This window comes from Triturus cristatus, chromosome 11 (genome assembly GCF_964204655.1).
Source record: "Triturus cristatus chromosome 11, aTriCri1.1, whole genome shotgun sequence".
Taxonomy (NCBI): domain Eukaryota; kingdom Metazoa; phylum Chordata; class Amphibia; order Caudata; family Salamandridae; genus Triturus; species Triturus cristatus.
This window is the reverse complement of record NC_140594.1, coordinates 610,159,360-610,231,448: the sequence shown is the minus strand read 5'-3', so window position 1 is coordinate 610,231,448 and position 72,089 is coordinate 610,159,360.

Here is a 72,089-nt window from a genome sequence, read left to right as displayed (position 1 = left end):
GTGAAACCTATGGTTTTTTAAGTGAATTATATATATATATATATATATATTCCAATTGAAACGGCTCTCACATTAAAGACACCGCACCCAACGTTGTGCTTGATTTCATTTGTAGAAGCCGCCTTCCCTTCTCCTCCACAATTATAATTTCCATCGGGTTGCTGCAATGGCCACGGCCAGCTTGCTGCTACATTTGTGCCTCAATGAACAGGTACGTTGTTCCAAGTTGTGCCTCAAAGCACATGGACCTGCTTTTACAGCAGTGGGGTTGTCTTCGTGACCGGAGCGGGCCACAGTTATTCCAATTGAAACTGCTCTCACAGTAAAGACACCGCACCCAACGTTGTATTTCACCTTTCTTTATTCGATAGGCAGCAGCATGCTGAACCGGGCCATTCCAAACAAAGTATTTCGCCTCCTGCCATACTCGTTTCGAACAACTTCCCTTTTTCACTGGCTTGGTGTATTGGGGAAAGGAGCAGCGTGCACGATTCACACAGGTTTAAATAGTTCTCATTCATGCCACAGTGGGCGTGTACTTGCTATGCATGCTGGGTATAGTAGTCCAGGTAAGTGTCCGATTTCATTAGTAGAAGCCGCCTTCCCTTCTCCTCCACAATTATAATTTCCATGAATGAGAACTATTTAAACCTGTGTGAATTGTGCACGCTGCTCCTTTCCCTAGTAAGCCAAGCCAGTGGAAAAGGGATGTTGTTCCGAAACGCGTATGGCAGGAGGCGAAAAGAAAAACTGTTGGGAAAGGTTCAAACACCTTTCTTCCACAATTCAAACCAAGCAAAACTTTATGTGTGTTCGTGGATTAACATCATAAAACATTTTGAATATGATTGTACTTGTATGGAAGTGCCCAATCAGATGCTCAGTTGCTTGGTTTAATGCATGTAGTTTAAATCGCAACCACTAAATAACATGCCACCGTGCAATTATGGTTTTAGTACCCAAACAATTTTTGTCCGGTTAGGTTGCCATTTTTCATTTTGTATAATTCCACAGATCCTACCAAATAAATCTGTATCATGTTCGGTTGTTGTCAAGGTTTGCTCACAATCTCATTGGACTTTTTTAGTCTCCAATGCATACAATTCATATGTAAGCAGTAATGGATCCTATCAAATTATCGGTGTTTGCCGGGTCTAGTGCCCAGCTATTACGTAGGAATGGTATTTGCTAATGCAGATGGTGTAAAATAAGAAGTGAAAAAGAAGAAATATCTTACTAGACACCAATCAATTCAATAATACTCCGAGTTAGGTCCTGTGAACTTGTTTGTACTATCTGGGTCAGGTGCCCCGCTGCTATGAAGTCAAGGTGTTTCCACATGGGGATAGCCTTCTGTGTTCATTTAACTCCATATGTGTGTTTAGGCACCAACATGATGTTATTGTATGAGTTTCTTTGCTTCTGTAAAAAGAAATGGTAAACCACTATTAATGGACACTGGTCATGGCTCACAATATGCAACATATTATACTTGGACATCTGGCACTGTGCTCACACAATCTTACAACAAAACATAGAGTGAAAAAACAATTAAAATATAGTTCCTCCTAGAACTATAAGCCTATAGATTTCAAGGACTACGGGAAACTGCCTACCATCCTAAATGTGTATGTAGTTCTTCATCATTATTCATTTCAAAGGGAATCAGACAGCCGGCTTGCACAATGTATCTGGATTTTATTCTGCGTAACGCAGATGTCCTATCTCCTCCCCTTAGGTGTTTAGGTATGGTGTCAATCCCAAAGTATTTAGCCTTCGTTCAAACCCCCTCATGATGTTCCTGGAAATGTTTAGCTGTGTTATAGATCAAGTCAGAATTGGTGATCGCCCTCCAGTGTTCTAAGGTCCGCTTTTGTAATGGGAAGGTTGTGGAACCTATGTAACACATGTTACAAGGACATGTGATAACATAGACCATGAAGTCATTTTTAGAGGTAATGAGCTTGGTTATACATACTTTCTTTTTAACTCTTTTCAAGGTGAACTCTGAGACACTGGTACTATGCTTGCATGCCTTGCAATGGACACATTTTTTTAAAGCCTTTTCTCTGGTGGAGCCAACTGGAACCCCTTGGTGTTAGGTGGCTATGGACCAGCATATCTCTATTGGGGGAAAGCATTGGAAAGTAATATTTGGTATTTCACCTATTTTGTCCCTTAGGGTTGTGTCCTGTGTAAGGATAGCCCATCTATTCTTTAAAACTTTCCTCAAGGTAGTCGCTTGCATAGAGAATTTGGTGATGAATCTAATGGGTTCATTGTGAGGTACCTGTTTTTTCTGTGGTTTCTGTATTAGTGTCTCCTCTCTGTTTTTTTGATCCGCCCTTTCAATGGCATCGACCAGGGACTTTCTTGGATACTTTATCACCTCTTAATGATTAATCATCTCAACTTTGGTTTTGGTGTAGTTGCTGTCCGTACTGCTGTTTCTTTTGGCTTTAAGTAATTTGCTGTATGGTATACTCCTGCAAAAGCTAGGTGGATGGCAGCTGTCAGCATGTTCAATTGAATTGCCCGCTGTGTCTTTTCTAAATCGTTCAGTGTGTTGAATACCTTCTTTCAGAGTTAGTCTTATGTCTAAGAAATCTATTCGTTCCCTGCTATACTGTTGGGTAACATCAGGACGTATTGGCTCAACAAGTGATAATATGGCAAATGACATTTTGAAAGAACAGGAAGCATCAGTCCTACTCATTTTTTTTTTTAAATCTAAAAATACAGAACTCAGTCAGTCTAATGTTGACAACCCCAGTTTTAGACAGAAAGTAAACACTCTTGGGAGACTGAGGAAAAAGGAAGTGAGCCGATGGTGGGAAGCAATTTCCTTACAAAATTATTTAGAGGTCGACAGAATTCTCACAGGCCTCAGGATTTTTATTACTCCTACCCTGATAAATCCTAAACCTGAACTACTAAAGGATTGGACAGACAACACCAGTTCCTGTTCCAAAACCATGTTGAGAATACTCCTCAAACATGCCTGGGAAGAACACACTGATTAGACGGTACAAATCATAACGATAGAGGAGGAACTGGAGAAAGAATCAGACCAAGAAGTAGTTAAGAGAGGAGGAGCCTAGCACGCATCCAAGATGGTCGCGTGAGCACAGGGCTCCCCGGACCCTCGCTGCTCCTCGGAACTTATCCTGACTTTATCCTGACTTGGTTGACGGATTCTGGAAGATGAACGTTGGCTGAACCCTAAACTCTTTTCAGAAACCAAATCGGACCTGGGAGACCTGATCTATGGTGGTTTGAACTTTTGAGGCCCAACTGATGGCTGTGCCCGGTGCGAAGGTGGACTGTGGAGCCGGGGCATAGTTGAACAACAACGGCATCGGGGCTGTGCCAGCGGCCGTCCCATCACTTTCGGTTTCACTTTTGGATCTCCGAATGGCTGGACCGTGGAGTTGCTTTGTGCGGCTGGGTTTTCACTCGGCCTTCGCTTGGTGCCTTTGCCTCCGCCTGATACCAGTGTGCCCATTGACTTTGATCCTCTCGCACCGCCACATTGCGGTCTCTGGTACGGCTCTTGTCTGCTTCGCCTGTGCCCCTTCGCCGCTCGCTCGGTGGTCCCCTTCGGCGAGCGTGGTTCAACATGGGTGGCAGGGGGGATCCCGAGAGGCGTAAGACCAAGACATCCCTACGTGGGGGACCGGTCCAGACTAACAACATGGACCGCTACACCCAAGGTAAAGGGTCCCCTGGGGCGGCCAGTGTTCTCCCGGATGACGCTGGTGGTGTTCCGTCCGTCCCTCCGGATTTGTCATTGCAGGACATCATGGGCGCCATTAACGGCATCAAGGAGACCATCGCTAAGCAGTACGAGGCCTTGGCCCGTAAAATCGACACGGTGGCCATTGATGTTACGCTAATTCGGGCGGATCTCTCTAAGACCAATGAGAGGGTTCACTCGCTGGATTTGCGGACGTCCACCCTTGGTGCGGATGTGTCGGACCTGCAGACTGCTCTTGGCGACCTCAAGTCGGCCAACGACCTGATGGCCCGGCGGCTGGAGGACTTCGAGGGACGGGCTCGACGCAATAACATCCGCGTCATAGGTGTTCCAGAGACCTCCGACAATCGCCCGGTTGATCTTATGGTTGAGGATCTCATCCTCAACCAGCTTGCCCCCACTGGCCTGAGTAAGTTCTTTGCCGTGGAGCGGGCCCATCGAGTCCCAGGCGGTCGGCCGCGACCGGGGGCTCCCCCGAGGCCTATTGTTGCAAAACCTTTTCACTACAGAGACCGAGATGCGATTCTGCAGGCCTCACGGGTACATGGCCCGGTCCGATATGAGAACTCATCCGTTAACTTTTTCCCGGACTTCAGCCAACTTGTCCAGAAGCAGCGGATGGGCTTCCAGGGGGTGAAGCGTCGTCTCCGGGACCTGGGTCTTAAGTACTCTATGCTTTTTCCTGCTAGGCTCCGAGTGGAATACGAAGACCGGAATACCTTTTTTGACTGTCCTGCGACTGTGAGTGACTGGCTGGATTCTCTACCGGACCGGGGTGACCGGCCTGGGCCTTCTGGTGGTACCGAGGGTGGCGGGCCTCTTTCGGAGTGACTTTTGGTCCTTGACTTTGACATTTTGTTTTGTTCGGCTGGGTTCTACTTCTTTTGTACATTCTGTTTAATTATGATCTGTGTGGGGGGCGGGCAGGGACGGGTCCCTTTCCTCCTCCGGGGTCTTTTCGTAGAATGGGGTTTCTAGGGCGACAGGCACACTGCAAGTTGGGGTGGTCTTTTGGACCGCAGGGGTGCAGGGTGGGGGGAGTTGAATTCGGGGGGGGGGGATGGGTGGGAGGGGTTGTTTGGTTTTGTGTTTTTTGTTTTCAAGGTGAGGTATTGGCTCTGTTTCAGTTTCAGGTGTCGCGCTATTTGTTGGGGGACCCTTGACCTACTGGAGGGGATGGGGGGGGACGGGTTGAGATTGATGTCTTGGAACGTCAATGGATTGGGGGATCGTATCAAATGGGGTGTTGTGCTGCAATATTTGCGTCGTTTGACTCCTGATGTGGTATTCTTACAGGAGACGCATTTGGTTGGTAATGTTTGTCACGCCATGAACAGGGGGGGCTACCGACTCGTGGCCCATTCCGGTTTCACCACCGGCTCTAGAGGGGTGGGCATTCTCCTACGATCTTCACTTCCGCTAGAGATCACCAGGGTTGTCCTAGACGATAGAGGGCGCTATGCGGCCCTGACTGGGAGGTGGGAGGGACAGTCCCTTTCCTTGGTCTCGGTTTATGTTCCCCCGGGTCTCCAGAACTCCACTTTCTCAGACTTGGGTCGTATGCTGCTTGAGCTTCCTGACAGTCTTTTGCTTATGGGTGGGGATTTTAATTCGGTTGTTTCGGGAGATCTGGATCGCCACCCGCCCAGGGCCCTCCCTGCTGCCCAGGCGTGGCTCGGCGGGCTCTTGGATACCCTCGGTCTGGTGGATTGTTGGAGGTTAATGCATCCGACACAGTGTCAGTACACATTTCACTCTGGGGCCCATGGGAGTCTCTCCAGATTGGATTATTTTCTTATGCCCGCGGCCCAGACTGCCCGGATTCGAGAGGTTAAGCACCTGGCCCGGGGTATCTCTGATCATTCCCCACTGTGGTTGCTTTTTGACACCGGGACGCGGTCCGCTGGGCGGATCGCCCCTATTAACCCTTGGTACCTGCGAGACCCCAAGATTCGTGATAGCCTTGCTAAGTCGATTGATCAGTATTTTCTCGAGAATGAGGGGTCGGTGCTGTCCTCAGTGTCCCTGTGGGAAGCCTTCAAAGCAGTGCTCCGCGGGCACGCCCTATCCCAGATAGTGGAGGATAAGAGGGTTAAGAATGAGGCGGTGGTGAAGCTGGAGACTGAAATATCGGGGCTGGAGGCAGCTCTGGAGACGGGTGTCACTCAGGATGGGCTTCACGCCCTCAGCTTGAAGCAGTTTGAATATAAGTCTCTTGTTACTGACGCTGCCAAGACCATGTATAGGGAGCAGCAGGGTAGGTTGTATGATGCCGGGGACAAGACGGGTAAACTGATTGCTTGGTTGGATAAGAAGGAGAGAGTGAATCGTGTGGTCCCGGAGCTTCGGGTTTCGGATGGAGTGTGTGTGACTGAACCTGGTGAGATTGTGGAGTGTTTTGCGGACCACCTCCGGGCGGTGTACTCCCCGATGTCTGATAGAGATGAGGATGACTCTCGTCTCTTGCTGCGGGATATTGCCTTGCCCGGCTTATCCGTCGAGGACCGTGAGCAGATGGAGGCCTCCCTGTCTCTCGATGAGATTGCTACCGCGATTCGTTCCCTTCGCTCGGGCAAGGCTATGGGCCCCAATGGACTGCCGATTGAACTGTATAAACTACGCCCGGATAAAATCGCGCCCTTCCTCCGTCGTATGTTTCTGGAGTCGCTCGAGCGGGGTTCCCTTCCCGACGACCAGCGTCTGGCTACCATAGTTGTGATTCCCAAGGACGGTAAGCCACGAGACCGCTGTGCCTCATATAGGCCTATTTCCCTACTGAATGCCGAACCGAAAATCCTTGCCAAGGTCCTCGCTAATCGCTTGCTGAGTGTTATATGTGAGTTGATACATCCGGATCAATGCGGCTTTATCCCGCATCGTAATACCGCTCTCAACTTGCGGCGTCTCCATGGCGTCCTCGCTAGGGCGGGGTACTTCTCTGAACCGGCCATATTGGTTTCCTTAGACGCCATGATGGCCTTTGATACCATCGAGTGGCCATTCCTTTGGGCCGTCTTGGCGAAGTTTGGCTTTGGGGAGGGATTTATTAGTTGGGTTAAGCTCCTCTATGCTGGACCAATGGCTCAGGTTGTTGTCAATGGGCGGGTTTCTCGGCCCTTCGCTCTCGGGAGGGGTACTAGGCAGGGGTGCCCGTTGTCCCCTCTGCTCTTTGCTCTCGCCTTGGAACCGCTCGCCGCCTGGCTCCGCTGGGAGCCCTCGATCAGAGGGATCCGGTGGGCCCCGGGCTTCGAGGATCAGGTCTCGTTGTACGCGGATGACATTCTTTTGTACCTCACCTCGCCGCGGAAGTCGCTCAATGTGCTTTTTGATGTTCTTACTTCCTTCGGGAGAAATTCGGGTTTGATAATTAACTGGTCCAAATCTTGCGTGTATCCTATCTCCGGTGGCCTTCCTCTCTTGCCGCCTCGGCTTCCGATCCAAACATCTCAATCCGGCTTTAAATACTTGGGGGTGTACGTTTCGTTGGATCCGGCGGTCCGCTACGAGCAGAATCTCCTGTCTCCCCTCCGGCGTTTGAGGGTGGATACGGCTCGGTGGTGTAAGTTGCCCTTGTCTCCACTTGGTCGCGCAGCACTGTTTAAAATGATGTCCCTTCCCAGATTTCTTTACGCACTCCAGAACTCCTTCGATATCATTCCGGCGGCCTACTTTAGGGAAGTGGAGAGTTTGCAGAGGAGACTGGTTTGGGACGGTCGTGCGCGTATCGCTTTGGCAAAGCTGACTCTTCCCTGGTATGACGGGGGCATCGCGCTTCCTGACATTAGAAGGTACTATTGGGCCTCCCAGCTGGCTGCCATTAACCATGCTACGTACGCTCCTGGTTCGAACCCGGCATATGAGATGGATAAATTCCTGCTTCCCGGCGGTAACTATAACAGAGCGCTTTACTCTCGGTCTGCCGGAAGGACCCTCACGGGCCCTACTAGGATTGCGGTACGTGTGTGGAAGGCGGCAAATGTAGCAGTGGGCTGGAGTGAGCGTTTAACGTGTGCTACTCCTTTATTCGCCTCAGAGCGCTTGGGAAGCCTCTGGACAACGAAAGGCTTTGAGCACTGGGATACGATCGGCATTAGCAGAGTGGGGGACCTATGGGTTAAAGGCGCGGTTAAATCCTTCGCGGCGCTTCAGAGCGAGTACGAGCTTAGTGAAAGGGAGTTCTTCCGCTATGCCCAGGTTCGGCACGCCCTGCTCTCGGTCTTTGGGGAGGGGACCACGGTCCCTGTCTCTTCGCCTCTCGAGGACCGTATACTCGACGGACACGTCCCCGACAGTACTATCTCCCTGATTTATAAAAAACTAATAAATAATCGGGCTGATCTCTTGGTGCGTCTTCGGGAGGCGTGGACGGGTGATGGGGTTGAGTTGGACGATGAGGACTGGCAGTCTGCGCTGTCATCCCCTAAGGAGGTTGCCATCCCGGCCCGTCTCCGTCTGGTCCAGCTTAAGATTCTCCATCGTGTCTATGTGACGGGTCCCCGTTTGGTCTCGATGGGGTTTTCTGATGACGGGCTCTGTAAGCGTGGCTGCGGGCTCAGTGCCACCTTTCTCCACATCCTCTGGGAGTGCCGCGAGGTGGCGGAATATTGGCGCCAGGTGCATGATGTTATGAAACGACGAGTCACTGGGGTCGCTCTGCTGCCGGAGGTGCGCCGATGTGTTCTGAATGTGTGGGAGCCCAATGACTATAATGCGGCCCAGGCTCGGTGGGCGGCCCTTGGGAACATGATCGCAAAGAGAGATATTGCGCAGCTTTGGGGTTCCCAACGGCCTCCCACCGTGTCCGTATGGAAGGAGAACATGGACTGGTGCATGTTCAGGGAGAAGTCGGTGTATGTGGCTCGTGGTAAACCGGGGGCGTGGGGTAGAATCTGGGGTCAGTGGAATGTGTATCGAGGGACTATCTGTTCTCCCCCCCTGGTGGATATGTCTGAGGTTGCCTTGTCCCCCTGATCCTTGAGGGTTCCTTGCTTAATTTGTTCATCTGTGTATAGATTTGGTTTTCCCGTGGCCCCCCCTCCCTCTCAGACCCCCCCTTTTTAATTGACCACCCTAGGGTGGTCAGGTATGGAGTTCCTCTACTGTGGTTAGACGCCCTTTCAATGTTTTTCGCCTTGCTTTTTGTTTTTCTTTACTTTTCTTGATATTTATGTAAAAAGGGTATATCCTGACGTCCCTTATGTGCAGTCTGATCTCCTGTAATTTAGCGGAGCCCCTGTGGGCCAGTCAGTGTTTTTTGAACTGCTTGATCATTTCTGAATACTAGCGGCCGGCCCAGGAGGTTGTAGGCCCGTGCTTGTACCCTTTTTCTCTGCACAATATTCTAAAATAAAAAAAAAATAAAAAAAAAAAAGAAGTAGTTAAGAAAATATTGAAAAAGGCTGAAGACAGGGTGAAGTTACACAAAAAAGAAGTGATTCAAAGGAAACAACGCAAATTTCAAAGAGATGAACAAGACTATGCGGCAGGAAGGATCCTAACCTTCGCAAAAATATTCGACAAAGCCAGGCAAGAAATAGTGAGAGATAGAACCTTGGGACCATTGCCTAAAGGAAGGTCAGAATCTAGCACGGACCTCAGCTCAGACATGGGGTCAATTGAAGACCCGAGCAGAAACACAACGACAAAGTTTTCTTTTTCTGACATCATGCGACGTCATTTGTTTTATATATATATATATATATATATATATATATATATATATATATGCCACAAAGAGATCCTTTTGCTTGAAAGAACCAGAGGGACACCATGGGGTACTTCAAACAGGGGATTTATAGCATGGGCATGACGCGTTTCGGACATTGCCTTTCTCAAATGCCTGCTCCTCCCCGATCAACCACAGTTCCATTTAAATTTCTCCAGTCGTTCTGCCATTGGTGGCTCTCCTGATAGGCCAGTTAAAAGTCACACACAGACCTGCAATCCCAGTAGTAAACTGCAAGTCCCAGCATGCTCTCTCACCGCATGCTAGGCAAGTGACTTCAGCCGGCAATGTCTGTAAAACAAAACCATCAGGATAACATTAAGAACGCTGTTCAGGGCTGTGGTATTCAAGGCAGTTTAAAATAAATACTCCTCCCAAATCCCCAAAACGCCTCAAACCACACTGATCCGCTCCTTGGGTGGCCCGGAAAACACGGATACAGTATTCCGGATTCCTTCGTGGAGTCATGAACTGCAGTTAAAAGCGGCACAGATACCGCGGGCGGGTGTGGTGGCTCAGAGCCTATCCATTACCATGAATACAAAGAAAGTGTCGAAGCTGCCCCGGGTGACTCTGTCCTCTTGTTGAGACGGGTCTCCTCCATATATATATCCATAAGCAAAAAATTCCTTCTAGGAACCTCCGCCCGTGGAAGGTGGCGCGCTTACCGGCTGACAGGCTGAGACAGCCGGCTGACCGGCTGAGACAGCCGATCAATAATATAGTCATACCAAAGATGTGTTTTGACCGGTATACGGTCCTTCTTGATCACTATATACACATATATATATATATATATATATATATATATATACACACATAGATTACCTACTGTAGTCCTCTTGTGTCCTGAGAACCTCAAGACACAAGAGGATCTTATTGCCCCACCAGCAATGCGCCAAGAGGCGCGTTTGCAGAGTGGTGCATAAAGGGGCGTGGCCTTGGCCCACCTCTCAGCAATCCAGCTCTGTGGGACTTACTGGAGGTACCTGGTGGGCTAGTTGGGCCCCAGAGACCTTCAGTATTCAAGGGGACTTAATCCCCCAATTTAGAACGCGCCAGGGGGCGCGTTTGCAGAGTAAGGGGGCATGGCCTTTGTTCACCACTCAGCAATCTCACTGTGTGGGGCTTACTGGAGGTAAGAGGTAGGCTAGTTGGCCCCTAAAGAACCCCCAGCAGCGTAGGAGACTTCAATCCCCATCCAGGAGTGCACCAGAGAGTGCGTTTGTAGAGTGGTGGGCAAAGGTGGAATGGCCTTCTCTGAGAACTTAGCAATCCTGCTGTGTGGGACTTACTGGAGGTAATAGGAGGGGTAGTTGGCCCCCAAGGATGTCCTTGGGGCCAACTACCCCGCTTGTTACCTGCAGTTCGTCCCACACAATGGGAGACATCTTCGGAGGCCATGCCCCCCCTTTCTCCACCACTCTGCAAATGCTCCTCCTGGCAGACTACAGGATGGGGGATAAAGTCCAATTTACTCCTGAGGACCTTTCGGGGCCAAGAAGCCCTACTGGTACGTCCTGTAAGCCCTGTGCAGCGGAATTCCTGAGCGTTGGTCGGAGGCCCAGCACCCTTTCTCCACCACTCTGCAAACGCAACTACTAGTTAAAGAAGTGTTCGCAATGTAATAGGTTTTGCATTTACGAGAATTAGAGCATTGGCATTGTAAATCCAAAAGTGTTTTACTAATGCTTTTTGGAGTGGAGTGGATGTACGTTGTGTGTAGTGGAATTATGTGGTATGTTGTGCAGTGAAATTATGTGGATAGAAAGTATGTGGTATGTAGTGTATGAGAATTATATAGAGTGGGATTATGTGTTATGGAGAGTAATTATGTGGTATGGTAGTCTGTGTTGTGGAGTGCTAACCTTAAGTTTAGTATTCCTCGTTTCCATAGAAGCTCAACTATGAACTCAGTGAGGCAAAAAAAGATGGAATCACTGAGGAGCACTTGTGGACCTAGTCAGAGGTATGAGCAGGGCCACTGAAATTATGTGACAGTTTGGCTGCACTGACTTTCGCACAATTATACATTTTCTGAATTAGCCACATAATTCATCATCTGCACCCTAATCTGCAGATTTGAACAAAAAAAGCCTGGTTTCTAGCTCAAACAGCTCAAACTTTACCAAAAAGGCAGCGACAAGTGTTACAGCGTGGTGGAAGGCCTTTGCAAACCTAGAATGGTCACCTGTTACTTATTGCTAAATGATTTGTGTTAAATTGGTAGTAATGGTGTGCAAGCCACTATTGCTTCCCTCTGTGCCTCTCTTTCTGCACTTATGTTGCTTCTTTCTGCACGTTTCATTTTTTTCTGCAATTCTCTTGACCTCATTCTGCAAATCTCTTGTACTTTCTCACCTCTTTGTGCACGTCTGTTGCCTATTTCTGCACCTCATTTGCTTCTTTCTGTATCCCTCTTACGTCTTTTTGCACCCTTTTTGCCTCTTTCTGCACCTCTATTCCTTCTTTCTGCACTTCTTTTGTTTCTTTCTGCACCTGTCTTGCTTCTTTCTGCATCCCTCTTGCATCTCGCTCTACCCCTCCTCCCTCATTCTGCACTTCTGTTGCTTCTTTTTTCACTTATATTGCTTCTTTCTGCACCTCAATAGCATCTTTCTGCACCTCTATTGCCTCTTTCTGCAGTTTTCCTGCCTCCTTCTGCACTTCACTTGCCTCTTTCTGTAACTCTCTTGCCTCTTTCTGCACCTCACTTGCTTCTTTCTGCACCCCTTTTGCCTGTTTCTGCACAACTCTTCCCTCTTTGTGCAACTCGCTTGCCTGTTTTTACACCTCTCTTCCCTCTTTCTGTACCACTTTTGCCTCTTTCTGTGCCTCTGTTCCTTCTTTCTTCACCTATCCTGTCTCTTTCTGCACCCTTCGTGCCTCTTTCAGCACCTCTGTTGCTTCTTTTTGCAGTTCTCTTCTTCTTTCTGCACCCCTCCTGTCTCTTTCTGTACCCCTCTTGCCTCTTTGTACATCTCTCCTACCCCTTTCTGCATCCCTCTTGCCTTATTTTCCACCTCTGTTGGTTCTTTCTGCACCTCTTTTGCTTTGTTCTGTACTTCACTTACCTCTTTCTCTACCCCTCTTGCCTATTTCTGCACCTCTGTTGGTTCTTTCTGCACTGCTCTGGCTTCTTCCTACACTTCTGTTCCAAATTTCTTCATCCCTCATGCCTTTTTCTATACCCCTCTTCCCTCTTTCTGCACCTTTCTTGCCTCAGTCTGCGCACCTGTTCCCTCTTTCTGTACCTCTTTTGTCTGTTTCTGCAACTCTCTTGCCCCTTTCTGCAGTTCTCTTCCCTCCTTCTGTACCTCACTTGCCTCTTTTTCCACCTCTGTTGGTTCTTTTGCACTGCTCTTGTTCTTTCTGCACCACTCTTGTAAATTTCTGCATCTCTGTTCCCTCTTTCTGTACCTCTTTTGCCTGTTTCTTCAACTCTCTTGACCTTTCTGGTGTTCTCTTGCCTCCTTCTGCAACTCTGTTGCCTCTTTCTGCACTTCTCTTGTCTCTTTCTGCACCCCTGTTGTTTCATTCTGCCCTTTCAAGGCTTATTTCTACACCTGTCTTGCTTCTTTCTGCACCCCTGTTGTCTCTTTCGGCACTCGTCTTCATTCTTTCTGTACCTTTCTTGCCTGTTTCTGCATCTCAGTTGCCTCTTTCTTCACTTTTCTTGCTTCTTTCTACACCTCTGTTGCTTCGTTCAGCAATTCTCTTTCTTCTTTCTGGAGTTCTCTTATCTGTTTCTGCACCCCTCTTGCCTCTTACTGCACCCATCTTCCCTCTTTGTACAACTCTCTAGCCTCTTTCTGCACCTCTCTTCCTTCTTTCTGCACCACTCTTGCCTCTTTTTGTACCTCTGTTGCTTCTTTCTGCACTTTTCTTGCCTCTTTCTGCACCCTTCATGCCTCTTTCAGCACCTCTGTTGCCTCTTTCTGCACTCCTCTTCCTTCCTTCTGCACCCCTTGTGACTCCTTCTGCACCTCTGTTGCCTCTTGCAGCACCTCTGTTTGTTCTTTCTGCACTGCTCTTGCTTATTTCTGCACCTCACTTGCCTCTTTCTGCATTTCTGTTGCTTCTTTCTGTACCCCTCTTTGTTCTTTCTGCACCCCTCTTCCCTATTTGTGCAACTCTCATGCCTCTTTCTACACCTCTCTTCCCTCTTTCTGCACCACTCTTCCCTCTTTCTGTACCTTGGTTGCTTCTTTCTGCACTTCTCTTGCCTCTTTCTGCACCCCTGTTGTTTCATTCTGCACATCCATGCTTCTTTCTGCACCTGTCTTGCTTCTTTCTGCACCCCTGTTGTCTCTTTCGGCACTTGTCTTCCCTCTTTCTGTACCTTTCTTGCCTGTTTCTGCATCTCAGTTGCCTCTTTCTGCACTTTTCGTGCTTCTTTCTACACCTCTGTTGCTTCGTTCAGCAATTCTCTTGCCTCTTTCTGGAGTTGTCTTATCTGTTTCTGCACCCATCTTCCCTCTTTGTACAACTCTCTAGCCTCTTTCTACACCTCTCTCCCTTCTTTCTGCACCACTCTTGCCTTTTTTTGTACCTCTGTTGCTTCTTTCTGCACTTTTCTTGCCTCTTTCTGCACCCTTCATGTATCTTTCAGCACCTCTGTTGCTTCTTTCTGCACTCCTCTTCCTTCTTTCTGCATCCCTCGTGACTCCTTCTGCACCTCTGTTGCCTCTTTCAGCACCTCTGTTAGTTCTTTATGCACTGCTCTTGCTTATTTCTGCACCTCACTTGCCCCTTTCTGCATTTCTCTTGCTTCTTTCTAAACCTCTGTTGCTTCTTTCAGCAATTCTCTTGCCTCTTTCTACACTTCTCTTACTTGTTACTGCACCTCTGTTGCTTCTTTTTGTATCCCTCCTGCCTCTTTCTGCACCCCTCTTCCCTATTTATGCAACTCTCATGCCTCTTTCTACACCTCTCTTCCCACTTTCTGCACCACTCTTGCCTCTTTATGTATCTTGGTTGCTACTTTCTGCACTTCTCTTGCCTCTTTCTGTACCCCTCATGCCTCTTTCAGCACATCTGTTGCTTCTTTCTGCACTCCTCTTCCTTTTTTCTGCATCCCTCTTGCCTCCTTCTGCACCTCTGTTGCCTCTTTCAGCACCTCTGTTGGTTCTTACTGCACTGCTCTTGCTTTTTTCTGCACCTCACTTGCCTCTTTCTGTACTTCTCTTGCTTCTTTCTACATATCTGTTGCTTCTTTTAGCAATTCTCTTGCCTATTTCTGCACTTCTCTTCCTTCTTTTTGCACCCCTCCTGCCTCTTTCTGTACCTCTCTTGCCTCTTTGTGCACCTCTCCTACCTCTTTCTTTACCCCTCTTGCCTCTTTTTGCACCTCTGTTGGTTCTTTCTGCACTGCTCTTGCTTCTTTCTGCACTTCACTTGCTTCTTTCTGCACTTATCTTGCTTCTTTTTAAACCTCTGTTGCTTCTTTCAGCATTTCGTTTGCCTCTTTCTGCACTTCTCTTCCTTCTTTCTACACCCTATTGCCTCTTTTTGCACCTCTGTTGGTTCTTTCTGCACTGCTCTTACTTCTTTCTGTACCTCACTTGCCTCTTTCTGCACCCCTGTTCCCTGTTTCTGCACCTTTCCTGCCTGTTTATGCACTTCTCTTGCCTCTTTCTGCACCTCTGAGTTACAGGTAGTTTTAATACCCCTGCCCTATTATGTGCTAGGGCCTTACAGGGGAGGTCATGCCAATCACAGGGGTACCCCAACCCAGAGTGTACCCTAGTGTATATAGGTGTTTTCACTGTATTCTAAGTGTCTTTCAGCATAGCACTGGCTCCGAGCCTGGTTAGTCAGAGTCAGTTACCACCAGTAGCAGTCAGTAAAAAGTTGGGGGCACAGGATGACTTTGCAACAAGGCCTTTTTCTACACCTCTGTTGGTTCTTTCTGCATATCTCTTGCTTCTTCCTGCACTTTTCTTCGTCTTTCTGGACTTCTGTTGCCTCTTTCTGAATTTCTTTTGCTTCTTTCTGTGCCTTTCTTCCTCTTTCACCACATGTCCTACCTCTGTAGGCATAGTTAGAAAGAAATTCACTGAAAAAAACATAGGTTTTAGGGACGTTATAGTTAGAAATTATCATTTAAAAAACCTTAGGAAATTCACTGAAAAAAAACATAGGTTTCAGGGACGTTATAGTTAGAAATGATCATTTAAAAAACCTTAGAAATTCACTGAAAAAAAACATAGGTTTTAGGGACGTTATAGTTAGAAATTATCATCTAAAAACCCTTAGGAAATTTACTGAAAAAAACATAGGTTTCAGGGACGTTATAGTTAGAAAGTATCATTTAAAAAAGCATAGAAATTCACTGAAACAAAACATAGGTTTCATGGATGTTATAGTTAGTTGGACATTTCACTCGTACAAAACTAGAGAAATTCAACTGTTATAGTTAGTTGAGCTAACTATAACTCGCATCCCCGCAATACACTGCTGATGATGTCACATATTACATCATTCATGACATGGTTAGTGACATCACTGATGACATCACAAATGACATCACTGATGAAATCATCCACGTGAAAATCTGATGCATCTCCTCACACCCTAATAAAGATAAGATAAGTTTATGAAGAGCTCGAATGCCGCGGTGACTTGGCGCTGAGAGTGTGAACAGGGACTGCACTGAATGCAACCTACGAGCCCAGTTAGGGGTTAACATCCAGGATTTTAGGAGTTTCCTAAAAAGCTGCCTGTTGGTTTGTATTCTTATAGCAATAGGCATCTGATTCCATAATTTGGCTGTGCAATGTGATAGACTGCTACATCCCCATCTTACTCTGCGAATTTTGGAGATGTGAATGAGACCCACATTTGTGGATCGCAGGTTTCACGCAGGAGTGCACCATGGAAACAATTTCTGAATGTCGTCCAAGCCACCTCCAAATCGTGCTTTATGAACCAAGCATAGGGCCTTGAATTCTACTCGTTGCTGGATAGGGAGCCAGTGTAGTGACCTTATGCCTGTAGAGGTTGAATGGCCTATGGGAATATTTAATAACAGTCGTGCAGCAGCATTTTATAGTGATTGTAGTTTAGTTCTCTGCCTTTGATACACCCACTCTAAAATACAGACTACCATTTTCAAAACCATAGACACACCAATATCAGTTACTACATACCCACTCACTGATTCCTAGGTCTACACACACATCCACTCATTCACCCATACAGTCATTTATACATGCAGTCACTTATCAATACAGCACTATCATTTGCACTCTTACACCTATACAGACACTCACACATCGCCATTCATCTATAGAGTTACTCACACACCTAGTCAATCATGCAAAGAATCATACACACTCCCATTTACTCACCTATACAGTTATAAACCCACCACCTCACTTATTCATACTGATACTAACACATACTCTCATTTACAATCACTGATACAAGCACACACTCCTCCATACAGCCACTCTCACAATCACTCACTCTCACATATAGTCATTTATATACTCCAACACTCACATATACTGTCTTTCACATATGTAGTTATTCAGACTGTTAGAAATGGGATTTTTAGTAGGCTAGGGCGTGGGCCAAAGCCAGGTAAAAATCGGTACTCTAGTCAGGATACGGGAGTTACACGTCCAAAATAACCCCTGTTCACCCCCTCGGTAGCTTGGCACGGGCAGCCAGGCTTATCTTAGAGGCAGTGTGTAAAGCATTTGCACATAATCGACAGTAATACAGTGTATGCACTACAAAAGGACACCACACCAGTTTAGAAAAATATCCAATATTTTTATATAATTAAGACCAAAAACGATAAAAATCCACAATACTATACTTAGAAGTTCACAGTTCAAAAATACGTTGATTGAAAAGAGTTCCTTGTGTGGATAGCTCCATCTGGGCTTCCATGGTGTCGTGGGCACACAAATCCAAAACAGTTCTGACTTGCCGCGGGGTCGCGGGCCAGCTACGGTGTCTGGAAGACCCGCAAACAGTACCTTTCAGAGATGCAGGGCGATGGGGCCCTTGAAGTTATTTGAGTTGCAGGTCGAGCTCCTTTTTGATGGGATCAGGGGTGCTGGTGCCAACAGGCGTCGGGTGCTGCGGTGCGAAGGGCAGCGGTGTGGCATATGGTGCCCCCAGGTCACGGTGCGAGCAGTGGCTCGGTGGTGGTGTCAGATGGCGTCGTCGCTGAGACCCGGGGTCACGGTGCGAGATGGAGGCGGTGCGTGGTGCGGTGCTAGCAGTTCACGGTGCAAGCAACGGCGTCGTCATTGCTGAAGCGCTGTCGTCAGCAGACGGCACGAATTGATGGCACCGGCATCGGTGGGCCAAGTCTGCGGTGTGAAATGAGGGCGGTGTGTCGTGTAACTTACGAGCGGTGCCCCTGAACCACGGTGCAAGCAGCGGTGTCGATCTCGGCAGGAAGTAGCGGCATCAGGAAGGCCACGGCATCGTCGTGTAGCAAGGCGGTGCAGAGTGCGGTGCCTACAGGTCGTGGTGCGAGTAGCGGCTCGGTGATGGCATCAGCGTCGTCGTCGGAGAGACCAGGGTCGCAGTGCGGCGTTGCGGCGGTGCCCTCTGCGGTGCCTTCAGGACACGGGGTCAGCAGGGTCATCGTAGGCATCGTCGAGGTGGTGTTCTTCAGGTTGCAGTACGAAACACACAGTCCCCAGTGCTGCGGGTCGAGGAACCTGGAGTCTTTGATGTTCCTGAGACTCCGTGAAGAGGGGGCAAGCTCTACTTCGAGCCCTTGGAGAGTCTCACCAATGCGGTTGCAGAAAGTCCAGTCCAGGCCTTTCACTGTCCAAGACAGAAGCAGCCACTGCAGGTTGGCCCAGCAAAGCACGCAGCAAAGCAGTTGTTCCTTCTTGCAGCTTCTCCGGCTCTTCTTCTTGGCAGTCTTCTTGATCCAGATGAGTTCTAAACTTCAGGGGTCTGGGCCCCAGTATTTGTACACAAAAATCCTTTGATCTTCCAGGCAGAGGGTGTCTTTGCCCGGCCAGAACCAGTTCGGCCTTCTCTGGTGTGAATTCCTGGCAGGAGGTGGAGACGGCTTTGTTAGAGGCAGACCAGGCCCTTTGAGGTGCAAGGAAATCTCCTTCCTCTTCCCCCATCGCAGCCCAGGTTTATTTAGCCCTTTCCTGACCTACCTAGATTATCAGGAGCCACCCTGCTTCCTAGCCATCTGTCGTCCAAAACCCAGACAGGCAATCCACATTCCAACAGAGGCACACGGGATGACCGAGCAAAATAATACCCACTTTCTAAAAGTGGCCTTTATGAACTCAGAATGAAAAGGGCACCCTCGCTAAAGGCTGCGTATTTAGACGCTGAGTTCAGGCATACCAATCTTCATTCACTTATACCTTTTTCGGGCTATGTACGTGGGTGGCACAATCCGTGCTGCAGGCCCACGAGTAGCGGTTGACTCACAAGCCCCGGCACCCGTTACTGGGGACTGACAAGTAAATCTAACATCCAATCATAACACACTTTACCACAGGAGCACCAGCACTTTACCACTCATCAGCAGTGCGAAAAGCGCGCAGAAACGTTACACCAGAAAAACCGGGAGGGGAGAAAGCAAAAACTCAGGGGAAACACGCCAAAACATGCCAAGTCTAATACACACATGTACCACTGAGACATCCATTCACTCACCAACACACCCATACACACACTCACCCACCCATACAGCCCCTCACAGATGTACTCTTGAACCCATACACCCTGTGTATCACCGACTCACACATCCATGCAGTGAGTCACATACCCCCACCCACCCACACAGAACCTCAGGCACCCATACAGATACTCAGACAAGCAATCAATAACCCATATAGACACTCATGTAGCTACTCACCAACCCATGCAACCGCCTACACTCCAACAGACAGACTGATACAGATATTCACACAGTTTAGTCACTAACCCATGCATTCAGTAAGACACGTTTAATCACTCACTTATACAATCAGTCACACACCTACTAAATCATCCATTAAGACAGTCATACACCCAATTATTCTTCAATACACCTTGGCCTATATATAAATAAAACATATTTAACCCCTTCAGCGCTGCGCGGATTCCCCCGCGGTGCTGAAGGGTTCGAGCGTGGGCGGGGCCATGACGGAACGGTTCCGTCATGAGCACAGCTCAACCGATGCTCATGACGGAACCGTTCCGTCATGGGCATGGAAGGGGTTAAACTTTACAGAAACACAGTCACTGGATGATGTCATCAGTGATGTCATTTGAGATGTCATCAGTGATGTCACTGACCATGTCATGAATGATGTAATATGTGAGGTCATCAGCAGTGCATTGCGGGGGTGCGAGTTGCAGAGAGGTGTAAAAAGGGGCGTGGCCTCGGACCACCTCTCTGCAACGCAGCTCCCTGGCACATACTGGAGGTAACTGGTGGGTTAGTTTCCCCCAGGGACCCTAAGTATTGAAGGGGACTTAATACCCCAACTTAGAAGGCGCCAGGGGGCGTGTTTGCAGAGTTCTGCAGGGAGGGGGCGGGGCCTCCGGCGAGATGCCGGCTTTTTTTTATTGTATTTTTTTAAGGGGGTTGTGTGGCCCCTCTTCTTTTCCAATATTTGTGGCCCTGGGGAGCCCATCCCCCAGGGCCTGACCCCCTTTAACCATTAAAAAATAAAAAATCGGGAAGGGGCCACGTGGCCCACCTCCCGAGGCCAGTTTAGGCCCCGGGGACCCCATCACCCAGGGCATGGCCTTTTATTTATTATTGTATTTATTTTTCGAGGGGGGCCGCGTAGCCTCCCTCCTAAGGCCAAGTATGGCCCCAGGGATCCCATCCCCTGGGGACGGCCTTTTCTTTAGTTATTTTTTTACATTTTATTGGGGAGGGGGGCTGCGTGGCCCCCTCACTGGCCACTTCTGGCCCAGGGAACTCCATCCCCCGGGGCCTGGCCTCTCTGGATTTTTTTTAATGATTTTTTTTTCTCAGTGGAGGGGGGCCGCGTGGCCCACCTCCCGGGCCACTTCTGGCCCCGGGCACCCCATCCCCCGGGACCGGCCCTTTCCAATGGGGACTGTGGGGGGAGCCTCAATGCCCAAAAGGTCCCTGCCGGCTCCTCGCCTTCTGTGGGACCCGGCATTGCTTTTCCACAAGAGGAGCTGCTGACATGCAGCTCCCCTTGTGGAAAAGCAATCTGCTTTGCTTCATTGAAGTGAGAGCAGGTTTCCCTGCTCTGGCTTCAATGAAGCAAAGCAACGTTTGCAATGACAGAGCGGGAGCTGCACGGCTCCCACCTTGTCTTTGCAAACAGCAGTGCCCTAGGGGCACCCCAGGACACTGCAGTGAGTAAGATAGCCCGAGGAGGTGGTGGTCCCTGGAGCATGGGGGTCCGTAACGGACCCCTGTATTTAAATACAGAGTGCCCCGGGGAGGTGGTGGTCCCCGGGGCATGTGGGGTGGCTCGAGCCCCCCCACACATCTTCTATATTGTTAAAACAGAGCCCCCCGGAGGTGGCGGTCCCTGGGGCTGCAGGGGGGCCACGTGCCCCCCGCATTCCAATGTCAAAACCCCGGGGAGGTGACAGTCCCCGGGCAGTGTTGGGGGATTGGACCCTTCACGCATTTTTTTTACAGCCCCGGGGAGGTGGCGGTCCCCGGGGCTGCGTGGGGCCATAGTGCCCCCGCATACATTGTAATAAGTCCCGGGAGGTAGCGGTTCCTGGGGCTGCGGGGGCCCCCACAGGCCCCCGCTATTATTCTTTTGGCAATGCCCCCGGACCTGGCCCACCCAGGGGCCTCATTTAAATGATTATAATTTTGGCCACCCGCGCTTCATTTTTTAACATAATTTCAGTGGGCTTCATGACCCCAACGCGAAGTCCGCTGAAATTATTTTAAAAACATGCTTTTTGTGGCCCTGGGGGTCCTTGTGGGACCCCCTGAGCAGTCGTAGGGGGTCAGGGTGTTTCTACCCTGCCCCCTTTTCTTGTTTTTACATTTTTTTTCACTGTTTACTTGCGACTCGGTTCTACCGAGTCACAAGATGGCTGCCAACACTTCCTGGTTTGGAGTGTTGGCAGCCAATCACAGTGAAGCTCGTGCTGCCCTAAATATCCACACTTTTTATTTTTCTAATCTCTCTGGATCTACTGAACGGATTTACACCATTTAACAAAAAGGACTCTTTCTGAACCAAGGGCTACCTTTTTGCCAAATTTGGTGTAATTCCGTTCAGCAGTTCGGGCTGTTGCTTTGTCTAAAGTTTCCTATGGAAAATTACATGGGGAGAACGTGTTTTGGGAACCCCCCCCCTTTTTTCTCAGCCCCCGCTTGACGAATCACCCCAAAACTTTCAAGACAGGACCTGACCAGAGCGCCCTACTAGTTTTGAAAATTTCGCGAAGATTCGTCAACCGCCAGCAAAGTCATAGGGAAAACAAAAAACTCTTTTCCTTTGGAAACTAGGTCCTAAGTATAACTGCCTACTGGCGACCGCCAGTAGGATATATAGATAGGGCACATTAGAACAAGCAAACAAATTTGTTGAAAATATTAATGTCAATAATATCAACTTGCATTTCACTGCAACCATTAGCCAATCTAGTATTGAATTTTTGGATACTCAGATATATATCCATAACAACAAAATTGAGACCCGCCTATTTAGAAAAAAGACAGCGGGTAACTTTACGGTCCATGCGAGTAGTTCGCACCCTAAGCACCTCATTAATAGCATACCATATGGGGAAATGCTACGTCTGTAGTAACAATGAGGATTTAAAGGTAGCACAGACTGAGAGCAAAATGAGATTTAAACAACTTGGCTACCAATCTGAGGTGATTGACAGGACCATATCTAAATCTATGGCCCGCAGCAGGGAGGAGGCTTTGCAGGACAAAAATCTAAACAAGACTATCCAAAGTGATATTATTGACATCAACGAAAGATCAGATTCAAACAATGAGTTTCGTTTGGTAATCAAATACAGTAAACAACATAAAGCACTAAGTAAAATCATCCAGCAGAATTGGCCTCTGGCATGCAACGACCTGGTGATTGGACCCCTGCGTAGAGGGTGTCCATCACCTACAGCAAAGCTCCTTCAATGAGGGACATTCTAGTTAAAACGTGTCCAGAGGTCATTGACAATAGCAGTTGGATACAAACGAATAAAGGTTTTTACAGGTGCAAAACCTGTAAGGCATGTATTCACGGTATAAACACCAACACATACGATACATCATTTAGCGATCAGGTTTACAAAATATCCAAGCTTCTGACATGCAAGACAGAGTTTGCTGTCTACGTGCTGTCATTCCCTTGTGGCCTGCGGTACGTAGGCAGCACAAAATTACCTGTTCACAAACGTATCCTACAACATCTAAGAGCTATTACCAATCAGGATAATACCCATCCAGTGGCGAGGCATTTGAGGGAATATCATGAATCAAATAATCACCACCTGAAATACTTTGCAATTGACGTGGTCCCCCCAAGCAGGAGAGGAGGAGACCGAGAAAATAAACTAAGAAAGTTAGAAACTCGGCACTTCCTACAATTAGATTCCAAACAGCCTGGGGGGCTCAATGCCACAGAGGATTTACATACATGTCTAACCTGATTTTAGCTGATATTTAGCCAACAGGTATGGATAACAGCTATTTTCCCCTGATAGTTTTCAAGCTGTGGAGATCGGTTTATGATGGGAATGTTTTTATCTATGAGTCTCCTTTGGACATGATATTTATGATGAGCACCTATTTGATTTTATAATTTTTCAGACAAAATCATTTTAATATATTGAAATTGGAAAGATTTTTATGTGCATGTATTTATATTATATATTTATTGGATGTGCAGATACCAATAGGTCATATTGCCTTTTATCTGTTTTAATATTTATATATATATATATATTTAATATTTATAAATATTTATATGCTCCAATTTGCACATAATCTAACATACCCATTCATTGGATAGTTAGATAAACTATTATAGGACTCAGCATATTATTATGATGAGAAAGGTTCAAAGGTTTAAAACAGACACGTATTAAGGTTTTCTAACAACCCATAGCAAAACGAATATTAATACCTATTGAGCAACATATATCCGATTCTACAATGATTGAAAACAAGAAAATATCATCTATAGCTAAGAAGTAGTCAAGGATTCCACCATATAATCAGATTGAAGGAGTAATAACATACTTCTCCAAAACAAGTATTGCTCTTGCACAAAAATATTCTGGTTTTATATTGCACATAGATGTACACATTAATAGCACACAGCACTTTTTACAACTATACCACATTGGTTTGTTATCGAGAAGAAATGAGTCTAGCCATACAATTTATGCTAACAAAATAGAGACCAGCGGATTTTGGATTGATCCAGAAATGGAACATGTTTTATGGTATTTTACCAATATTCATACCGCTTTGACCAGCAAACCACACTGGCAAGGACAGCAGAACTCCAATATATTAAAATGATAAAATGTGGTTTACGTCCTTTTAAATTGACAAAGTTGAATTATATCATCTGTTGATTGAATTTTGATATTTTCTTAGCCATGTGTTCTCAGCTCAAATATACGAATATATTGTATAGATAGTGATCATGGTCACAGAGGATGTTGTCTATGTCTATTGAAAGACTGTTATGGCATACAAATCACGTGGTATACTACAAACAATGCACCGTCACTTTAAATAAGGTACTTTCCTTACTTGCCATTGTCATGTGATCAAGGCTCAAGCGAGCCGAAACGCGTAATGGCGGCACACGAGGAATAAATGATTCTGCACAAATTTCTTGGGTCCGTGTCCGTTTCTCAGGAGGACTTCTGACAAGCAGCGGAAAAATACCTGTTATATATATATATATATATATATATATACATACAAACATATATACATATACATATACATATATATACATACATATATATATTCACTTTAAAAACCATAGGTTTCACACATGTTATAGTTAGCTGGACATTTCACTCGTAAAAAACCAATGAAATTCCCCCGTTATAGTTACTGCAGGCAACTATAACTCACGCGACCGCAATCCTCTGCTGATGACGTCAGATATTACATCACTGTATTTAGACACTTATTTACCCATGTCTTCTTCCATTAATCTTTAGCTATACATATATTACAAATATTTATTTTTCTGAAAGACACATATGTCATCAGTGATGTAATATCTGACGTCATCAGCAGAGGATTGCGGTCGCGTGAGTTATAGTTGCCTGCAGTAACTATAACGGGGGAATTTCATTGGTTTTTTACGAGTGAAATGTCCAGCTAACTATAACATGTGTGAAACCTATGGTTTTTTAAGTGAATTTGCAAGGTTTTTTAAATGCTAATTCGTAACTATAACGTGTGTGAAACCTATGGTTTTTTCAGTGAATTTGTACGGTTGTTTAAATGCTAAGTTATGTATTTTTTTTTTTTCAGGTTTTACACCGTGCGTGCACCGTGCGCGCACGATATGCTTCACGCACCGTGCGCGCTCTGTGGGCACTCGGTGCGCTTCACGCACCGAGCGCCCACGGTTCGCAGTGCGCGCAGGGTGCGCGCACCGCGCGATTTAAAAAAAAAAATTCAGCCGTTCGGGCTGTAGCTGTGTCTAAAGGTCCTATGGAAAAATGCATGGGGAAAACGTGTTTTGGGACCCCCTTTTTTCTCAGCCCCCACTTGACGAATCACCCCGAGACTTTCAGGGTAGGAGCTGAGCGGAGCGCCCCATTAGTTTTGAAAATTTCGCGAGGATTCGTCAACCGGCGCCAAAGTTATTCAAAATAGAATTTTGAGATTTCCTATGGAAACTAGGTTGTAACTATAACTATCTACTGGCGACCGCCAGTAGATAATATACATATACATATATATACATATATATAGATACATATATCAAAGAAACACCTACTCCATTGAGAACAGGTAGAGGCCACACCAGGGGTAACGTTGGAGGATCTTTAATTGATGACAGCATGTGCATAATGCATTTTAGCCTTACGGCCTTCTTCAGATGCTGCTGCATTGCAAGAGATAACTCCACCCCCACCTTTTATTGTCCAGAGTCACTGCCATTGGCGGAAATCCGCTGACCCATGGTCACATGTATGCAACCCCACTGTAGTTCTGCCACAGCTACCAGAATGCTGTAGGCTCGGGTGAGTGTTGCTAGGCAGTGGCTAAATAAGATAACCCCCGTAAATGTAGGGTTTTATCCTGGAACGGTGCGGAGTGTTCAAATAAAGAGTCTTGCAAAAAAGAAAGAAAGAATTGCCAATCCTCCTCTGGTCCCCATATATATATACATATATATATATATACATATATATATTACCTACTGGCGGTCGCCAGTAGGTAGTTATAGTTAGGACCAATTTTCCATAGAAAATCCGCAACATTCTATTCCCAATAAGTCTGGCGCCGGTTGACGAATCTTCGCGAAATTTTCCAAACTTTTGGCCAGCTCCGGGCCGCTCCTATCCTGAAAGTTTCGGGGTGATTCGTCAAGCGGGGGTCGAGAAAAAAGGGGGGTCCCAAAACATGTTTTCCCCATGCAATTTCCCGTAGCACCTTTTGACGCAGCTACAGCCCGAACTGCTGAACGGAATTACACCACATTTGGCAAAAAGGTAGTCCTCAGTTCAGACTCGTGCCTTTTGCTTAAATGGTGTAAATCCGTTCAGTAGTTCCTGAGAAAATTAGAGTTAAAAGTACATATATATCTATGGCCTCGGAGGATCCGCGCACCCTGAGTGCACTCTCTGCGAACCGTGAGTGCACCCTCCCGATCACGCGCTGAATGCTAATTGGCTGACAAGTGTCTGTCAACATTCGAAACCAGGAACTGTTGGCAGCCATTTTGTGCCTCGGTAAAAGCGAGGCTGAAGAAGTAGGGGGAAATAAGTTTGTGAAAGATGTAAAGGGGGCAGGGTAGAAATACTCTGACCCTCTAGTGTTGCTTAGGGGGTCCCAGAAGGACTCCCAGGACCCCCTTTTTTTTTTAAACGGCAAAATGCGAGCAGGGTGCACGGATCCGGCCGTAAAAAAAAAACGAAGCGCAGACTTTTGCGCTTCCTTAATAATGAAAATAAATAGGGTTGGGGGCTGACGGCCCCCCCAAGCCCCGGGGACCATCACCCCCCAGGGCTTTATTTTTTGAGGGAGGGGGGCTGCGTGGCCCCCCTCCTGGAGCCTTCAAGGGCCCTGGGGACCGCCACCCCCCAGGGCCTGCTCCTACAGTGTCCTGGGGTGCCCACCCCCAGGACACTGTTGTTTGCTATGAGAGGGCGGGAGTCTCCCGCCCTCCCATAGCAAACTTCGTTTGGATTTTGAAAGAGAGAGCAGGGAAACCTGCTCTCTCTTTCAAAATCCAAACCATATTGCTTTTCCACACGAGGAAGCTGCATGTCAGCAGCTCCCCATGTGGAAAAGCAATGCCGGCTCCCGAAGCACGCGGGGAGCCGGCTGGGACTGTGGGAGCGTTGGGGCTCCCCCCATGGTCCCCAACGTGTTTTTATAAGCCCCGGGGGATGGGGTCCCCGGGGATAATAAAAATTAGTAATAGGGGCTATTTATTTTTTTACAGTAAAATTAGGAGTCGCGCATCCCAACACGTTGGGTGCACGATGTCTCTCGTGTGCGTCACGTAACGTACTTCGTACGTGTCGCGCACGGACTTGGAGTCACGTACCGGTCGCATAGCAATCGGGCACGAAAATACGTACCCAGCGCATACCGTACGTGGATCTTACACTACAATCGTAAAATGGCGACTATGTTCCGCGCAGGGATCGAGAAAGGTGCGCATAGGGTGTGCGAATCCCAAAAAAACTTGTAAAAAAAAAGTAACAAACTATTAAAAATATAGTTTAAAAAATATAAAAATATATATAAAAATAGTTTTAAAAATGTTTACAAATATTGTTTTTGAAAAATTCATTAAATACAAATAACATTTTTTATTTTTATAAGAATTAAGTGAAAAAAATGGTGAAAAACAATATAGAAAAAATTATTAAAGGAATTGATACACTGAAATATAAAGATTTAGAAATCCTATGAAAATCATTAAACATCATAGGTTTAGCAATAAGTTATAGATAGGAATTAGCATTTAAAAACCCTTTGAAATTCACTTAAAAAACCATAGGTTTCAGGTATGTTATAGTTAGGAATTAGCATTTAAAAAACCTTAGAAATTCACAGAAAAAACCATAGGTTTCAGGGGCGTTATAGTTAGCTGGACATTTCCCTCATACAAAACCATTGAAATTCCCCTGTTATAGTTAGTTCAGCTAATTATAACTTGCGCCCCCGCAATGCACTGCTGATGATGTCACATATTACATCACTCATGACATGGTCAGTGACATCACTCATGACATCTCAAATGACATCACTGATGACATCACTGATGACGTCATCCATGTGATCATTTGATGCATCTTCTCACAATCGAATATAACCTTTGATACACCCACTCTAAATTACATACTGCCACTCTCAAAACCATAGATACTCCAATACCAATAAGCACATACCCCATCACAGAGTCTTAGGTCTACACACCCCTCCACACAATCACCCATACAGTCACTCATACTTATGGTCAATCAGTACAGGACTATCATATGTACTCACACACCTATATAGACACTCACACACCACTACTCATCCATAGAGGTACTCACACACGTACTCTGTCATGCAAATAATTAATCACACTTCCATTTACTCACCTATACAGTTATACCCACACTAGCTCAATTACTCATACAAATACTAGCACATTCTTATGCTCTTATAGAATCAATGATACAACCACACACTCATCCATACAGCCACTCACACGATCACACACTCTCACTTAGTCATTTCTGTACTCCAACATACATATATACTGCCGTTCACATATATACTAAATCACACATGTACTAATGAAATATATATTCACTCACTAACACAACCATACACATATTCACCCACACATACAGTACATCACAAAGTCTTGTAACCATGCACCCAGTGAATCACCCACTCACACATCTATGTACACACATCCAACCTACACAAACACTCAGGCATCCATACAGATACTCAGACAACCCAAAAATAACTCATATAGACACTCATATAGCTATTCACAAACCCATGCAGCCACTTACACACCAACAGACAGACGCATACAGACATTCACTCAGTTTAGTCACTAACCCATGCATTCAGTAAGATACGTTTAATCACTCACTTATACAGTCAGTAACGCACCTACTAAATCCTCCATACAGACACTTATACACCCACTCATTCCCCAATACAGCTTGGCATATATATAAAACAAAATTAAACTTTACAGAAACACACAGTCACTGGATGATGTCATCAGTGATGTCATTTGAGATGTCATCAGTGATGTCATCAGTGATGTCAATGACCATGTCATGAGTGATGTAATATGTGACGTCATCAGCAGTGCATTGCGGGGGCGCGAGTTATAGTTAGCTGAGCTAACTATAACTGGGGAATTTCAATGGTTTTGTACGAGGGAAATGTCCGGCTAACTATAACGCCTCTGAAACCTATGGTTTTTTCTGTGAATTTCTAAGGTTGTTTAAATGCTAATTCCTAACTATAACATACCTGAAACCTATGGTTTTTTAAGTGAATATATATATATACTTGTTTATGTATCTATCTGTCTATATAAAAATATAGTTAAATAAAACATAAAAAATATTAACAATTCAATGACAAAACAATAAATAAATTACAAAAAAATTTAAAACATAAAAAAAATTTAAACAAAAAAGACAAGCACCAAAAATATTAAAAAATACTATAATAGAACATTAAAAAATAAACAGATAATATTGAAAAATATATTTAACCAATACAAGAAAAATATTGTAACCTGGTAATATTGGATATTTTATTTCCACTCCAATTTATCAAACACTAGTGAAAGTGAAGGACATGGGAGGGGTTTATTTTTCCCACTTCAAACTGCACAACAGTAAGGGGCCCATTATGATGGCGGGCGGAGGCACCACCGTGGTGCTGGTGGTGGCGGAAAATGTTTTTTTCCGCATGCCAGCAGCGGTCCTCACGCCTGCCATATTAGTATGGCCAAACATAGCCCTTTTCCCGTCCGCTGCGGTGCGATGCGAACCGCCATCAAAGTGTGCCAACCACCGCAGCGGTGGGAGCCAATGGAGACTCACCGCCGTGCGGAATGACTTCCCGACCGCTGTACAAATCAGGATACCCCAAACAGCCAGTCACACCGCAGCGGAGAAACCGTCCAACCAGAGACGGCAGAAGCACGACAGCTGAGCGCGAAACCAGATTCCCGGTCCCTTCCACCCGGTTCTGACCGCAATGGATCCAGCTCTATACGTCTTCCCGGTGCTGTACCTGATACACTACCAGCAAGTCATGGACCGTCGTGGACGACGCCACAGGTACGCAAACACACAACTCCGCACACAACCACAACACACAACTCCAGAGCTGATATATGGTTCCTGTCCACACCAGACACCCTGGTGGGGACAGGAACACATCCACAAGTGTACCCACACATGTCTTACCTGTCACAAAATCACCTCTCCACATCCAGGTCACCCACCAACTGCGATATTGATGTAATGTCCCCGTCATGTCACCGCAGCAGTGAAGACGCGGGAAAATATGCGTACAATGCAGAAGGCAGGGCCAGCGCCAGGCATGGGCAGTGCACAAAGATCATAGGGCCACACCTCCAGCTTCCACACACTAGGCCCCCCACACACATGAAGGGACATGCCACGTGCCTCTCTTGTGCTCCCCCATGTACAATAACCACCCAGGTGAACCCACACCCTGCACCACACACCAAACAACTAGGGAGACATCCTCAGCAGGTGGGGCTGCAGAGGAACACACAGCACAGAAGCACAGGGCCAGGGCAACCCTCACACCACACCTACACTATGCTCATGGCAACAAAATGGAGTCGAAGCACAAAATGAGCACACATACATCAAAGGAACAATCACTCAACTGGACACACAGCCTGTCAAGTCACACAGACATACCCCACACTGACATACAGCCACATACTCGGAACAGATGGCAGCATCAATGGAGGACAACAAATAGGAAAGCTAAAGTGAGGTGCCCACAAATGGAAGGCCAAGGAGCCAACCACTAAGCATGTGTACGTCACATGCAAGCTAAGGAACATATAACAACACCCTGAGCCCATCAAATCACACATGGCTGGCACAGTGAGTGAAATCAAACCACAGTCACCTCTGTGCAAAAACTCAGGGATACGGCAAGGCAAACCATGTATAGGCCCAGGAATGAAAGGAAGTCTTTGAAGTCAAACAGTGAACAGCCACACATCTGCATTCAACTACTTGACAGGTGTGTGTCAGCAGCACAACACACAGGGCCCATTGTTACACTCCATGACTGCCAAACATAAGTAGGATCCTTCACACATCCCCCAACCTCACACCTGCAGCACACAACACCAGTGTCAAACACACGGAAGGGTGCCAACAATGTCCAGTCAATACACTGACAAACAATCACACTCCCTGGGGGGCATCCACAAACATCACACACACACTCATGGATGCCTGAACCAATGCTGGCACAAAAACAACAGCCAAATACAAAACTCAATAACAACATACACAGAAGGACAACAAGACTAGACCTGACCTGTGGAGCAAAACTGTAGAAAGGGAAAGGGAGCCCAGACAGAACAGGAGAACACATCCTCATCAGTCAGGAACAATGCACAGACAACATACCCCAACACAGACAACAAGTGCATCATCTCAAAACAATCATGGACACAAAATGGGACCAAGGGGCCTACAATAAAACACAGACAGACATACAACACCACCCATCAAGTCAACATGGTGTCATAGTGTACCACATGCATGTACATGCACAATCCTGACAAATGACAGGTCACACATGAGAGGAGAAAACCACAAGGATGAACCCAAAACAAGCCCTGAAACAAGAATAGCCCTAAGTGCATGTGACAGACACACAAGTAATGCACACTACACTGGAAACACACATCTGAATGACTCGCAACACACTAACAAAGCACACACACACTGACAGGCAAATAGAACATCACACACAGAGCATCTGTCAGCTGCAAGAGACAACACAGCCCAAACACTGCACACATCCACATCAAACACACAACAGACGCACATGCCAATACATCAAATTGCAAACACAGCAGGACAACAGGGGTGCACACCAGGCAAGGACAAGGCAACATACACTCACAGCACTGCGTGCACAACAAGCAGTGTGTGCACACCAAACATACCAGTCCCACACAGATATGAGTGACACAACATGAACCCACACAACACTAATCAGCACAGTACACAGACAACATCACACTCAGGAAGTGAAGCAGTACCTCAGCAAACACACATACAGCTAACCCAACACCCACAGATGCACAAGTCTGGGACTCCCAGGTGACAACAACATGACCAGAGGACTGTGCAGCACAAACAGTAGAACTGCATATGAGCAACCATGGCTGCAAAACAAGACAAGAAAATAACACATAACCAATTGGGAAATTGTCCTGAGTGGCACATTGGTCCTGTGCACAGATCAGCACCACAAAGCATAGCGTAACAAATGAACTAATGGGGAGGCACACACACTGGCAACCCAAGGGGACAGTTGACATGAGAGTGAAGTGGTGGGTACGCCAGTAGTGGACAGGTGAGGAGTGCCCCATACAAAAATAGATGGAGTGTAGACTCACAATGGGTAGGCATCAGAAGCACAGATAGGGGATGGTATGACTCTACACCCCACATGCCATAATGGAGCCAAAAAAGCCCCAAGTGACAGCAATGCATTAGAAAACACACCCACAATGTCAGTGTGGCAGAGCAGGTCTGCACAGTGAGTACAAACAGTATCAAGACACATGGCTGATCAACAAAAAACAACACTGACTTGCCAGTCACACACTCTGTATACTCGCAATTGCCACCAACAACAAGTAGGTGTCCCACAGAAGTGCAAGGACACACCAACACACTGCACAGTGCACAACCTACAACTCCCACATGTGCACACAATCACAAGCACAGGGCTGACCAATCCAAATAACACGTTACAACAAACAAATGAAGGACGGAATGCTGACAATGCAGACATTCTCCCCCAGTCAAGAGATCTGGGTTAAATCCATCGTTCTTTTGCCCATCATTTGTTTGTTGTAACACTTTTCGCCCTAAGTGGGATGGGTATTCCCAGACGTGGGACCCATGCTCACTACGCCACTGGAGTCAAGCTATCCTGGCTGATGACGGCTGATAGCCAGAAACCGGTCCTAGGATGCTTGATTCCGGTCCAGGGAAGACATGGCTTGGCAGTTCGGGCTGGACTGTTCCCATGAGGCACAGGGTCAAGACTGATTTGCATATGGCCATGTCTAAACTGGGGTGGTGTAGTGGGCAAAAGAACGATGGATTTAACCCAGATCTCTTGACTGGGGGAGAATGTATGCATTGTCAGCATTCCGTCCATCATTTGTTTGTTGTAATGCAATCCAAATAACAGGCACTCAACTCCTGGGTGACACATGTGTGCAGTTGACATTGCAGGGGCACACACACACATCAACACCACTGACAAAGTTAACAATATTTACAAAGTCACCCCTTCACAATGCACACTTCTTGACCACCCAAGTGCGCACCATGAAATTTACCCATGTGACTATGATGTCTGGCCATCACAAGATGACCATACACCAACACTGCTATGCACACATCAAGAAGGATCACACAGACATGATGACCCTGGCCAGCCAGCCTGCAATATTGTGGATAGAATCCTACTTTGTGCTAGAAGTGCATACAAACATGACATGTATACAATATAGCTAACCTAACCAAACAGTGAATATGCTAACAGTAGTTCATCACAAACCAACATCATTGCACCCCCAAGTCTCAGAGTGAAGAAGAACTGAAGTGCCTGTCACCTCTGTAAAATCCTGGAAAAATTAAACAAGCCATTGGCAGAGTTGAAGTGGCATATAGAGCATGTGTCACAGTAAACCATACGCACACAGAAATCCCTTTATTTAGCAAGGACACTGACAAGGCAGACAACAGGAGTAACTGTCTTTATTCACATATTTCACAGATAGGCATCAAAAGTAGACAAGAGCAAGGCCAGTGGCCAGGACAAAGTGCAGATGAGGTACATGAGATCCTGCACAGGGAAGGGGCAAACAGCAGTGAACATCAAGGCCAGTGGCCAGTCCAATGTGCAGAATAAGTACATGAGAAGCTGCACAGGGAAGGGGCAAACAGCAAGGTCAGTGGCCAGTCCAAGGTACAGATGAGGTACATGAGATCCTGCACAGGGAAGGGGCAAACAGCAGTGAACATCAAGGCCAACAGCCAGTCCAAGGCGCAGAGTAAGTACATCAGAAGCTGCACATGGAATAGTTTAACACAGCAAAGAGCAACAAGGCCAGTGGCCAGTACAAAGTGCAGAGTGCGTACATGAGAAGCTGCACATGCAAGGGGCAAACAGCAAGGCCAGTGGCCAGTCCAAGGTGCAGATGAGGTACATGAGATCCTGCACAGGGAAGGGGCAAACAGTAGTGAACATCAAGACCAGTGGCCAGTCCAAGGTGCAGAGTAAGTACATGAGAAGCTGCACATGCAGGGGCAAACAGCAAGGCCAGTGGCCAGTCCAAGGTGCAGATGAGGTACATGAGAAGCTGCACAGGGAAGGAGCAAACAGCAGTGAACATCAAGGCCAGTGGCCAGTCCAAGGTGCAGAGTAAGTATATGAGAAGCTGCACAAGGAAGGGGCAAACAGCAAGGCCAGTGGCCAGTCAAAGGTGCAGATGAGGTACATGAGATCCTGCACAGGGAAGGGGCAAACAGCAGTGAACATCAAGGCTAGTGGCCAGTCCAAGGTGCAAAGTAAGGTACATGAGAAGCTGCACAGGGAATAGTTTAACACAGCAAGGAGCAACAAGGCCAGTGGCCAGTACAAAGTGCAGAGTAAGTACATGAGAAGCTGCACAGGGAATAGTTTAACACGGCAAGTAGCAACAAGCCCAGTGGCCAGTACAAAGTGCAGAGTATGTCCATGAGAAGCTGCACAGGGAATAGTTTAACACGGCAAGGAGCAACAAGGCCAGTGGCCAGTACAAAGTGCAGAGTATGTCCATGAGAAGCTGCACAGGGAATGTGCGAGACTGTACACTGCCATGGTCAGCAAAACAGTTAGGGGGATAACAATGGCCAGTCCAGGCACCACTGTGGGAGAGACAGGTGTGTGAGGGGGATTTGGACTCAAACTTGGCTGCCAGTCAGATTGGTAGGTGGCTGGGTGTCAGAGCAAGCTGTAGGACTGGACCGGAGAGAGACAGGCCCAGCTGAGGTAGAGGTATCAGTGCCTTTGGAAGCCGGAGGGCTGCTTAGACCGGATGGCAAGGTGGCACGTGGAGGTGGAGTCATGCTGCCGTGAGACACAGTGTGGGAGGGAGAATGTTAAGGGGTGCCTTTCTACTTCTTGGGGACTGAAAATGGATGTCTGTTGGTGGGAGGGGTGGTAGTTGTTGCAGCAACAACAGGCACACTCTCCAACAAAGCTGCACCAGGGTCAGACGGTGGCCCTCCCTCTGGGGACCTGCTTGATCTGGAGGTACGCTTGACCTGGCTTGCCATTTTCTCCCCCATCACCTGTTGAACAGGTGAACACCCTACACTGACCACCTTCACCTGCTTCACAGGGCTCTGGATGAGAGTTGAGGTTGTGGGTGAATCAGCCTTAGCGGCCTTTTTCTGTGGACCCTTAGCTGACACCAGCTTCACAGCAGGAACGGGAACGGACTGCCTTTCTTTGCGAGACACTTTGGGGACCGGAGAGTCCTTGGCTGGGGATGCCTCTGAGGCATGTGAGTTTGAGGCCTGGTTCTTGGCTTTATGCTCCTGAGTGTCGCCTGAAGGGCTTTTGCCTTTGCGCTCTGGGGTGGCTTTGGTTTTTTGGGGGGATGGTGTCTGCGCTCTGCCCCGCTTGGGCTGCTGCTGTTGGGTGCTGCGTGTGCTGTATCGTGAGCCTGAAGTCTGTGGTGTGTGGTCACCATCATTAGGTGTAGTCACTGGCAAGGGACTGGACCTGGACTCTGAGACAGTGCCGGCTGAATAGCTGTCGTCACTGCGGAGGACAAAGACTGGACAGTCCGGTGTAGCCCAGCCACGTCTGAGTGCATGCCCTCCATGAAAGCAACTACCTGTGCTAATTTTTTGTCATGGTCTTGGACGGCATTGATGAGAGTTGTCTGTCCCACACACAGCTGGCACAAAAGGTCCACAGCCTCAACACTGATGGCAGCGGGGTAGACAGGGGCAGGGGCAGCAGTGCCTGGGGTGAAAGACACGCTTCCCTTCTTACTGGTGCGAACACGGGCACCACTAGTGGAAGTAGTTGGGAGGGTGGGCAATGGATGCTGTGTGGTGGAAGAGGATGCAGAGTTCCCGCTCCTTGTGCCCGCCAACATAGATGTGTCACCGCTGGAGTCAGATGACGTAGAGGTTGGTGTCTCTGGCTGTGATTCCTCAAGCAGACTCCTGTCCCCCTCCGAGGCGCTGGGCACATCAGTGTCACTGGGCTCGTGTGTAGAAGTCGTGCTTGATGCATCACCACTGATGTCAGTCCCCTGCCCTTCTGTAGCCACGGTAGATGCTGTAATAAATAGAGACGTAGGGTCAGTTTGGTGGCATTAACACAACCCTCATATGCAAGCAAAGCACAAAACAAGATGACGATATCCCCATGCCACAAACCACCCTGTGCAGTAACACTCACACTCAGATGATGCACACATCCGTTCCCTTCCGTGGGATGTCCCTGACTACACCAATGCAGATGATGCCAGAAGTCCACAACTCAGAATGCAATGTCAAGGGGCATTACTCCAATGACATGAGAAAGTACAGGTAAGGAAAATGCATGACAGCTGCACCCAACACATGCAGCCACTCACACCCAAAGTCACCCTTCACAGAATACTCACTCCCAGCTTGCTGCTGATGGTCCTTCACGTGTATCCAGCTCAGGCTGTGTCACAGCTAAGATGCGGGCCATCAGTGGTGTCATGCTCCTGCACGACAACCTGCCAGCCCGAGGGATCAGCCCCAGCGTCATCTCTGCCACGTTTTTTCTCAGCCGGCAGATGTCAACTCACCTCTTGTGACAGTGTGGGCGCAGTCTGTTGGAGACACCCAGAGCCCGCACCTTGCGTGCAATGGCCCTCCACACGGCCTTACGCTGGTGGACTGAGCTGCAGACATGGGAGACAAGAGGGGGAAAAATCAGTGACACAGGGTTATGTACCAATACCTCTAAGTACAAGAGCATGATACTAATTCAGCACAACTTCCCAGATATGTCTAGCAGAGACAATACAGCTTATCACATAGTACATTTGCATGGGAGAATCAGACGAAAATGCGTGCAGGTATGAGTGTGAACCTAGTACCTACCCATCTCATACACATGCAGGACGCCAGCACAGAAAGCTATGTGTAGGTTGCCCACAACTTCTATCCAGTTTGTGGGTGGGCAAGACATACATCACATTATTAATTATGTGTTGGGGCAGACTCACTGTGTCCAACACAGCGCAGACCCCAATGTCCTTGCCCTGTGAATGTCTCACTGTGTCATGGGGGTCACATTTAGGGACATGATCTCACAATCTCACACCCTTTATACAAGGCCTGTTGTGTGCAATCTACAGGTTTGAGATGTCTCTTTGATGGATAGTCTAGCAGACAAACAATATGTTTCACTCTGTACATCCAGTGATGTGTCCTTGTCAGATTGGGCAGTGACTGTGCAGGCCAGGTGGGCTCACACTGCAGTCCAATGTGGGGCATCTGAAATTTCACATGAAGGGACAAATTGAGAGTGTAAACAATGCATACACATGCAAGTTAGTACACATGCTGGTGGAAATGGAAGGGGCTCTGAAAGAATAGTACAACAATCTGCTGTGTTCTCTGTGATTTCCCACCAAGAGTATCAACCTCTGGCATTTACGTCCTGAGCATAGTGCTGAACTATACATGATGTGAATTTTGAGACTGACACACTTCCATCATTACCCTCTGGACGTAAACCCTTGGTAAGGCCACTGATGAGCCTGTGAAGAACATCAGTGACCCACACATCCATTCACACAGGCAATTTCTGTCCTGACTCCTGCATAACCAACTTGCTGCTTCACTGTATGGCTGACAAAACAATACCTGTCCCTCCAATCTTGAGGTGCAGGCAGGGAAACATGTAAAATAGGCTACACACCCCTTTCCCTGGAGACAGCATGCTAGGCAGTGCATGACACAACCCCCCACTCTCAGGCACATACTGCAGCAGATCAACTTCATGTATGCCCCCTCCTGAACTCTCACTTCCACTCTGAAAGACGTACCACGACATTTGGAGCACCATATAGCCTCACATACTGTGAGAGCACTTTGTCCACCAGGTCCTCCAGCTCCTCGGTGGTGAAGGGACTGGCCCAGATCTTCTCAGTCCTCGCCATCACTGTGTTCAGGAGACAGGAGCAGCAGCAGTTGGTGTTGAGGGGTGGCAGGCAGCAGGCCCTGGAGACAGCAGCAGTTGGTGGTGAGGGGTGGCAGGCAGCTGGCCCTGGAGACAGCAGCAGTTGGTGGTGAGGGGTGTCAGTCAGCAGGCCTTGGATACAGCAGCAGCAGTTGGTGGTGAGGGGTGGCAGGCAGCAGGCCCTGGAGACAGCAGCAGTAGCAGTTGGTGGTGAGGGGTGGCAGGCAGCTGGCCCTGGAGACAGCAGCAGCAGCAGTTGGTGGTGAGGGGTGACAGGCAGAAGGCTCAGTGAGCTGTGGAAATGTGAGGCTCTCTCCCACACATATATAGCCTCCTGGGTTAGTTTCAGTGGTTCTAAGCTGCTGCAATTGGTGTTCCAGGCCAGCCTTTTTCAAATGCATCCAATGGCCGGCTCTGCGGTGGCGGAGCACACCTACTGCGATTTTCAAAATTAGGCTGTGAGGGCATGGGCCATAGCGGTGACACACCGCAGGGGCCGGGTGGTCGCTACCGCGGTTGTGCATCTTTCAAGTGCATCCAATGACCAGCCCCGCGATGGCGGAGTACGCCTACCGCGATTTTCAAACTTGCATTAATCTACCACGATTGAGGTTCCCATTGGCTGTGAGGGCAGGGCCATGGCGGTGACACACTGCAGGGGCCAGGTGGTCGCTACCGCGGTCGTGCATCTTTCAATTGCATCCAATGACCGGCGCCACAATGGTGGAGCACGCCTACCGCGATTTTCAAAATTACATTAGTCCACCGTGATTGCGGTTCCCATTGGCTGTGTGGGCATGGGCCATGGCGGTGACACACCGCAGGGGCCAGGCAGTCGCTACCACGATATGTTTGCCATACATTGCTATGAATGACCGTGATTTGGGCGGCGGAGCATGCCAACCGCCATTTGGCAATACTCATATCACTACCACGAGTGTGGGTTTGGCATTGGCGGTGACGCACCGCAGGGGCCAGGCGGTGACTACTGCGATATGTGTGCCATACATTGCTTAGACGGACTGTGATTCGGGTGGCGGAGCATGCCAAACGCTATTTGGCAATAATCATATCACTATCACTACCGCGAGTGTGGTTTTGGCATTGGCAGTGACACACCGCATTGGCCAGGCAGTAACTACCGCGATATGTGTGCCATACATTGCTTAGACTGACCGTGATTTGGGTGGCGCAGCATGCCAACCGCCATTAGGCAATACTCATATCACTATCACTACTGCGAGTGTGGCTTTGACATTGGTGGTTACATACCGCATTGGCCAAGCGGTAGCTCCAGCAATATGTGTGCCAAGCATTAATATGAATGACTGTGATTTGGGTGGAGGAGCACTTTGACAGCACCTATGGACACATCATGCTGTGTGAATGGCCAATGGGGCAGTTTTCAACTGTGCCCAGAGGCCACATGATTAATGGCACATGATTGTGCACACAATGCCAATGTTACATTCACCCCACTGCTGACTACACATGCCATGTTTGTGTTTATGATTTTGAACATTGGCATGTACTCCCTCACATGTCACTTGTCATATTGCTGGGAATGCCCTCAGAACAGTGTTGTGATGCACCCTCCAATGGGTACACATGTCAATGTGTGAAAGGGCTGAGCAACTCACAGTGATGAATGTCTTACTGAACAATATGCTGATTGGACTGTCTACTTTTCAAGGCTCATGCACACACTTGTTGTTTCGCACAGACTGTGCGCATTGTGTTGTTGATGTGTGCCCTGTTTGACTTACGCCTGAAGGTGTGGCAGGTACTGCAGCTAAGTATGAGACAGTTGTGTTGCAGTTTCACACATATGCTGTATGAAATACTCTCAGGGCTGCCCATGCAAGATGTGGCCATATCCCTTTGGGTATTCTCATAGTCAGATATTGTTTTGGAGGTACTTGCTGTGTGAAAAGTAGGCAAACGTACGAGTAGTGTGGCTGAAGGTGTCCCTACATGTAAGGCGTGCAGTAAGCTCAACTGTGATGACAGTCATCGTTGGCGTTGTGTCCGTCAAAATGTAAGATGTTGTACACATCTCATGGTGTATTGCATTGACATGTGTCCCCTTTCATCTCACCTAGGAGGAGACTAAATGTGCATCGTCCCTTCACAGTGCTGGCAGACATGGAGGATGAGGAGGTCATATGGAAATTCCGTCCGGATAGAGACATCCTACAAGACCTATGTGCTATGTTGGAGCCCCACCTGCAGCCTCGCAGAACGTATTCAACTGCTTTCACCCCAACGTCTAAGGTGATGGCGGTCCTGCATTTTTTTCTACTGGATCATTTCAGCACACGGTGTCCAGAGCAGATGGAATGTCGCAACCTATGTTTAGCATGGTGCTACGGGATGTCCTGTCCGCTATGATGATCAACAAGGACAGATATATCCATTTCCCCAGTAGGCATGAATTGGCGGGTGTTAAGGGTGATTTTTATGCCCTTGGGCACATCCCCCATGTTGTTGGTGCCATTGATTATACACATGTTGGGCTGGTTCCACCACATGCACCTGAGCACATCTACAGGAATCGTAAACATTTCCACTCCATAAATGCGCAAGTGGTGTGACAGGCAGATATGATCATCTCGCACGTGTGTGCCAAATTTCCAGGCTCGTCCCATGACTCATACATCATGCGTAACAGCATTGTACCACAGCTGACGTCTATTCTGCTTCCTGAGCGTGCATGGATTGTGGGTGAGTATGCAGAGTCAATTAACGTGCTGTGTGTGTGACATGCTGTCCTCTGCCACTGTTGTGTTACAAAGTAGGTCTGTGTATCTCGCACCTAGGTGACTGCATATCCCAACCGTCCTTGGTTGCTGAGCCCACTGCGGAATCCCAGGACCCCGGCTGAAATCTGCTACAATGATGCCCATGGGAGGACCCGTCGTGTGGTGGAGCGTACTTTTGGTCTACTCAAGTCACGCTTTCGCTGCCTGGACAAGACCGGAGGTGCCCTGATGTACTTGCCCAAATAGGTGTGTCAGATTGTAGTTGCATGCTGCATGCTCCACAACCTGGCCTTGCACAAGGAGATTCCCCTGCTCCTGGACGCTGATGAGCAGCCGAGGCCCCCGCCTGCAAACCAACCCATGTCCAGTGACGAGGATAGTGGAGAGGAGGAAGGTGTCGACCTGCGTCAACAGCTCATCAACCGCTACTTCACTTGAAGGTGAGTGACAATGTGCAGGGACCCATTGTCTGCTGAGGTTGCGTTGTTGGCAAGGTGTATGTTAGCTTTGTGAATGCAGCCGGTTGTTGACTCAGAGATGGATGCCGATGTTTCTGAGACAGGGTAGTTTGTCACATCTACAGGATGTTTATGTTGGCACTGTTGCTCATTGTAATGTGTGCAGATTGAAGTACCTTGATGACAAGTGTTGTGTAATGGCTGTGATGACAACACCTGACTAGTGAATATTGTTCTGTTGTGCTTTCCTAGGTCCCCCAGCCTCTCCTTGCCTACATACATTCCATACTCCAGGTACATTGTAATCATGGTGAAGACTGCACTTCCTGGAATAAACACAGAGCAGACACAACAACATGTGTGTGTAAGGAGTGTTTATTTACAATGGGGACATGTGGGGGTGTGAATATTTGCAATAAGGTGATTAGTGAAGCAGTGAGTTGTCGGTTATGGTACATTAGACAATCGAGAAGTCACCACATTGATGTGTTGAACCAGTCCAACAGACAGATGCCATTCACAAGGCAGTGTGGGTAAGGACAGTCCAAAACGTCAATGCATTATTGAAGAGTGTTGCCATTGTGGCTGGCTCAGTGACTGGCATTTGGAAGGTGCTTTGCCATGGGATACTCCCAGGGATTTCTTACGACATCCCCTTGGTTGTTTTGCGAGGGGTCCCTGCTGCTGGGCCAGTGGGGTCTGAGGACTCACCCCTCTTGGTGTCCGCAGGGGAGGATGGTGAACTGTCATCCTGCAGCCCACCTGAGGGAGGTGGAGGTGTGGGTTGTGGCGCAGGCCTGTCCCTCAGTACTGCCACTAGCTGGCCCAAGTGGTCCACAATTTGGCCCATGCGGGTGTCCATGGACCTCATCAGCAGGAGGAGTTCACGTGAATCTTCCTCAGCCCAGCCCCTTCGTCCCTGGGCCTGTTCATAGGCCCCAAGGACTCTGTTGATGTTGTGCAGGGCTTCAGTCCTAGTGTCCGGTTGTCTTTGACTAAACCTTGCCCTCCCACCTGCCCTTCTGCCACTGACCTGTTGTCTCACCACTGTAGGCACCCGCATCCTCTCCCTGCCCTCCTCAGTTGGTGGTGTGGGATGGTCATCCTCTAGGGCAGGTAGAGTGCTGCATGCAGCACTGGTGCTGGAGGATGCACAGGCCGTTACAGCAGGGGTCTGCGGAGAAGTTGGTGTTGCTGCAGATGTGGTGGTGGGGACAATGGGGTCCTGGGACCAGTTGTGCCCTGGCACACCAGGTGGGCCGGCTTCGAGCTCCGCGTCCTCAGAATCCCGGGAGTCAACATCCGAGAGTCCATGTTCCGGGGGGAGGGGAGACTGGCTCTGCAGGTTGCTGTTGTTGCCTCTGCTGTCAGTTCTTGGTCACCTGTGGGACAGAAGGGAAATGGTCATTGAAGTGCACCCCTCAAGCTTGGTGTTAAATGTATCTTTTTCACAGGTTATACACACACAGTTTACTAGTTGTCACATTGTTTGTCTGCACATGCTTCTGGGTGTGGTGGAGTGCTACATCCTGCTCAGGTGTGGGACAGGGTGGCCTGGTGGGAGTTGTGGTGCAGGCCTCCCACCCCCAAACAGCCCTCCCTGAGAAGATGCCTACCTATATGTTAGGTGGGGGAACCATACAATGGCTGACACATGCTTCTGGGTGGGGGGGGGAGTGCTACAGCCTGCTCAGGGGTGGGACAGGGGGGCCTAGTGGGAGTTGTAGTGCTGGTTGCCTGGACACATTCAACCCTATAAATGTTGGCTACGTTTGGGGTGATTCATCTGTGGGACATGTGTTGGATATTGTGGTGCATATGAATGTACTTGGGCCTCGGAGATGTAGCTTTGTCATTGTGCTGGACAGTACATAGCAGTGTAATGGTATACATCTGTTGTTACTTACCAGCCTGCACTCCCCCAGCTATTCCTGTGAGACTCTCTGGATGCAGTATGACAAGCACCTTCTCCTACCATGCAGTGAATGTTTTGGGTGCAATGGGAGGGCCACCACCAGTCCTCTGAGCCAGCTCATGGTTCTTGTTCCCCTTCTTTTTGACAACACTCTTCAGGTCATGCCACCGCTTCATGATTTCCTGTCTGTTGCGTGGGGTGGTCCCTACTGCATTGACCTTGTCACCTATCCTTACTCACATTTGATTTCTGGTGGCTAATGGTGTCTGTTGGACCAGGTTACCAAACACTTGTGGTTCTACTCTGATTATCTCATCTACCATGACTGTCAACTCACGCTGTGAATTTGGGCATTTTCTGTGGTGACATGGTGTGTGTTGTGCAAAGGGGCTAGAGGTGCAGGTGTGCAAGTGGTGGGGGTGGGGGTGTGGGGGCGATGTGTGATGTGCAGAGGGGTTAGAGGTGCAGGTGTGGAAGTGGTGGTGGTGATGTGTGTGGTGTGTGTAGTGATGGTGTGTTGATTTGCCTCTCCTTTCAGCGGTGGTGTTTGGCCCTTCACTTCTGGAGTATTGCAAAGGAGTGTGGTCAGGGAAGTGGCTGGTTTTATACTCAGCTATGTGGGTGTGTCAAAATGGGGTATTGCTGTCAGGTGTGTTGTGTGGGTTGTCCTGTGATTTGTATTTTTGTAGTTGCCATGGGGGTGTGTCATTGTGGTATATTAGGTGTTTTTGGGGACAGGGCTAGTTTGCGGTGTGCACTTGGTGGCCTTGTTGTGACTTTTTTTGCCGACCGCCATATTTGTCACGGAGCGTCCGCAGCAGTGGCTATACTACAGCTCTTCTGGCAGCTCTCCCATTCATCACTGTTTGAGACCACGGCAATCGGAGACAGCGGAACGTACCGCTGTCACATCGGGGCAATGCTAATTTCACGGGCGGTCACTCCACGGGCCTGCTGGCGGTTTTGTGTGTTTCCGTGGCAAATCGGACCCTCGCGGACGGTTTTTCACCAGCTCTGCCCGCTACAGGGCGGTTTTTCGTTGCCTCTTTCCGCCGTGGTCAGATTTTTGGGGCGGTTGATCCTAATATGATCGCCGGTTTTGCCGCGGTACTGGCGGGCGGTTGATTTCTGCAACCATGGTGGTCGGGTGGTTTTCCGACCGCCATCCTAATGGACCCCTAAGTAACGTGCTGGAATTCAGAGGGGTTAGATTTACTATTCCCACTCCAAACATCACAACAGTGGGGAAAGTGTTTGACTTTGGAGGGGTAAGAATTACTATTCCCACTCCAGTCAGCACAACAGTGGGGAAAGTATTGGACGTTGGATGAGTAAAATTTACAATTCTCTCTCCAAAGAGCACAAAAGTTGGGAAAATGTTAGACTTTGGTGGGGTTAGATTTACTATTCCCACTCTTGTGTGTGCAATAGTAGGGAAAATGTTGGACATAGGCGGGGTTCAATTGACTATTACCATTGTCTTCTAAGCGACAGTAGGGAAAGTACTCAATTCAAACACATTACATTTTTGAATAACCCGATTAATTTAGAAAGCTTATTAAACTCTTAATATAAATATTAGTAAAATAAAAAATATTTATATATTAAGAAAGTAAACACAATTAAACAATTTACATAATTTAACACGGGGTACGAGAGGCAACATACAATGAAACGTAGAGATAAAGTACAAAACAAATGAATGTCAGGTAAAAAGTGAGTCCACGACGTTGCTTGTCTTTCTAAAGTGATCCTTTATTCAAGATGATGGTAAAGTTCAGTACAACCAGCGCATTTCGCCCAAGCATGGGCTTCTTCAGGGCTGTAATATTATACAATTAAGATCCCTTTTAATTCACATGAAGTACGGAGGCAAATCCCAACCAAAAACCAGAAAGTGGTGATAAGGAAAAAGTGAAGGCAGTGCAATATTGAAAAAAGATCTCCAAAAGGAGAGTTGACAAGGGAAAGCGGGCTAAGAAAGAAATAGAGTGGTGAAGTTTGTGAAGAAAAAGTGTTAGCTGAAATAAATAAAAAAGTAGGCAGAAGAAGAAGAAAACAACAAAGTTTTAAATTTGAAAAGACCAAGCATCATTGAAGGAGATCCACGGAACAAGTGTAAGAAATGGTAAAAAGTGGAGACCAGTGCAATCCCACTAAGATGAGCAAATAGTCTAGTAGGTAATGCTTACCATGGTGCTAAGTGTAATGTTGTAACCTTGGTTGATCATCATGTAAGGTCCACTCTGTAAGTGACTTGACTGAAGTCGAGTTCTAGGAGAACCCAAAGGATAACATGTCATCAATTAACGAGTAAGTATATAGTTAATTGGGGCTGAAAGGTGAAGTGTGCTAATGGAGAAGTATACTAACCTCCCAAAAGCAATAGAACGTATCCAGGTAGATGGAAAGAAATAAGTAGATATTCTCCTACGATTCAGTTCTCAAAAATGAATAGGTACCTGTTAAACGTAAAAAATATATAGTCTACGAATAAGAAGGGCGTGAGGCATCAAAAGTTCGGTATATCCAAATAAGTATGAGTATGATAGCCTATAGTGGAGAGGCCGGATAACGTGTCAAGTAATCAAATGAGGCATTCACAGATATAAATGTGCGAAGCGCATGAGTCTATACTACGTTCATGGCAAAGCCCCAGCAAAAAGGCGTAAAGATCGCAGTACGTATTACGAAAAATAAGCCGGGTTCATGGCCAACAAGCCAGGTAAAATGAGTGCATAACCTCTATAGACAAAGGCAGGTGACGTGACACAAAAACGAATTAAGTGGACAAAGCGTTTGAGAAAACTAAGCGAATCGGTAAAAGTGCGCATGGAGTCAATGCAGAGTACCTGGAAGAGCCCCATCGCAGTGCGCGCTGTAATTGTATGTCGGGTTGGCGCCAGAGCCCAATTTATTGAGAGTAAAAGTTAGCAAGACTTTTGAAGTAAAATCAGGGAGCCAAGGTAGTATGCGCCAGGAAATTTAAAATGCGTAAAAAGTCAATTGGAGCTCGTAAAAATAAAAACTACCCTAGGGCCACGATAGTAAAGAGACGTCAAGCCTTACTTGAGCGTGATGATCCGTGTTCGGATGAGGTACCGGTTCTCCCTTATTCCGATGTGTATGTGAGCAGTGAGTCAACAACCCGTATTTGAAGTAGATGGAAGTAAAAGACTTCCGGGTTATATTCAAAAGATGAAACTAGAAAAACTAGTTCCGGGTGAGGGTTAATGGAAACTATGCAGAGACTAGAACGGCAACCATATAGTCAAGCCTATACTACGTTAGGGCCATGATGCTCGTGACGTGGGTCTCATGAAGACTTGGAAGGCGTAATCCGCGTACGACCCAAAATACGCATGTAGAAATAATCAAAAAGAAAAAGGGACAAAAAACAAGGGACAAAAAAAAACGTGAGTGACGATAAGAGTTACGAGTCTGTTTATTATGTTTGTGAGTAGTGGAGAAGACAGAAGAAAGTACGAAAAGATTGAGAGAAAACGGTAAAAGACAATGCGCCCGAGTTTCATTATAGGGGTAGGATTGAATTAAGAATAAGGTTAAATGCAGAAGAAATAATTTGTCAATCAGTGATGGAAAAAGCAAGGGTCATGTGGAACATATATTGAATATTGTTTGACATTTCAAAGGTTTAACAGTATATAAAATATGCACATATACAGTAAAGCATGTCAGCGGGACAGTTAAAAATTTGAACGTGAGCACAACATATGAGTAGTCAATCAATGTGTAAAACGTACAGAATATAAAAAGAGCTATTACACATATGTAGAGGAAAAAGAAACATGGTTCATATTCTGGTACGAATTTAAGGCTGAAAGATAATCTGGACAATGAAAGGAAATACTACAGTGAAGTAACAAAATATCCGAAAAAGCCATTCAGGTCAGAGAGACAAATTAACAAAGTGATGCAAAAGACGGGAATAGTCCCTGAGTGAGCAATATTAGGATAATTCAGCAGAATACATGGAAAGATACATGAAAAAAAGAGGAGGTGACATCCATTAAGTAAAAAAGGCAATGTACGCAGACTGGTTAGAAGGTGTAAGGCCATGCAGAAACGTATTAGCATTGCTACAATTTATGGATTTAAACAATAGCATATTTGAACAGCCGGGTATATATATCCATTAGATTGGTAACAATAGCGATAAAGTCACTAAAGAACATCTATGAGAGATAATGCATTTCTCTATGGTCTAACGAATACGCTACTCAAATACGTAAAGCATCACATTAATGTAAAGGGAGGTTTCAATTACATATTCATGGCACAGTAAAATTTAGAAGAAATGTGTCAAAAGAAGAGTGTTATAAAAAATAGTGCATCTCATTGTCGCTGTTAAGTCCCATGGTAGAAGATCTCAGAGTACAAATCCATTTGGCTTCCAATTGCCTGAGGGACAGTTCTCGGTTTCCCCCCCTTTTGTTGGGCAGTGTCAGATCAATGCCAAGAAATTGAAATTTGGCTCTGTCTACACCTTCCCTGCATTCGTGTGAGACTAAGGCATATGTGGTGTCACCTTTCATGATTGCTCTACGGTGTTCCTGAATGCGGGTTTTGAGTTGCCTCACTGTGCTGCCCACATAGATTTTATTGCAGCCACAGATCAGTATGCATACAACAAAGCTAGTTAGACAGTTGATGAAATGCCGTATCTTGTGCTGTGTGCCTGTGTTAAATCTGAACATAGTAGTTCTGTTGCGACCATGATGGCAAATGTTACAAGTGGTGCAAGTATAGAATCCCAGTGGTTTAGTCAACCAGCTCTGTAGTTGTGGTGTTGTAGAGAGTGTGTAACTAGGGCACAAGCTGTCCCTGAGAGTTCTACTTCCCCTGAAGGTCATTGAGGGTTTCTGTGAGACGATGTTATTTATTCCAGGGGCACCTTTAAGGAGTTGCCAATGTTTGTTCAAAATTTTGAATACCTCGTGACTGAGCCTAGAATGTGTCGTGATAAATGAAAGTGTCTCTTTGCCTGTTGTTATGGTGTTCCTGTTTTGTTTCAGGATATCTGCTCTCTTCAGTTTCCTAGCCCTGTTCCTAGCTGTGAGAAGAATTTCCTCTTCATAGCCCCGCCTGTGTAGTCTGTCCATTGTGAGAGTAGTAAGAGACTCAAAGTTGTCCACCTCACTACAATTCCTACGTATGCGCACCATCTCTCTGTACGGGATTGCTTTTTTGGTGGATGTAGGATGGGAACTGCTGTAGTGTAAAATGCTATTCACTGCCGTATCTTTACTGAACAGTGTGCTATGTATCTTATTGTCCCGTACATATAATTTCAGATCAAGGAAATGTATGGATGTAGGCGACATTTCAATGGTAAAGGTAACATTTAGTGTATTAAGGTTCAGAAAGTTGAAGTAGTTTGTCAGTTCTTGTCTACTTCCTGTCCAAATGATAATGATATCGTCAATGTAGCGGCCCCAGAACAGGATATGTCCAGTCCATTCTGAGGCCGCACGTGACCATGCATGGGTATGTTCTACCCACCCCATGAAGAGGTTGGCGTGCGACGGTGCAAATTTCGAACCCATCGCAGTACCCTGCTCCTGTTTGTACCAAGTTTTGTTGAACAGGAAGAAGTTGTTGTCCAGAATCAGATCAATCATAGTCTGGAGCATGTTGTTGTGTTCAAAGAGAGTCGCATTTCTCTTGCTAAGGAAAAAATCAGTAGCAATTTTGCCAAAGTCTTTTTTAATACAGGTATACAAGGATACCACGTCAAGTGTTGAAAACCACATACCCTCTTCCCACTCAAGGTCTTCCAATTTGTTTAGAATGTCTGTACTATCTCTGATGTAAGAGGGAAGGTTGATGACTAGGGGCTGTAGAAAGGTATCTACAAAGTTAGACATGGCTTCAGTCATGGAGCCTAAGCCTGATATGATCGGGCGTCCTGGAGGAAAGGGTTGTTTTTTCTGTATCTTGGGTAGAAGATAGATACAAGGATGTCTGGGATTTTGTGTTAAGAGGAAATTAAGCTCTGTATCTGACAAAAGTCCTACCTCCTTCCAGTGATGTAGTTGACCATTGATCAAGGAGGTGACTAAAGGGCATGGGTTAGTGGCGAGTTTGGTATAGTGCACAGTGTTGTTAAGTTGTCTCAGTACCTCGCCCTCATAGTCCTCTCTATTCATTACCACCACATTGCCCCCTTTGTCTGCTTCTCTGATGATAATAGTGTCGTTGGTACTAAGGTTGTGCAAAGCTCTTTTTTCTTCCCATGTCAAGTTGTCTCTGGTGTATTTGTTAGGATATGTCTGTAGTTTGTCTTCTAGGCAATAAAGATTCCTGGACACTAAATCATGAAAAACCTCTATGCTATTGAGGTGTGTGCCCTGCGGTGTGAATTTACTACGAGTGTGTAGGCCACTGTCACATGAGTAGTCTTGTGTAATGTTCAGATCCGCCAACACCCTGCTAATAGTAGAGTCATTCTCTTCATCAATGGAAAGTAGTGTGGCAACATTTTTAACATGTGAAACAGTAATGTCAGTTCTTGCAAGAGGTGAATCAACTGTCTGGTATTCAAAATTATTGACAGAAAAATGACACTTAAGTTTCGCAGTGCGCACAAATTTGTACAGATCAATGTGAAGGTCTGAAAAAAGACCCTGAGATGTAGGGCAGTATCCAAGTCCTTTATTGAGTACATTAATCTCATGCACAGACAACGAATGATTGGACAAATTAACAACCAAGTTATCCAAGGCAGCTGGTACATTAGCAATAGTTACATTGGTGTGAAATGTATCTACTGACGTTTGCTCATTTGGCTCTTTTGATAGCGTGTAAGTACTCTGTCCTTTTCTGGCATTTTTCCGCCTCCCCCCTCTCCTGATTTTTCTTTTTGCTTTCTGTTTCCAATCCTGTAACGCAGTACCTCGTCTAAAAAAGTCGACGGGCTAGCTCCCTGAGCTACACCTTCTGACCCTCCTTCTTTGCCAGTATCATCAGTAGATGATGCTCCTGAGCTGATGCTGATGCTGGACATGCTCCCTATGCTAGGCTCGGGCAGAACATTGTTTTTAGGGACTTGTATATTGTCGAATCTTGTGGCGAAAGTAAAAATGCGCCCATTTTTATAGTCACGGTCATCCTGTACTATTTTATGAAGTTTCCTAGTTTTCACATCAGATTGGTGGGCCGTAATTTGTTCCTTTAGTATTGCATAGTTTTTGGCTGTAGCCTCAACTAGATTCAGTTGTTTTATCTCTTCCTCCAATGCCTTTATTTTTATCTGAAGTTTGGCACATTTTCTGTCCCCATGTGCTATCAATATTTTCATCATATTGAACAATGAATTATGTAAGTTATCCTCCCATTCAGAGAGCAGGTCAGGGTCAAGTTCATCGAAGCTGGGAAACGTGAGAATCCTAAGGCCCCGGGGTACTTTTTTGTTCTCCAGATACCTTTTAAGGGTAACTGCTTCCCACCATTTGGAGAGCTCACTTTTTTTGAGTCTTTCCAATTTCTGAAATTTAACTTTGAGGCCTTCCTTTAGGTTGCCAATGTTAGAGGCTGCTGTTTTAATTTCGCTGTTCTGTTTAAAGAGGTCCTTAGCCAGTTCCTCCCTGTCATCATCAAAACTCATCATTATCCGGAGAGTATACGTGCGTCTGGCGTGCAGCAAACCTTGGGAATTGGTTTGATATAGAAGAACTAGCAGCCAGGTTACAGAAAGCTGCACCGCCTAGACATGTCACATGAGTATAATAGAATAGTGCCCACCTCAAATGGCCAGCTGCTAAATGACCATAAATTGAAGAAATTTAACACGGGGTATGAGAGGCAACATACAATGAAACGTAGAGCTAAAGTACAAAACAAATGAATGTCAGGTAAAAAGTGAGTCCATGACGTTGCTGGTCTTTCTAAAGTGATCTTTTATTCAAGATGATGGTAAAGTTCAGTACAGCCAACGCGTTTCGCCCAAGCATGGGCTTCTTCAGGGCTGTAATATTATACAATAAAGATCCCTTTTAATTCACATGAAGTACGGAGGCAAATCCCAACCAAAAACCAGAAAGTGTTATTAAATTAACAATTAATTATTGTATTTATTTAATTTAAAAATAAGCAGTTACAAATATTTTTTTACTTATTACTTAATTACCTCTCAACCCTAATTATGATTAAAAAAACTTCCCAAGCTAAACCCCTACAAACCCAGCTGCACGCCCCTAAAACATGACAAAAATATTTAATTATTACACTATTTACATAATGAATAAGCAAAGCAATAATTATTAATAAAGTAAGCCTTCATTGTTAATTAATTAATATTTAATGTCCACCCTATATCTTTACAAACTTAGCAACCCACATCTCAGATATAACTAAAATAAATAAGTATAACACAATTTATATAATTGATAATCAATTAAATCATTTATGAATAATGAATTGGTAACTCATTATTACTAAAACATAATTAAAATATTTATTATTTCACAATTTGCATAATTAATTACCAGGTAAATTATTATTAACAAATTAATAATTAATGTTAATTTATTATTTCTCAATTTACTTCCCACCCTATACCCAAACAAACCTAGCAACACAAACCTAAAATTTAACTGCAATAAATAAGTATAGCACAATTCACATAATTGCTAATCAATGAAGTAATTAATTAACAATTAATTATTACTTAATTAACTTCCCACCCTAAACTCCAACTTGCCTGGCAGCCCCCACCTGAAACACAATAAAAATATATAATTATTTCACAATTTACATAATGAATGATCAATTAAATAGTTATTATTAAAATAACAATTAATTGTTAATTATTACGTAACTTCCCACCCTATACCCCTACAAACCTAGCAACCCAAACCTAAAATATAACTAAAATAAATCAGGTTTATACAATTACACAAACAATAGTAACACATACGATTAATATATTAACTAAAACACATTCAAATAATTTTTAAATTATATGTTTTACAACTATATTATTGAAAATGATATTAAAAAAAGATATTCTTCAAAACAATATTACTTTCTTAAAAAAACAATATTCTTCACAACAATATTTTTGCATCACAATATTTTTATGTCACAAAATGTTTTACAGATATTTGTGTCCCCTGATATATTTACAACTCAATATTTTGTTCAAACGCCCCTCACCCTACACCTATCACAGTAGATAAAACTGCTTCTAAAAACATTCCAGAAACCTCAGGTAATCCTAGGATGGGATATACAGACGTATTATTCAACTTCGCAACACCCCTTTCTCAGCTTTAGCAAGCTATGTTATGGTGTATTCTGTAGGCCTCTTTAAATGTTCCTTTTGTTGAAGGTCGGATTTCGACTTACATGGGGGAGAACTCTGGAGTATGGATGTGCTGTAGGGGGTGTTGCATATAGTTATTTTTACTGCCCCTCCCTTCAGCGACAGCTGCTCTTCTGTGTCACTACATTATGGGCTCAAAGCTAACCCAGAAAATCATGTGTGAATTATATAAGAACTGTTCGATTATGAGTTGCCTTGAAGTTCAAAACACGATTCAGGGAACATGAAATTCTAAGATGTGGATCTTGAACAGATTGGGAACTTCTATATAGATTGGGAAATCATGTTCGGATTACGGATTAATGTTGCTATGTAGATTTATGGGCTGAACTGAATATTGAGAACACTGTGAAACACACTAAATGAGGCATTGTGGGGTAACATAAAGGTCCCTAATTGTCTGAAGATCTGCGTTATTTTGATGAAAAACATGTGCTCTTATAGTATCATGAGTTTTTTGGTGGATAATGGACTGTTGTGACGCACATAGAGATCAAGAGGCTTCCAACTAGGTGTACCTCCGGGTTTGCACGCAAACACAGACTCTACAATTTAAAAAACAGCTGGGAGGGTGCCTTCCACCTCCAGTCACCTGTAGGTCAAGACAAATACATCTTAGAGGAGTGTCCTAAGTACCAGTTAACATCACATACCATAGCATAAAATAATATACTATAAAAGCATAAACTTTACTCTTGCCTCTATCCATTGCTTAGCATCATTGCAGATGTCCTGGTCAACGGAGTTAACAGGTATCATCTTACTTTTTACCCATGTTAACAGGTCACCACATGGGCACTTGAGCTGGCCTTGCAAAGCAATCATAATGAAATCCAGTGAATACATGTGTTCTTCCACTTGAAACACAGGTTAAAATATGCAATGAATTCATGTCAATCAACATCACCCATCTTGGATTCAAGGCTTGTTATAGTCTGCATTACAATTGTATAAGAGAGAATTGTTGCATATATTCTATGTTGTAATGGGAAAACATCTGATTGTATGATTCCTACTGCTGACTGTCCACTGACATGTTAAAGATCAAGGACAAATTGGGTAGACTTAATCGCGGGAGTTGTAAGTTAAAGAAGCTATGCTGTCTCTGATCTATTTGGCAGAGTGCGCCCAGTTGTGGCCTTTTGATAGTTGGTGGGGTGGAAGTCAAACTTCCATACCTGCAAAAATTGCAGGAGATGGTAATTGGGGTCAGCTATGTATGTAGAGGCAAGCATAGGGTTTTTCCTCTGTTAGATTATGTTTACATTTCTTTAACCTGCAAACTTTTTGGGAAGAGATTTCCTAAATTCAAGACTTATTAACCCAGTCTCCACTTGACTGTCAGTTGACACGTGATAGTAAATTATCTGTATCATGCAGTCTTTCACCTTCTAAGATGTCTTCACTGATTATCAAACATCATAGTTGCATACATTTGATCCAAACACCTATTTTACTTCTCAGTGAGTCTTGATTTTACAACCATTTGGAAGAGGTAACCTGTCTATATATATTGTGATCTTTTGTGGTATTTAACTCATGGTATGAGCCAAATGAGACTGGGAATACTTAATGTTTGGAATCATTGCCTATGCTTCATCAGGCACCACTTGTAATTTGAAGGGGTAAGATAGGAAAGATGAATGTGCTACATGTGCCCATCCTTCTCTAGGTCATCCCAAAGAAGGCCAGACTGAGCGGTTGCATCATACTGAGTCCCATTCTTATTTGACCTATTAATTGTTTCCACATGATACTCACAGTGAGGGATAGTATAGCTTCCTACTTTCCTATTTCTCCTTTCAGTTATTTACTTCCCAACTATTTCCTAGGGGTTTTAAAAAACAGTTTATTAGGATTACTATTGTCACGCCATCATCATTTTGCTATATTTAAAACATAATTGGATGGACATATCTCTGCCATCCTAAATCTATTACTGGACTCAAAAATCCTAAGCTTTTACTATGGTATATTGATGATTCTGGTAAAGACATCATTGGCCGCTGAGATCATATAAGAGGTTGAGAGATTTTTCAAACCAGAACCCTTATTAAATGAAATTATCCAGTGAGTGCTTTGACATATTCTGTGGAAATTAGACTTTGTCTAACTGGAATATAAGAAGTGCCGGCATTTGTAGCAGTAATTTAGGGCCAGATTTATGGTTTGGTGGAAAGATTAAAGGCATATAGAGTGGCAGTGGACTTTACATCTGCCACCCTGCCCTTAGTCTGCCAGCCAAGTTTAGAGATGTCTGCTGCACCCTGCGGATATCTCTATACATTAGAAGAGATCTGCCATCATGGCAGTTCCTGTTAATGTATGAAAATGTTTGACAGACAGCTCCATCAAACAGAATGGCCATCCGTCAAAGCTTTCTAAAGTTTTTTTTGAAGAATAAACTCCCAAAACAGGAGCTTGTTTTTGAAAAATAAATAACTAATGATTCCACACCATGGAGATTTCTCCCATGGTGAGGGGGAGGGGGCATTTTTCTGTTGTACAGTCCCTCACTGCCAGGATATACTTGGCAGTGACGGACAGTTTAAAAACAAAAAAAAGGTATCCGACCAACCACTCTAAATAGGGTGGACAGTTGGACGGCTTACCTTCAACGGCACCTACTTCAAAGGGCTGTCGGAGAAATGTTTATGCCAACCGAGTACATTTTCACCCATTGGTGTAAACCTGGCCATCCGCCACCTAAATTGGGTAAGGGGACAGAGAATTTGGTAGGGTGGGTGCTCTGTCGCTGTTGCGATGGAGGATGCGCTTCGTGAAACTCTAAATCAGCCCCTTGGAAATCTACCATGCACATTTGGGACTGAACTTGATACACTGGTGCATTGTTTGAGCCACCTTCATTTTTTTAATGGGATTCAACCTGAGTCAACTGCCCACCAGGGCTCGGCACCATTATGTTCAGTTATGCTATTTTTATAAATATTACAGCATCCACAGTTTTCAGCAATTAATTGCTGCTGTTTGGAATTAGTAAGCCTGGTGAAATACTGACCTAAACTGTGGTGGGCACTTTGGGGATATTAGATTTTGGAGCCCTCAGTTTGAAGCCTGGGTTTTTGTACTCCAACATTATTTGTGATGTCAAATCGTGAGAGTGTTGTACTTATTAGTCTGTTGAGAACTACAAACTTCTGTTGTTGAAGGCTTCTTAGTGGTTGTGTGTACTTGCTCTCTTTTTTTATGTGCTCCGTGACCCTGACTGATAACTTCAGGATGTGGGTTATCAATATGGAAGACTCACTGGGGTTTGAAGGGAGTTTTATTTTCTGGCTTAACACCAACTCGTGCGAGTACACGTAAGGGATGCATGTAGTACCAGTAGCTTTCTCTTTGGGATGTGTAGCAGCGGCCGGTGCAGTGGGGCTGGGGGGGGGGGGGGTGGGGGATTTCGACATAGGACGACAAGGGAAAATGTATTAATTATTTAATTTTCCCTCATGGTCATCTGTGGAATCCCCCCAACACAGCCCCACCGCTCTCATCAGCTGCTTTGGATGTGGTGTGTATGCCAGTGTTATCTAGTGAATTGATTGAATAGTGTTTTTCTAACAGTACTTTATAGGTGTTCAATCGTATCATTTAGTATTTTGGTATGAACTTACTTTGTAATTGACATAACCTTCTGCTAATCTTCTTCTCTAGTCAATGGTTATTGTATATGCGATTGGAAGAACACCTGGAGCAATGCACCTCCCTATGTATGTGACCTAAATCAATGTTAATTGTACTACTAAAACACAAGAGTTAAAAACTACCCAGTCTTCTAACAATGATATAAAATCCCAAGAGTTGGCAGTAGAACTTCCAGTATGGAGGTTCTCTATTTTGGAAGTTACCCCAACTCTTCTTTGTGCAAACCAGCACACGATTTACCATTCAGCAAAACTCAACAATTGTTCCTCTTTAGCCAAGTGTTGAATACCACCACGCCGTAGGGCCTCATTACGATGTTGGTCGGAAAGCACTCCGACCGCCTCGGTCTCGGAATCATTTCTGACCAAATTGGATTTGGGGAGTCCGACCGACTGATTATGATGTTTCCGTACACCGTTTGGACGGACTCCCATTGACTTCAATGGGAGCCTGCATTCTGACCGACAACACAGACTTCCATTGAATAAAGGGCACTACCACTCCTGCGCCTGTCACTCTCATGGCCCCGCCCCAAAAGCCTCTGCAGTAAAGGAAAAATAAAACGTGTTTATTATCGTTTTAGTTTCCCTTTCCTGCCATTTTGAGGCAGCTGGCAGGGGGGGTAACGCTCCACCGCCATAGAGTAAGAGCCGACGCTGAAGTCACTACAAAAGAGCAGTTAGTGAATACCGAAAAGTAGTAAACTGACTCAAAAGTGTAATCTTACTGAAAAGTATAAGTTACCTTTGTGAATCAGGCCCAAGAGTGTTATAAAGTTAGTATCTGTGCTCCCAGTCCTAACCGCACCAGACACATAACCCAAGGGAAGTTCAACAACATTTATTTCCAAAAGGTAATCCTTTAAAACTGAGAGGAATCACAGCCAAGTTCTATTTATCCCTTAATTAAAAACAAATTTCACTAATCAGTATTCGACATTAATCAGTAGCATAATGTCGTGGACAGTGTGGATGTCAGAAAACTGTTTTTAAAAGCACTGAAAAGCAGAAAAGTGCTCCAGGGCCTCATTAACACACCAGCCACTCCTGTAACAGCCCATCTGTGGAAGAGTGATCCGGCGTGATGCATCGACCGAGGAAGAACATTCTCTTTGACCGACACACCACACGGTCTGCTAAAAGCATTTCCCAGTTTTCAGTCCCATTCAGAGCTGAAGTGGTATTCCAGACCGCGACCAGATGTTATTTTCAAAGCATTTTGTTAAACCCACTGACAGGTCAGGGCAAGCAGCAGGGAGGCTTCAGAGGGCCATGTTTCCCCTCGTCTGTTGTCTGTGGATTTTTAGGCTTGAAATGTTACTAAATTTGTATTACAAAGCAGCTCTTAATGTACCGTGCAGCTCGGTTTCGATAAAAAGGTATGTAAAATCCTTTGTGTGTTTTAGTGACAGCCGCATGTCCAGGACTTTTAACCAGTCCAAAGTTGTATTCGAGCCTGTTTTCCTCAAGTTTTTCGATCTATCGTTACCAGATGGTCCTTTTGTTTATAATTTTAAAAGTGTTCAGGAATGTGTCTGTTAACTTATAATGCATCTCAGCCTGAACTGTTGGGGTTGTTTTGGTTTGGCCTCCTTTTTTGTGGCCTTGGTTTAACTTGATTTTTTTTTAGTTCATTTAATTCAAGCAAAAAGGAAACAGTGTCAATAGTCAGAGCACCAGGGTACCACATTACTTCATTACCTGGGAGTGAGATATTTACCACATGTGGTAATTACTTAATATTCCAACTTTTTAACTTGCAAATGAGGCATAACATGCAGAATCGTAATTTAACACACTGAATTATGCATGTGTTGAATGTTTACAGGCTTTTTCACAATAGCAAATTGTGGCAGGGTTGTTGACCTGCTGGAATGTATCTGGGGAAACTGTGAGGTTCTAATAATTATTACACAACTCGTAATTCCAATCTCGCACAGGGATCGGAATTGAGACCTGCCCTTGTAATCAGGGCCAAAGAGAGTTGCTACTCAGTTGGTGTGGGTCAGTCTCCTAGTTTGATCCGAAGCCTAATCTGACGGGACAGTGTCCTCAAAGACAGTGCACTAGGATCCCTTCTGTGGCTGAGGGAATTCTAGGGCAACATATATTGACGTAATGTGGGCCTCTGCATTGCAGGAGAAGTTCAATCCTCAGGAAGGCCCGATCAGGTAAGGCCTTACTTGAACCATATGTTAATCTATAAAGTCCTTTCACTGATAACTGTAGGAGGGCACTAGTTGTTTTGCATTATACCACTGTATTGATACATTCCAAATCTTCGTCATTAGAAAATGTTATTATTACCTAAAATTGTGGGCTCTCCAAACAGTTTGACTTTCCCCTGCCTAAAATATCCCTTAATGATACAGGTCAATAACTCATCACATCAGCTAAAGCAAAGTACTATACAAACACCATCGGTGAAGCCACCAACCGAAGCAGAACACAGTTCAAGACAGTCAAGCAATGCATGAATACCTTGCCAGGCCCACCCATTCCCCACTCAACAGAAAAGTGCAATGCCACGAACCTCCTCCTCAGTGAAAAAATACAGAAGATTCAATGCACATTGAGGACACCAAGCCTGCTTCAATTCTTACACCCAACCATTCCCAGTTAATCCAGCAATGGTCAGCTTTCAAAGCCCTATCGCTCCTAGATCTCGCTGACATAATCAACTCGCCTAACTACACTTCATATGAAGATATTGTACTTTTGCACTTCATCAAAGCACTCTGTGGATGCTCCCTTACCCCTACTTACCATTGCCAATGCGTCACCTACTCAAGGCATCTTCCCAGAAGCTTGAAAGACAGGCATGATCCTCCCACTCCTAAAGGAAGCTACAATAGATCATGATGACCTCACCAACTACTGGCCCATCACTCACCTACCACTCATCAGCAAGATCATTGAAAAAGCAGTCTATGTTCAACTTCAAGAGCACATCAGTACTAACCATCTCCTGCACGTCTATCCGTCTGGCTTCAGGAAACGCTACAGTACATAGACCACAACTTTACACATCACAGACCATGACCTCTTAACCACAGAGGAAGATGACCCTTGCCTCCTGATATTGCTGAACCTCTCAGCTACCTTCGACACAGTAGACCATCCCACCCTCATACATACCCTAGAGTATCAAGTGGAATTCACTGGCAGTGCTCATAACTGGTTCTTATTCTAGCTTTCCAATGAGCACCAGTTTATTCATATGGGCACCGATCAGGTCAAAAAAGATCCCTATCATCTGTGCAGTCCCCCAGGGCTACATAGTGTCTCTTGTCATCTTCAACGTTTACCTGGAGCCGCTTGGTGCTCTAGTTACAGGTAACATCAAGATTCACCAAAATGCCCATGATACACATCTCTATTTGAAAGTACCCTCGGCTTCAGATATCCATTGACTGAAACATAGCTTGCACATCATCTTGACCTGAATGTCCAGTGCCTACCTGAAACTCAACCCAATCTAGACATTATTTCTGTTATTTGCCAAGAAAAATAAACAAGATGCAGTACAAACCTGGTTCAAAGACATGAACAATGACGGCTTCGAGCTCCAAGTTTCACTGAATGCCAAGTCACTTGGATTCACACTGAACATCAACCTCACCCTCAAGGAACACTTATAAACAAAAAACAAAGAGGGCCTAGTACCAGCTCTATCTTCTAAAAAAAGTAGATTTTATTTTCTCCAAAGAACAACTTCAGATCTGTGGTTCATGCCCTTATCCCCTCTCAACTGGATGGTGGTAATGTCCAACTCCATTGTCTTCCAGACTTCACACTGCATCCCTTAGGGGTATCCTACACACCACAGCATTTGCCATCCAGGCCCTGGAGAAATATGTCCACATCACCCTTATCCTGATGGAACTTCATTTGCAACCCTTGCAGGCCTGCACCCTCTTCAAAACGAGCTGCATCATTTAAAACGCTATCATGACCAGAAGGCCTGTTTATCTTGAAGACAAGCCCACCATCTGTGGCAGATCTTGGCACACCCGCAGCCAAGACACCACAAGGCTACAGCCTAAGAAGTATACAAAAGAATAGAACAAGACAGCAGGCTTTTTTGGTCTATGCACCCAGAATATGGAACAACATACTCACATCCTTTAGAGCTGCCACAATGAAACTCCAAATTAGGAAATAGTCAAAGACTGACCTCTTTGAAGAACAACACATTGCAATGCCTCAACCATTCACAATGCAGCTTCTTCTCTTCTTTCTTGTTACCTTAGGCTGTGCCGGCAGGGAGTTGGCCACAAGGCTTTTCGGCTGTGCTCCCCACGGGCAACCAACACTCTTTGGCCAAGCATAGTGTTGGATTGGCCACAGGGCCTGGCCTGTGGCCAGGTCCTGCATCCAACCTATTGGTGCAGTGTCTTGTATCCCCCCTACCCAATTTAGAGTGGCCTGAGGTGCCTTGGTGCCTGCTCACCAAACACAAGGTTGGAGTGAATCCCAGCACCCCTTCCCCTTTACTTTTAGATCGGCCTCAGGAGATGGGGTCCTCAGAGCATATTGAGGTTCAGGGAGAGGGACCACGCACCCCTCACCTTTTTTACGATGTCAGCCCCAGGGGATGGGGTCCGTCAAGGATCATGGAGGTTTGAGGAGGGGTCCCTTGTGACCCTTTTCATTAGCATTCGGCCTGGAGATGGAGTCCCGGGCCTACTGTGGAACGGGGAGGGGGCTTTGTGCCCCGCTTGCCTTTCTTTTGATGTTGGCCTCAGGGGAAGGGACCCCAGGAGCCCCAGGTGTCTCACAAAGGCTCGGAAGTGGGGCCACGTACCCCCTGACCTAAATAAGCTTTTCTGATGCCCCCGGGCCCTGGCCCACCCTGGGGGGTTCTCTCTGCAGTAGCACCAGAGCCTCAACATTTTTGTAGCTTTTTATGTTTGCTGCAGGTTTACAGATCCTCCACAAATTTGAGGCAACCTTGTTGGCTCCAGACGGGATTCCTCTGTGACTTCCCGCCCCCACCAGGCCTGGGGAGTCAGGGAATGCTTACCCTGTCCTGTTATCTCTTTTTAATCTTTTTACTAGGACTTGGGCCAGAGTCCCGAATCCTAAGATGGCTGCCGATACATCCTTGTTGATGTGGTGGCAGCCAATCAGATCTCAGCATGAGAGCTGTCCATACCGCAGAGCCTCCGTGGTGTGAACTGTACAAAGTATTTTACCATTAATTTCTCAAAACCTACTGAACTGATTGACACTAAATCACGCTTTCTGGACCAGGAGATAGCTTTCAGCCAAATTTGCTGTAAATCTGTTCAGCGTTTATGTTGCATTATCACTGTCCAATTTCCTATGGAACAATAACTGGGGAAAATACCTTTTGGGTCCCACCCCCGTTTTCTAGGCTCCCGTTTGATGCAGAGGTGGATGAGACTTTTTTCTTTAAAGTTTTGTGGCGGTTCGTCAAATGCAGCCAAAGTTATTGGGAAAACAAAAATTGCTTTTCCTATAGAACTGCAGACCTAACAATAACTGCTCAGTGGGTAACTATATATATGTACCTAACTCAATCATACAAAGAAGAGGATGTAGAATTATAATCGGAGCTGCCGCCTTTGGAACAGAGGAACCAGGTTTGAGTTTCGGCATCAGCTCTACATCCCGTGAATCTGGGCAAATCACTTAATCTCCTTGTTCCTAAAAAATGAAGTGACCCTGTGTAATATAACTGGTGCTCATACAAAGCACTTCCCATATCTTCGGGTCAAGTTTGCAATATATAAAACTGCTAAAAGAAAAAGACCCGAGTAAGGCACTGAATTCAACAGTGGTGTTCATCCTTTGAAAGTAAAGACAGCTTTCTACAATGCCCCACTGTATGTTTTAAGGGTTCCTTTCATTCTTCCCACAAGAAGAGCTAGGCACCTACTCATTAACAGCAATCTTGAGTTTCACAGTATATCACATGTTCTTTCCTATGCTTGCTGCAATATAGAAAATGTATAAAAGAAAGTTGAAACTTATATAACTTTAGCATAGTATGCTTCAACTGCTCAGATGGCAAAGTGTTGGGCCATAAAAATTGCAAATTGAAACATTTTTACTGCTATAATTTTGCATTAAATGTGTATTGAACTTCAGTGGGCTTCTCAGAGTATTGTTATTCCTTCCACAAACAGTTGACTAATTCATGTGAGTGTACCTTGAAGACTCAAACAAATCAAAACATAGGTTAACAGTGAAGATCTACTTTAATGTAAATAACAGTCGAGTGTAGGCCAAAGGTTAAGTGATCTTTAAATCATACTTACCTATTGTGCTTAAAATGTACCACATCACAGCATTTAAAGCACCACAGACCACTTGCAACATTATTTGGTGGTATCCCTCAGTCTAAAGCAGTTGAATTCTACATAAGTTTGACACATATTACTGGGCTAATGAGCTTACAAATGGACAGCTGGGCCTAGGAAGAATTGAATGGGAAATTGGTTGCGCCTGGATTCAAATTCCTGACTACCAAGTCAAAAACACACGTCAGTGAGCCCTTAAGTCGTTGAGTCTTCTTTCAGCCATACATTCATTCAACCTTCTCTCACAGACAGATGTCTTTACATGGATTAAAAAAAAAGTATATAGTGGTGGTAGAGCACGCCTTGCACATGCAAAGGCCCTGCCTCTTGTTGTAAAGATACACCAAGCACTGAATGTTTGTGGTCTTTGATGTTCACACTCACCAGTTTATGTCAGTGTTTGCAGTCATCTGGAAATAGCATTCCAACCAACCCTCTGTTTTTCCCTTCAAGCACCCATTATAATGGCCTGCTTGAAGGACTCCATGTTTAACGATTGTTGCTCAGTACTAGTACTCTGTTAGTAAATGGTTGGGCGTAGTAAAACTGATAATGGGTGCACAACCGTATTTAACTATGCTCCCCAATACTAGAAACCAATTTCCACCCTATCTACAATTAGCTATGTTTATCATTGCTGGGATCATTTACTTCCACTGAATGAATGCATACAGAGCATCGTCTCTAGGAACACATGGTAAAGGGCCAGGACAATCAAAGGGGTGTCCTGCGTGCTTCTGGGGGTTCTAAGGATAGGGATGTTCAAAAGGAATCGGAGGGTCAAGCCGGTCTTCGATACTTTAGCTCTTGCACCCGAAGGTATTTGCCCAATTTAAATGTAACGCTAAATTACACAGCAATGCAGTAGGAAGAAAGACAATACTATGAAGCTTTGACTAGACCCCAGTAGGGAGGAGTAGTAAAGCCAAAACAACAATGTCTGGTGTCATTTAGATCGGAACAATTTGAAAAATGTAGGGAAGAAGCAAGCAGATTAGTTTGGGAAGAGGTGGAAAAGATTAACCCTTCTGTGGTTTTTGAAGATGAGGATGAAGGCTTGAGTTCTGAAATAGAGAGGTACTGAGTCCTATGTGTCTGAGAAATGGCAAAACGACAGACTAAGAAGAAAGGTAAGGCTTGAGCTGTAGACTTCCATACAAAATGCCTCCCTTTTGGGTGATTAGACCTACCACATCAAAATGCAGTATAACTCCCTGACCCTACCCTGTCCATGCCTAGACCCGCTATGTTCTGATCTAGCTCAATAAAATGTTTCAACTATGTTGCTTCATGATTGGACATTCCAACGAGTTCTCCTGTCCCCCTTCTCTTTAGCAGATATTATGAGGCCTCAAAGATTGACAAAATGGGTTCCCTTTCATCCAAGCCGAGACCCTGAGATATTTACGGGAGGTGAAACCATGAAACCGGGAGGTGAAACCATGAGAAGGACTTGTCACTGGTTTCTGTTATGAAAAGGAGTTGAGACAATCTCCAGAAATCAGAGAAACAGACACTTTCCTTAGAAGCCCATTTCAAGGAGCTTGCCTTTACTGTGGAAATCCAAATCTTCTACCTGCAGTCCCATTGATAGAAGAGCTGTGAGCTCATATGGGAGGTCCCTGGCTGAACCCTACACCTGGATGCCTCATTGTGCTCCAATCACTTAATGTCTGCCTCAAGTCAATGGATTCCTCAGGAGGAAGATACAACCATGTGTGATGAGACAGAGCACCTCCTTCACTCCCTAATTCTCCTGTTCACTGTCCTTTTCTATCATGTGCTAGAGTATCTTAAGATTTTGTAGTACAACTTCACATCAAATCAAATGACACTGAGAACACCAAACCTGAAGGTATTCGGTGGCCATGCATTATTGGTCCCCAGGAGAGTTTTCAGTCGGCTGTTAAACTGGAGCACAGATTTTGAAAGTCAGCATTCGTGGGTGAGGCCTGTGCATCATCTGTCTTCTGCTATGTGGATTAGTTTACATCCCAGTGTAAGTTGTTCGATCCTAGCTACCACCAACCACCCATGGGTTGAGGATTGCGAGGTCCTGTTCTTGCTGTTGCACCTAAGTAGCCTGTTGATTTGTCCACCCTGATAAACAACCTAAATATCAATGATAGTGTTTGATATTTTATAGTGTTGGAATTAGGGAGCCAACACAATATTTGACAAGCTGGGCTACTATAATGCTGAGGTCTGAAACATTCTATGGTTTTCTGCATAGTTCTGGAATCTCAGAGGTCACCCTATAACTTTCTTGGATTTGCCCACCAAAATAGTGCTAAATAATCCAGCCTAAATCCAATAATGGCACTAGTCATTGTCACCATTGTCTTCCATCAGCTACACGTGTAGCCTAGTTGGAAAAAAAATATGATGACAACAAGAATTAGTCAAATGATTAATCTGACCCTCCGTACTCATACTATTGGATAAGATCCCTGATGCTTTCACCTTCACCATGCATCCAGGTAGTGATGCAAAGGTCTTATGTGCACATTACAAACACAATGGGATAGGGGTGAGCCCTGAGGAACTTCAAGTGCAGTTGCCACCACTGGTACTCTTCATCGCTACCTGGGTGGTTTGATCTAAAAGAAAAGACTGAAAACATTGTGGGGGTGTTGGAGATGTCCTGGAGTACTGTTGTGACTGACTAATTAGAGTGCTCTGATTCATAGTATCAAAAATGTCCTTAATCTATTTTGTTTCTGTTTTGAATGATTCAATCTGCACTGAGAAACAGGATGATTTGATAAAAGTAGCAATAATCTGGTGATCCTAGAAGCCTATAAAGCCCTTTATGGGGTTTTCAGAAGAGTGCTCTGAGGCGAAGGGGTGACAACAGATGCTTTTCTCTCCAACTTTTTCCACGTCTGTGATAGACATTAGGCAGACAACATTTTTATTTTTTAAACCTTTTAAACCTTTGATTTGATGAGCATTGCAGGCTTAAAATATAACTATGATAATAAATATCTCTATTAGGATGTGTTACACTGCACGGTGCTAGGAGGCAAAATAATTAGAGAATCCTGTGCATTATAAAAACTCAAAAATATAAAACTGTTAATGTTGACATCACTCGTGGGGTTCTTTTAACATTTTAAAGAAAAGAGTGCTGCTTGGTGCATCAAAGGAGCCTGAAGTACCAGCATACACAGTACACTGGTGTATGCTTCACTGTATGACTTGACCACCAGTTCAGTGCAATATATTATTATTTCTTCTGAAATCCTAAAAATCAGAACATAGCTTTCAGTGTTTTGTTATAATAAAGGAATTTAGGCACAATAACATATATATATAAACATGTTATAAGCACTGTGGACTTTACCACTAAGAAAACCCATTGTGATCCTCCATCGTTATCCCTATGATTTACGGCCTAATAACAATCATATCTGAATAAAATAAATTCTCAACTGTTTTCAAGGTTTTTGGGGATATTTAGGTGGCCTTCAAGGGACAATAGTAAGTATCAGTGTTAAACCACTAATCTCCTCCCTTCTCATTTCCAGGCCTTCTACCATGGTCTACACATGTCCACACTGGATGTCGAACTGACCTATGTACCTTAAGCATGAGCCTCTTGTTAAAACGGCTTCCGTTAGTGGGCTTGTGTTCTGTTTCTATGCCAAATAAATGCACAGAATAAAATGCCCATATCTGACATTTAAAAATGTTTCAATATTTCCTGGAATCCATATTAGTGGGCACTTTCACGGCCTAGCTTCAGTACCATACTTACAAAGCAAAAAAATAAAATATAGAACAAAGAAAACAAAGACATTAGGATTGGTCTGCCAGGCCAACTGGGTCCTGATTTGTGTGTCAAAGTCCCAAAAAGACGGCCAAGGACAAAAAAAAACTTAAAAATAAATCGCCTGAATACTCAAAGATCTGAAGAGTCACAAAGGCAGTAGGACTGGGACAAATATCAGGAAAATGATAAGGCAACTTGCCCCATCTAACTACATTTGAGTTTAAGAAACATTAGCATCTTGGAAAATAAGTGTTTAGCTCCAAAACCAGGTCCCCGGGTGAATTCCATTTACTGATATAGCAACAGTTTGGGCTTCAACTGGTATGCAAAGCTATATAAAGTACATACAGAATACCCCAGGAAGCACATTTAATGGATCTTCACATCCACCCCTAATAAACCTTTCTAGACTCTTACCTCCTCTATCCGACCTTTAACTCATTCCAAACCTCATTTTTCTACTATGATCTCACAAACTTTTTATTTCTAGACTCTTCACTCCCCTACTCCTCCTTTATCCTATTCAATCCAACTAACAGACTCACACGTCTACTGCTCAAATTAACAAATTATATTTCCCTATATTAATCCACCACTATTCCATTTTGAGTTCCTGAGTAGCGTGCTACTTGCCGAAAAGCCCTTTAACGCCTTGTCTGGGGTAGTAAGTGCTAGATAAATGCAATTACAATTCCTGAGTTTTCATTTTAGGGATGCAAAATGGAGACTAGCCGGAGTAATTAAGTGGGCCCTTTGCTCTTGTTTACGTCTATTTTATCTGCTAGTAGGGATTACAGCATCCATTATTGGCATGGATTTGACTTTTTGCCAGATTTCTGATTCACTTTGACAAGATGTGCCCGGGGTCCCTGCCAATCATGTTCCCAGGGCCTGTGTTTTGTCCCAAAACTGTACCTTGTACCCCCAATTGGCACCTCTCTGGCCACATGTAAGTCCCTTGTAAAAGGTACCACAGGTACCAAGTGCACTGTGTCCAGGAAAGGCCTCTAAGGGCTGCAACACATAGTGTGCCATCCTTAGAGGTCCTGTACCTTAACACACACACACACACACACACACACTGCCACTGCAGGCTGCGTGTTTTGGTGCAGAGAAAAGTGAAGAGTCGACATGGCACACTTACCTGTGTGCCATGCCTGCAACCCACTGCCTATGTAGCTGGGTACACTATACCACTGGTGAGGGTACAGTTGCCTGAGCACTGTACCCCTACAGTGTCAAAGTCCATTCTTAGACACTAAGTGCAGTAAAGCCATAAAAGAGTATATGCTGTGGGAGTTTGTAATTACAAACTCCACAGCACCAGAATGCCTTTACTGAATTCTAGGAAGTTTGGTATCAAATGTCTTGGCATAATAAACCCACATTGATGCCAGTGTGGGATTTATTATACAATGCACTCGGAGGGCCACACCTCCCCCAGGCCAGCAAGAGCCATCTGTGGCAGGGGAGCTTCAAAGGCCTTGCCGCCTTTGTAACACAACCCCCAGCATCTCCTGCTATCAGGAGCAGGACCCCTTCCTGTCTCCCCTCCTTTTCAGCGGGAAGACAGGCGAAAAGAATTAGCACAGCCCAGAAGGTGTGCCCACCTCTGCCAACCCCACCCCTCCAGTGGGGGAGGCAAAGTGAAGCCCACTCTTCAGTGCCTGCCATCTTGCAGATGGCAGGCACTCTCCAATCAAGGTTAGGGATTGTGCCGACTCCCCCACATGGGTTGAGCACACCAAGGGTGTAGTCACCCTAAGGTCCGTAGCCCATTGGTAACTGACGACGAGACCGCTAAAACACTCCCTAAATACAGTATTTAAGGGGCAGTCCTGAACCAAGAAGGGAGACTCCCGCAACCTACGAAGAAGAAGGACAAAAGAAGATGCCCAGCAGAGGAGTCTACAGAGAAGAACTGACTTGTCCCCAGCCCTACCAGCCCGTCTGCAGTTTCCAGAGATCCTGCGCCAAAATTTGCCTTGTCCTGCAGCCAGCAACCTCCAGAACCCTTAGAGGACTGACTGCCTTAAAAAAAGACTGGATCTCCTTTGAACAGCAGCTCTGTTCAAAAAATACTCCCAAGACCGACTCTGAGCCTGCTGAGGACAAAGAAACCCGATGCCTGGAACCACCACTGCACCAGACACCTACGGCCCGTATCCTGGTGGTCCACCAGTCCCAGCGAGGTCCCCCCGCACTCCAGATTCTGAGTCCACCGTGATTTGACCCCTCCAGGACTCCCCAACGTCACCTGCAGCCTCTGCATGGTGAACCCCCAACCGCGAGTGCCCCGGTAAGGTGAAATCCAACCTCAAAAGACACCCCTGCATCCAGCCGCCCTGCGGCCTGGAGAAGAGAGCCAGAGGTGCACCTACGTCCTCGAGCCCTTCAACTTACCTGCCCAGCTGTTGGTTCCTGCCGGAAGTCTTCCTGGACCGAGCCTGCAACCAAATTCCAAAACCGGCAGCTCCCATTGAAAACAACAGGGCACCCATTGCCAAAACAGCACCCTGCACCCAGCCATCTCTGCGCCGCTGCGGGTGCACCTTGTGTGCTAACTCGGATCCCCCTTTTCCCTGAGCCTAACACCAGGAGCTTGGCTCCCACAACCTTGTGGCCTGCTCGTTAGCAGCCACCAACCGGAGGCCCCCTATTCCTATTTGGATAACATTGGGCCTCAGCACTGCATTCACTGCTTTTCCTTGAAAATTCTTAAGAGTGGAGTTGGTTTGTATGAAACATTGAAAAGCTGCAAATGTACTAAAAGCGACTTACATTTTGTCTAGGAAATTTCTCAGTGTGATATCTCAGCATATCACACTGATTAGCAAAAGTAACTTAAAACGTAAAAAGTAACGTGCACAGTAATTCGTAAAGTAACTAAAAAGTAATTTTGAATCGTTGACTTACATGTATTTCAACCAACTGCATTTGAACCTGGATCCAACTGTAAATCACTGCATAACATTTTTGCAAAGTATTATTTCACTTACCTGCACCCGGCTTGGCTTGGTTCTAGAAATAAAATAATTAAATAATATTTTTTATACAAACAAATTGGTCTAAGTTAATTCTTTGAGTGTGTGACATCATTTCTTGCCCGAGTGTGTACAACAAATGCTTACCACTACCCTCTGATAAAGCCTTACTGCTCGTTCACACTACCACAAATAGAGAGTCAGGTGCTATCTACTTTTACCTCTGCCTACCTTTGGGATCCACTGGACTCGTGGCACACTATACCTTCTTTGGTGTAGTATATACAGAGCCAGCTTCCTACACATCCCCCTCAACATCTGGCCATGTGTTTGATGGATCTACGTGATGCTCACAGAAACACTGCTCAGAATTGAACCAGCAAAAATGCCGTCAGATTTTGGTGGCATGACCTGCTTCCCATGTCATGTAAACAGAGGTCACACTGTCATTAGAGGCAGGGGAGGATCGCTGTTCTATTTCTCTCAACAAAAAAATGAGATCTGCAAACAGTGACGGGACTTTGGCAGTGTGCTCCATGGGTGAAATTTCCCCTTTGGTCCCATGTATCAGATTTACCCTTTGGACTGCCAGAGGTAAGGGATGTTCCAAAAGCAGCACGCTTCTGTCCAATATGTTATGATGACCATGCAGTTCTATTGTATTTGGTTAACTACTAGTATATTTCAACTTGCAGTGGGATGGGTGCATCATGCTATATAATGTGCAAGAAATTCATCTACAAACAATCACCATCTCTCAACCTGGGACAGTACCCATAGGGATGGCAAACCTTATGCAAAGCTAAGAATGTCTCATTTTACACAGTAGCAGTCGCAAATGTGTTGCTAGGTCAGAGTTTCCATAAGGAGAGCGTTTATTCTTTTGCTAATAAATCAGGTGCTGTTTGACAAATCTGCACAAAACTTTACGAAAAAACAAAGTTCATCCACGTCCGCTCCTTACTCGAACGTTTTGTGCCAATCAGTCAAACGGGACCAAGAAAACTGGTGGGCACTACATTGATTTCCCATGTTAAATCCCATAGGAAACTTTGCACTCCAGTGCATAAAAAAAATGGCGGAATGGAATTATACCACGTTTGGTAAAAAGTTAGAATTTCACTCCGAAAGGTCATGTTTGTGATTTGGTGTACATACATTGAGCCCTTTTTAATACATTTATGGGTAAAGAGGTGTTCAGATTGGGCTTGAAATGGTTAAAAAATTAGATGTATAGGAACAGTTGGTCCTGCGTTATTCCTGAGGTACCGTACATTTAAGAAATAGGGCCTTCTGATTGGCATAGGGAGGTTTTTCTCTTGTCTGCTTTTTTGGTACTGCTTCTGTGGGGCAAAGGAATCCAATTGGTTGGCTGCAACCCAGAGAAAAATATTACAGCTGACTTGGGGACACTGTAATCTTGTCCTGAAATTTGTAAAATAAACAAGGTAGAAGGGTGAAGTGACACCCTGGCCTCTTGGCACTTCTGTAGGAACCAAGAGCAACCCACCAGGAGACAAATTTATTTTTTAGAAAAAATGTTTCAAGCCATGGGTACTGTGGTACTTACATGGGACCAAGCGCAGCATGCGTGAACTCCTGTGGGAACCAGTACAACCCTCCTGTGAGGTACCATGGTACTGCCACAGGAGTCACTGATCAAACTTCCACTTCATAGTACTACAATACCATGCAAGAGTCATCAGAGAAGGTAGCACAGTACCACACTACCATGGGGTGGAAGCTTGAGTTCCAGGACTGCTGTACTCATGAAAAATTAGAAAAATAAAGATAAATGTGGTTTGAGTTCCTGCAAGAAGGTTGGTCGCTCACGGCTGGGTTGGGTGTAGAGACTTGTCAGAGGGCAAGCCCTGCAACCAACACCCAGCTGTGCATAGCTAACAGGGGGGGTTGTATGCCTGTAGCAGAGTTGGCTGCAGAGCTCGACCAGAGGCCAGGCCCTGCGACCAACCCCACCACTGCACACGGCCAAAGGCCATGGGTAGCAGGGGGTTTTATGTACATGACAGGGAAGGACGCAGAGCCTGGCCATGGGCCAAGTCATGCAGGCAACGTGCACAGCGGGGGAATTGGCAGACTATGATCTAAAACCCCTAGGAAATTCACTGAAAAAATCAAAGCTTAAAGTGACATAGTTAGGTATGGTAATTAGATCCACCCTTACATAAAAAAAATACACTGAAAAAGAAAGTTTAAATTGATGCAATGGTTAGGTATGGCAATAAGATCATAGCTTATGTTAAAATACACCCTAGAACTTCACGGAGAAAACAAAGGTCAAAGTGATTTTATAGTTAGATGTTGAAATAAGATAACAACTAACGTTTAAAAACAACAACAAAAAACACTGAAATTCACCATTATAGTTTACTGACCTAAGTGTAACTTGCACCCCTGCCAGGGTCCCCAGGATACAGCAGAGGAAAAGGCAGGTGCAAGGAGACAGAAAACCCAGCTCTTCCGCAATATTCTCCCCTTTAGAGGCCAGAAAGTCTGATGAAAATGCTCCACGTGACTAGGCCTAGTCATCAGGAGCAAAATGAGCCCAAAATGAATAAAATTTGCCAAGCGGTACCCAAGATATGCTTTAAAGAATTGCCTATTTCAAAAAAATTAAAAAAGAAAATCGAGTGAGTGGTCTCGGTCGCTATTTTAAGAATTCCCCCTAGGGTGGTCCACAGCCTGGGGG